Source organism: Rhinoraja longicauda, chromosome 10, assembly GCF_053455715.1.
Source record: "Rhinoraja longicauda isolate Sanriku21f chromosome 10, sRhiLon1.1, whole genome shotgun sequence".
Taxonomy (NCBI): Eukaryota; Metazoa; Chordata; class Chondrichthyes; order Rajiformes; family Arhynchobatidae; genus Rhinoraja; species Rhinoraja longicauda.
Window position 1 is genome coordinate 6969258 of NC_135962.1, and position 60948 is coordinate 7030205.

General features: G+C 46.5%; 2 protein-coding genes across 2 annotated transcripts in view; both read left to right on the plus strand.

The window, feature by feature from the left end:
• Positions 1-21760, plus strand: part of mapkbp1 (mitogen-activated protein kinase binding protein 1) — a 228230-nt gene extending 206470 nt beyond the window's left edge. Inside the window, exons 27-31 of the mRNA XM_078406156.1 lie at positions 3109-3298; positions 7570-7831; positions 9490-10455; positions 14785-14873; positions 16614-21760. Coding sequence (XP_078262282.1) covers positions 3109-3298; positions 7570-7831; positions 9490-10455; positions 14785-14873; positions 16614-16916 — 1810 coding nt within the window. The 3' untranslated portion in view covers positions 16917-21760. The remainder of the gene's footprint in view (positions 1-3108; positions 3299-7569; positions 7832-9489; positions 10456-14784; positions 14874-16613) is intronic.
• A 6209-nt stretch (positions 21761-27969) lies between these two features.
• Positions 27970-60494, plus strand: jmjd7 (jumonji domain containing 7). The gene is made up of 9 exons (XM_078407070.1): positions 27970-28459; positions 33611-33764; positions 36407-36660; positions 38383-38439; positions 41915-42010; positions 44552-44628; positions 54444-54603; positions 57826-57945; positions 59405-60494. The coding sequence occupies exons 1-8, from the start codon at positions 28411-28413 to the stop codon at positions 57912-57914; spliced, it is 936 nt and encodes a 311-aa protein (XP_078263196.1). The 5' UTR covers positions 27970-28410; the 3' UTR covers positions 57915-57945; positions 59405-60494.
• Positions 60495-60948: the final 454 nt, after the last annotated feature.

Consider the following 60948-nt stretch of genomic DNA (forward strand, 5'->3'; position numbering starts at 1 on the left):
TAAATGGACACTCCCCCCCTACATCAAAAATCTTCTAACCCCCCTCTCTAATTCCAGGTCCCTCAGATCGGCCGACTTGGGGCTATTCACTATCCCGCGGTCTAGGCTTAAACTCAGGGGTGACCGCGCTTTTGCGGTTGCAGCTCCTAGACTGTGGAACAGCATCCCTCTCCCCATCAGAACTGCCCCCTCCATCGACTCCTTTAAGTCCAGGCTCAAAACATATTTCTACTCCCTAGCGTTTGAGGCTCATTGAGGAGGCGCTGTGAACTGTTTGCGTGCTACTGTATGTTTTCATTTTTTTTTTTTCTATTGGAACCTAATCAAATGTACAGCACTTTGGTCAACGTGGGTTGTTTTTAAATGTGCTATACAAATAAAATTGACTTGACTTGACTTGACTTACAGCGGGATATCGACCAGCTCTGGAAAAAGGCAGAGAAATGGCAGGTTGAGTTTAATCTGAGCAAGTGTGAGGTGTTGCACTTTGGATGGTTGAATGTAAGGAGACAGTATACAGTTAATGGCCAGACCCTGGACAGCATTGATGTGCAAAGGAATCGTGGAGTCTACATTCATAGCTTATTGAAGGTGGCAGCACAAGTAGATAGGGTAATAAAGAAGGTGTGTGGTATACTTGCCTTCATTGCTAGGAACATTGAGTGTTAGTCAGGAGGTCATGACCCAACTTTATAAGACTACTAGACCAAGTGGACCCGTTGGGCCCAAACCTCTCTTGCATTGGAGCAGCACCCTCTCCTCCCTCCCTCCCCTCCTCCCCACCTCCCCCCCCCCCCCTCTCCACCTCCCCCCTCCCCTTCCCTCATCCCCTCCCTCCACCACCCCCCCCCCCTTATCCACCCTCCTGCCCCTCCCTCCAAACCCCTCCCTCCCTAAGAGATAGATTTAAACTTTAAAATGTGAATAACTTTAAAAATATAACACCGATTTCAATTAAACTTCTTCCATTAGCACCAAAGGGACGACGGTGAGTAAGGTGGGCCTAAAATTGCCGCGCTATCGTGTACTGTTTTGGCTGTAGTTCAGGAACAAACAAACGAGAGTTTTAGTATAAAGATAGCTATGCTGCAATTGGAGTACTGCGTGCTGTTCTGGTCGCATTACAGGAAGGATGTCGAGGCATTGGAGAGGAGGTTTACCAAAACGCTACCTGGATTAGAGGAGAGGTTGGATAAATGTGGATTGGTTTCTCAGGAATGTCGGAGGTTGATAGATGTATATAAATGATGATATATAAAATGCTGAGAGGCATAGATAGGGTAGACAGTCAGCACCTTTTCCCCAGGCTGGATACGCCCAACACTAGAGGGTACAGCCAAAAGGCGACAGGGGGAATGTTTGGTACGTAGAGGGCGATGGAGGCATGGAATACATTGCCAGGGGTGGTGGTGGAGGGAAGTACGAAAGTGGTGTTTAAGATGCTTTTCGATAAGGCTCATGGAAGTGCAAGGAAAAGGGGGATATGGATAATGTACAGGCAGACGAGATCAGTTAAACTTGGCATCATAGTATAAGAAAATAACTGCAGATGCTGGTACAAATCGATTTATTCACAAAATGCTGGAGTAACTCAGCAGGTCAGGCAGCATCTCGGGAGAGAAGGAATGGGTGACGTTTCGGGTCGAGACCCTTCTTCAGACTGATGATTCAGTCTGAAGAAGGGTCTCGACCCGAAACGTCACCCATTCCTTCTCTCCTGAGATGCTGCCTGACCTGCTGAGTTACTCCAGCATTTTGTGAATAAATAAACTTGGTATCATGGTCAGCACAAACATTGGGCCGAAGGGCCCGCTCCTGTGATGTACAGTTCTATGTTCTAACTCTACTACAAGGCCACATAATGAAAGTCCAACATTCTGGACATCCAGTGCCATGTAATTCTACCATCAGGCCATGTAACTAAGTTTCCAAGACTTTACTGTGGAGTTCCAGATCCATATAATGGGAGGGCAGCACCAATCCAGGGCTCCAGCACTCCTTGAGCCTGAGTCCAACATTGGACTGTTGTACTACAGTCTCTGAATGCCTGCCTGCTTACATGCTGATCATATTACAGTCCTCAATGAACGTACTGTCGACCTCAATGAAAAGAAGTCAACGCTTTTCCCTTAAACTAGCAAAGCCTCAGAATATAACTCTCAAGCCCTCTGTTTGACACCCCATTACCATTCTAGAGAACCTAACATGGACAAAAAGTAGCTGTTTTTAAAAGTAACATGACTGAATGATATTGCAGAGATTTCACCTCTAAACCTTGACATGCTCCACCCAACAATCTAACCCTATGAGGGGGTTTCCCCAAACTTTTACTTTGGGAAATACTCCAGCAAAAACACTAAGGCATGTTAATTGTATCGTCTGAATTGGAGGTAACTACCAACAGCTGAGAAACGAATTAATATGTGTTGGAAGGAACTGCAGATGCTGGTTTACACCGAAGATAAGCACAAAAAATGCTGGAGTAACACAGCGGGGCAGACAGTATTTTCTGGAAAGAAGGTATATGTGACGTTTCGGGTCGAGACCCTTCTTCAGACTGATAGTCATAAACTAGATATGGAAGGGTAAGATGTGAAAATGACAGATCAAAGCAGACGATGATCAAGGAAATGTAGAATGGTTCATTGTTGGCCGAGGGGAAGGTGATAATGAGGCAGACAAACAGTAAGATTAATCAGGAGGACAGTGAAACTAGTCGGGACCTAGGGTGGGGGAGGGATGGGGCGAGAGAGAGGGAAAGCAAGGGCTACTTGAAGTTAGAGAAATCAAGATTCATACCGCTGGGCTGTAAAGCTGCACAAGCAAAATATGAGATGCTGTTCCTCCAAGTTGCCTAACTCTAACAGTGAAGGAGGCCTAGGACAGAAAGGGCAGTGTGGGAATGGGCGAGGGAGTTAAAGTGTTTAGCAACAGGGAGATCCTGTCGGCCTCGGTGGACTGAGTGAAGGTGTTCAGCGAAACGATCGCCGAGTCTGCGCTTGGTCTCCTGCGATACGTAGGAGTCCACAATAAGGATCATCATTCCTCTATTGATTGTGAATTTTCCCAAATGCTATTTTCACACTGTTGATTTTGTCGTGATTTTAGGAATTCACCAACTCACACCTCCAGGTTCCCCCAGAATGGTGAGGTGGGAGCGGGTTACTTGGCGTTTCCTACGTTGGCTTTGGACGAGACGGATATCTACACCGTGCAGGGTGAGAGCGGCAAGCTTGAGCTCCAAAGACAAGGGGCAGCAGTAAAATACCAAAACGATGATCAGAAACGGCCAGATGAAGTAAGCACTGGATTACAATGACCTTTTCCCAACCTCTTTATTCACCACGGTGGCACAGCTGGTAGAGCTGCTGCTTCACAGCTCCTGCTGAGACCCCGGTTCAATCCTAACCTCAGATGCTCGCTGTCTGGAGTTTGTAGTCCTCCTTGTGATTGCATGGGTTTCTTCCGATTTCCTTTCGCCTCTTGAAAACCAGTGGCAGTGTACTGTCCCACTAAGATGTAGATGACTGGTAGAATCTAGGGGGATGGGAATCCAGGCAGAGTTGAATGGGTTAGTATAAGATTTGTGTGAAATTGAGTGTTTGATGCTCGGTGTGCCGATAGCTCTTTATTGTCATGTTACTCCAGGCATTGCTAGCATTTGTTTCAAGACAGCATGTATACAAAAACAAGGATGTAATGCTGAGGTAGACACAAAGTGCTGGAGTAACTCAGCGGGTCAGGCAGCATCTCTGAAGAGAAGGGAATGGGTGACGTTTCGGGTCGAGACCCTTCTTCAGACTGATGTAATGCTGGTCAGGCCGCATTTGGAGTATTGTGAGCAATTTTGGGCACCACATCTGAAGATGGATGTGCTGGCTCTGGAGAGGGTCCAGAGGAGGTTTGCAAGAATTATCCCAGGAATGAGTGTGTTAACATATGATGAGCGTTTGTCGGCACTGGGCCTGTACTCGCTAGAGTTTAGAAGAATGAGGGGGGACCTCATTAAAACTCACCGAATAGTGAAAGGCTTGGATAGCGTGGATGTGGAGAGGATGTTTCCACTAGTGGGGGAATCTAGGATTAGAGGCCATAGCCTCAGAATTAAGAACGTTCCTTTAGGAAGGAGATGAGGAGGAATTATAATTAGTCAGAGGGTGGTGAATCTGTGGAATTCTTTCCCACAGAAGGCAGTGGAGGCCAAGTCAGTGGATATTTTTAAGTCAGGGGAGATAGAAAGATTCATGATTAGTATGGGTGTCAGGGGTTATGGGGAGAAGGCAGGAGAATGAGGTCAGGAGGGAGAGATAGATCAGCTATGATTGAATGGTGGAGTAGACCTGATGGTCCGAATGGCCTCATTCTGCTCCTATCACTTATGACTATTGGAAGGAGGTCGTTTCTCCTCGGACACCGATCAACATTGAGCACCTAAACCTGACGTTGGGGCAGCACAATGGCGCAGCTTGTAGAGTCGCCATCTTACAATGCCAGGGACCCGGTTCGATCCTAACCTCGGCTGCTGCCTGTGTGGAGTTTGCAGGTACTCCCTGTAACCGTGGGGACTTCGTCAGGGTTCTCCAGTTTCCTCCAACATGGCAAAGACATGCAGGTTGGGAGGATGACAATTAAAACACTAAGTACTTGTGCTATAGCACCAGGATAATCGCTCAATCAAGAAAACCAAGCCCAAAGCCAAGGTACTGTCTAAACTGATTGCAGACACTTATGCGATGGCCAATAACTAACTCCATATGCAATAATGGAGCAGGAACACTCATTAAACATGTTGAAAAGCTCATTAAAAAACTGATAGTGTAGGCCCACAAGACCTCGGGAAGGCTCAACAGTTGGTTCTGGCATCCCAGAACCACCCCCTCAATACCTGCTCTCACTACCTATGCTACCAGTATCTATTCCATGAAAGAAACTACGGACGATTAATTCACTCGAACAAACGCTAAACACTCGCATCCTGTCTTCCACTTACCCTAACCCATCATTAAACTCGTAACACCACAAATATCAACCTTGCATACATCCTGGATACATTTACGCAGAATACACTTACAAATAAATAATTGGCTACTGTAAATTTGGTGTGAGGATGGCTGGTGGAATCTGGGGGAGTTAATGGGAATGTGGGGAGAATAAAAACAGAATTAAAGTAGGATCAACATAGAAACATAGAAAATAGGCCCTTCAAGCCAGCATCGCCATTCAATATGATCATGGCTGATCATCCTAAATCAGTACCCCGTTCCTGCTATCTCCCCATATCCCTTGATTCTGTTAGCCCTAAGAGCTATATCTAACTCTCTCTTGAAAACATCCAGTGAATTGGCCTCCACTGCCTTCAGTGCCAGAGAATTCCACAGATTCACAACTCTCTGGGTGAAAATGTTTTAACTGATCTAAATGGCCCACCCTTGGTTCTGGACTCCCACAACATCTAAAGATGCAGCACGCAAACAGGCCCTTGGGCCCACCGAGTCCGCACCGACCCGTGAACTAACACTAGTCCTAGGGACAATTTGCACTTATACCAAGCCAATTAACCTGCAAACCTGTACGTCTTTGGAGTGTGGGAGGAAACCGAAGATCTCGGAGAAAACCCATGCAGTCACAGGGAGAACGTACAAACTCCGTACAGACAGCACGTAGTCGGGATCGAACCTGGGTCCCGGCGCTGCAAGCGCGGTAAGGCAGCAGCTCTACCGTTGCGCCACCGTGTCGATTCTGGAGGGCATAAAGTACAGCTTTACTCAAATATCACCAGGGTTAAGAGACTTTGTTTACATGGGGAGACCTGGAAGCTGAAGACTTGGAACGATTTAGTACAGGTGCTGAAAATGATGCTGGGGTTTTGTGCTGAGTAATTAAAGTGAAACTTGCCCCATACTGGTAAATGTAATATTTAAGGTAGATGCCAACTCAACCGGAGGGAGAGGTTATTCAATTTGGTGAGCTGAAGTAGGCCATCTGAAAGATTTAGTAGAGACTTCTGGAGGGTAATTCGATAAATAATTAAAGGTAGAAAGTTACAGGGCCATGGGGAAAGAGCAGACTAATTGAATAGCTCCTAGAAAGAGCCTGCACAGGCCCAATGGGCCAAATAACCTCCAAGTTTATTATCCTATTCATTAAAACGTGTCCTCTGTTTGAACTAGCGGATGTACTGGTAATGTGAAAGGTTGTTCACAGAAGCAATATGCAGACTAGTTTAGTTTATTTTAGTTGTAGTTTCATCGCAGCGCGGCAAGCCGTAGAGAACGCCAACGGCAGGCCACAGATTACCACATCCCCTGTTAGGCCATGAACCCGCTAAAGTCGCTAAAGTCCAGGAAAAGCTGCCGCAGCGAAGTTGAACCAAACGCTGACACTGAAGGCACTAGAGTTGCATTATGGGAAGAGAGACTCGCCAATCTCCCGTCAAGGACATCCATGTCCATCAGTGCCAAAGAAGAACTTCCTCCTGGTGCCGAATCAAGCTGGGCTGAATGGAAATGCCTCAACAGACTGAGAGCTGGTACTGGTCGTTGTAAAGAGACTCTCAAGCAGTGGGGTTATATAGACACTGAAGAAGTCATCTGCATACGTGGCACTGAACGGCAGACTATGGAGCATCTATTGAGACGTCCTCTGTTGGAGCACCAATGTAAAGCTGAGGGCCTCGCAGAGAACAATGACATTGCTAAGAGTTGCGTTCAGTTTTGGGCTGAAACACAATCTCTAGCATGTGTGGATACGAGAAGAAGGGAGTTGTAGTTTAGAGATACAGCACGGAAACAGGCCCTTCGGCCCACCGAGTCCGCACCGTCCAGCAATCCCCGCAAATTAACACTATCCTACATTAGGGACAATTTACATCCATACCAAGCCAAATAACCTACAAACCGAAGGGCCAATTTCTATGCTCTTTGCTGCTTCCTCCTGCTCCAATCCTTCTTTGCTTTACCCTAGTTGTCTTGCAAGTGAGGCTTCCAATTTAAGACACCAATTATTTTCTCCCCTACTCTTTTGCTCATTGTTCCTCGTTCACGTAGCATGGTTTAGTTTAGAGATGCAGCGCAGAAACAGGCCCTTTGGCCCACCAAGTCCGCACCGACCAGCGATCCCCGCAATTCCTACACTCACTGGGGACAATTCACATTTATACCAAGCCAATTAATCTACAAACCTGTATGTCTTTGGAGTGTGGGAGGAAACCGAAGATCTCGGAGAAAACGCACGTGGGTCACGGAGAGAACGTACAGACAGCACCCGTAGTCGGGATCGAACCCGGGTCTCCGGTGCTGTAAGCCCTGTAAGGCAGCAGCTCTACCGCTGCGCCACCGTGCCGCACAAACTAGTGTTTGCACGCGGTGTATTTATAGACCATTGTTTGCAGGTAGAGATAAATTCTGGCACATTCGTTCCCCTTCTATCTTGCATTGAGTGCCAACAGTGCATGTCACACAAGGTGGGACGATTTGGTGAGCCGGTCGTTGGAAGTGTTGCTGAAGCTCATCACCTGTGAGCATCTCTGCCAAGGTATCACCTTGTTTTCCTTCTCCTCCTTCTCTGCAGCTCACGGCCAAACCGTCTTCCGTGTTGAACTCAGCCCCAGGTAGCACTGCAGCGAAGGCCTCGCCCAGGACGGAGGGCAGCGCTGTTCCTGCAAATGCCAGAACGACGCACGCCCAGAGGAAACGGAGCCTGGCTCTGGAGACGCGGAAAGTGCCGGCGGCACCGGTGGCAGGAGAGTCGTCCTCAGCACTCCCCAGTCCAGTCGCCTCCCCTAGTCTGTCAATCCGCAAATCCCAATCCGTCCACGACTTGATTCATGAAGGTAAGCAAGAGGACGATGCTGGAAATGTTTGCACCATCGAAAATCAGGAGCTTGGCCCGTCTGGGTGTCCAATTGCCACAACAAAGTCCTTCATTTGACTCCTTCCAAAGTAAGAATTACCGAGGGAAAAGCTTTCCTGTTTAGATGTGCCTCGGATGGTAGCAGTCCTGAGAATAGTGTTGCAAATCGTTTTTGAAAAGGATAAAAGGCATTCGCTCATATGCTCTAGAATTGGCCATTGTCAAGGCTCCCAGAGCAAAGCTCGGCCCACTGCTGTGTAGCAATGGGATGAGCATTCATTCTTATTTAAAATGTTTATTCTTTTTAACAAATACTTTATTCCAAAACAAAACCAAACGTACAAGGTGGTAACGCAATCGAATCAAAAGCCGCCTGTATCGGCAGTTTACAAACAAAACAATTACCAAATTAACATTCCGCCAACTTTGTCAATGATGCATTCGACCTCCCGCGGCGACCAGCGTTTGCGGAAGCCCTACCGCGTCCCTGTGGACACCGCGTGTTCCCTCTCCAGGGAATGAGCGTTCTTATGGGAGCCTTGGCGGTGGCTAATTCTCGAGACCGGCTGAGGCTCGGGTTTTAGCCATCTCGCCAGTTGAGCTGATGAGCTGAGGGGTGTTGATAAAGAGGAGACAATAGACAATAGGTTTCAAAATACAAAGAGAAGTTACCAAGGATCATCCATCAGAGAGACTCCTGAGCAAGTGGGTCACCCTGACGCAGATCTCTCAGCACTGAAGGTGCTGTATTGAGGAGGATCTGTCATGGTGACCAGATCTAAGTCTCCTGCGATCAGGAGCACAGTCCTTGCGGAAGGATCACCATTGTCCTAATGAGAATCGTATTGGTACAGCAGCCTCACTGGCCTTGGGCTGAGTAAAGCTTCTGTCATGGGAGAGAGGTTGGCTAATGCTGGAACAGTGCAAGCTACGACAAGGCCTGTGCGCTAGTGGAAGGAACAGCAATCAGACTGGTTCAGTGAAACAGCCCTTGGTCAGTTCTGTTTTTTAATTAATTGAAAGGCTTGGATAGAGAGGATGTGCAGAGGATGTTACCACCAGTGGGAGAGTCTAGGACTAGAGGACATAGCCTCAGAATTGAAAGACGTTTCTTAAGGAAGGAGATGAGGTGGAGGGTGGTGAAACTGTGAAATTCTTTGCCACAGAAGGCTGTGGAGGCCAAGTCAATGGATATTTTTAAGACAGAGATGGATAGATTCTTGTGCAGTACAGGTGTCATGGGTTATGGGGACAAGGCAGGAGAAAGGGGATAGGATGGAGAGATAGATCAGCCATGAATGAATGGTGGAGTGGACATGATGGGCCAAATGTCCAAATTCTGCTCCTGTCACTTATGGCCTTATGATTACTATTGTGTGTTTGTCCTTTTATTTCACAAAATGCTGGAGTAGCTCAGCAGGTCAGGCAGCATCTCAGGAGAGAAGGAATGGGTGACGTTTCGGGTCGAGACCCTTCTTCAGACTGAAGAAGGGTCTCGACCCGAAACATCACCCATTCCTTCTCTCCTGAGATGCTGCCTGACCCGCTGAGTTACTCCAGCATTTTGTGAAATAAATACCTTCGATTTGTACCAGCACCTGCAGTTATTTTCTTACACATTGCGTTTGTCCTGTTTAGTTTACATGATGAGTGGGACCTCTGTGGTCACATCTGCGAAGGTGCACCCTCAGTCATCGACCCTTCCTGACAAGGACCCCAGGGCCACCCAGCGACGGACCCTGCCCACCCCCGCTGCCAACAAGGTGGATGCCCCATCGCCATTGCTGGCAAAGGAGAGTGGGCAAGGAAAGGGCACGAAACAGAAGTCCTACATGAACCCGACCACCAGCTCCATGGCCAAGATGTCCCGCAGTGTTTCAATGGGAGACAGCTTGAACTTCGCTGGGAATGGGGACGATCCGCCCATTGTGGAGAACGGGGCTGGTGCACAACCTCTGGAGCTGTCACCCAGGACTTTGCCTTCGGTAAACGTGGAGGTCATGAGCGAGATCCCTCACAGACAGGAGGCGACGAGGCTGAACTGGAGGGAGTCCAAGCCACTGCCCCAGCAACCCACAAGCTCAGCAATGTCCCCGACTCATAACTCTCAACCTAAATTAATTCTCGGCACACGGCCTAACTTGTACCTCGATCTCCCCAAGTCACTGCCTGACAGACCTTCCTGGACTTCCTTCTTGTCACCGATCAAGTCGAAGACTCCCTGCATCACTGAGTCCTTCAGATTGCCGGATTTATCAGGAGGAACAAAATGGAGGTCCCCGCTGGGCGATGGGTCCGACGCGCATAGAGACATAATGGAGGGAAAGGGGGACAGTGCGTGCACACCCGGGCAGGAGGCAGCCACCCCGTCAACACCACAGCCCTCAGCCCAAGGTCCACTTGAGCCGCAAGTGGGGACGCCCGTTAAATCTCCTCGTCAGCCGGCCTCTTCCCATTGTCCGTCTGCACCCAGGTGTGGCAGGCTGCAGAAAGAAGCCTTGGATGCCTCAATCAAATATCCAGCAACAGGTAGCCAGGCTGCAACTGCAGCCACAACCGCAACCATTCCTTCATTGACTGAGAAGACCTTTGCAAAGGAGCCAGGTATGAATGGAGCCCCAGCCTCACCCCTTTCCATTTTCCAGTCTTGTGCTGTTTGACTTTGTTGCTGTTGTTTGCCTCCATGACTCAGTTGATGGATGCACGTGTCCATTGCAGAGCAGGCCCTTCAGAATCCTTCCGTTCCAGTTTCCTCCTGCTTCCTGGAGCTGGGAGGTGAATTAGACATTGTGAATTGGCTCTGATGTGCAGGAACTTAGAAAGTCAGGGAAGTTGATGGGAAAGTGGGGAGAATAAAATGGGATTAGTGTAGAATTACTGTAACCGTCTCCCACCACTGTAGTTGTACTGTGTTGATGCTTGGCATGGCCTTGGTATGCCGAAGGGCCAGTTTCTCTGCTGTATGAAGTTCTTTGCTGCTTCCTCCTGCTCCAGTCCAGTTTGCTTTACCCTAGTTTTCTTGCAATCAAGGCTTCCAGTTTAAGGCACCAATTATTTTCTCCCCTACTCTTTTGCTTGTTATTCCTTGTCCACCTAGCGTGGTTTAGTTTAGTTTAGTTTCGATTAGAGATACAGTGCAGAAGCAGGCCCTTCGGCCCACCAAGTGCGTGCCGACCAACGATCCCTGCACATTAACAATATCCCACACTCACCAGGGACAATTTACTCTTGTACCAAACCATTTAAGCATCATCATAATCATACTTTATTAGCCAAGTATGTTTTGCAACATACGAGGAATTAACCTACAAACCTTTAAGACTTTGGAGTGTGGGAGGAAACCGATCTTGAAGAAAGATCCCGAACCAGGGGCCACAGTTTAAGAATAAGGGGTAGGCCATTTAGAACGGAGATGAGGGAAAACTTTTTCACTCAGAGTTGTGAAGCTGTGGAATTCTCTGCCTCAGAAGGCAGTGGAGGCCAATTCTCTGGATGCTTTCAAGAGAGAGCTAGATAGAGCTCTTAAAGATAGCGGAGTCAAGGGATATGGGGAGAAGGCAGGAACGGGGTACTGATTGTGGATGATCAGCCATGATCACGGTGAATGGCGGTGCTGGCTCGAAGACCTGAATGGCCTACTCCTGCACCTATTGTCTATTGAAAACAAGGCAGTCCGTACAGACAGCACCCATAGTTGAGATCGAACCCGGGTTTCTGGCGCTGTAAGGCAGCAACTCTTTTGAGCTGCTGAATTCGGCTAATGGCTGCAGGGCAATCTTTCTTCTCACATTCTTTCCACTGCAGCAGCTCCTGCTGGAAGCACTAGTAGGATTGAGTTCAGCAATGGCCGTGAAGCCAAACCCATCCCGCGGCACAGTGCCACACTCTGCATGATAGCATATAGTAGCATGTAACCTGCACCAGAAATTAACATGTGGTGCTTTCCTTATAATACTGTCGTGAGGCAAATGAGAATTCCAATTTACTTAAACTTTATTTAAGCTTTAAGCAACTCATTTCTGTAATACACATCTTCAAAGCGTCTAGAAATTATTGCTGATTCCGCAGGTCTCGCCCGCCCGAGAGTCCCGCACATGCGCACACTTCAAATACCAAATGAAGTTTTGCATACCTATCAGCGTGCAAATTAGTAGTAGGAGGAGACCACTTGGCCCCTGGAGCCTGCTCCACCATTTAATCTGAATGTAGCCGCCATTCTTGCCGAGTCATGGCACCCTTTTATCCCATTGCTTGTCTAGAGTCTGCCTTCACCACTCCTAGAAAAGTACATTCCAAAGACGTACAGGTTTCTAGGTTAATTGGCTTGGTAAAAATGTAAAATTGTCCCCCGTGTGTGTCGGACAGTGTAAGTGTGCGGGGATTGCTGGTCGGCATGGACTCGGTGGGCCGAAGGGTCTGTTTCTGTGCTGTATCTCTAAATATACTAGGTATTTATTCACAAAATGCTGGAGTAACTCAGCAGGACAATAGACAATAGGTGCAGGAGGAGGCCATTCTGCCCTTCGAGCCAGCACCGCCATTCAATGTGATCATGGCTGATCATTCTCAATCAGTACCCCGTTCCTGCCTTCTCCCCATACCCCCTGACTCCGCTATCCTTAAGAGCTCTATCTAGCTCTCTCTTGAATGCATTCAGAGAATTGGCCTCCACTGCCTTCGGAGACAGAGAATTCCACAGATTCACAACTCTCTGACTGAAAAAGTTTTTCCTCATCTCCGTTCTAAATGGCCTACCCCTTATTCTTAAACTCTGGCCCCTTGTTCTGGACTCCCCCAACATTGGGAACATGTTTCCTGCCTCTAACGTGTCCAACCCCTTAATAATCTTATACGTTTCGATAGGTCAGGCAGCATCTCGGGAGAGAAGGAATGGGTCTAAACTAGAGTTCCAAACACCCTCACCCATTTGAGAAAGGTAATCTTTCACTTTATCTTTGCCATAAACGGACATCCTCGATCATTAAGTAGCAATCCCCTTGTTCTAGATTCTCCCACACGATCAATTGCTATCTGCACATTCATCCTTTTGTTAGCAACTTAAAAAGCTCACTCTGGACTCCAGTCATACTGCTCTGTGAAGCACCTCACACTCTTGAGTCCATGCAGTGGGTTAGCAAAAATGACACCACACCACAGTTGTGGGCACCCCAACTCAGGAAGGAGAAGTCAGCCTTGGAAGGGGTGCAGGATAAATTCACCAATGTGGTCATAAAGGGCTAAAGTGAACCAAATTTGTGGATGGATCGCACAGACTTGGTCCGTGATCCATTGGATGCACAATAGTAAAGAATGACGTAATCTTGGTTAAAAATCTTAAACACGTTTGATAGCACCTGGAGAAAGGAAATATCTTAGAAAGGTCAGTCTGAAGAAGGGTCTCGACCCGAAAAGTCACCCATTCCTTCTCTCCCGAGATGCTGCCTGACCTGCTGAGTTATTCCAGCATTTTGTGAATAAATACCTTCGATTTGTACCAGCATCTGCAGTTATTTTCTTATATGAAAGGAAATATTTTGCTGAGTCGACAATAAAAGGAGGATACTTAAATGAAAGAGCGGCTGTTCTGGAGTAAAATCATTCCTAAGTAACCAAACCGAACAAAATTTGAAACCCCGCATCCCAAAAGGCTGTGTTGCCTGGGCCTGGTGAGCTTTTCAGCAGCAGGGAGTTCGATATCTCTTATCATCGGCGAGACCAAACGCAGACTGGGCGGTCGATTCACGGAACACCTTCGCTCAGCCCACGTGAACCAGCCTGATCTCCCGGTTGCTGGACACTTTCATTCTCCTTCCCATTCCTACACAGACCTTTCCATCCTTGGTCTTCTCCATTGTCAGAGTGAGGCTAAATGCAAATTGGAGAAACAGCACCCCATATTTTTTTTTTTAGATTTAGAGATACAGCGCAGAAACAGGCCCTTCGGCCCATTGGGTCCGTGCCGCCCAGCGATCCCCGCACACTAACACTATCCTACACCCACTAGGGACAATTTTTACATTTGCCCAGCCAATTAACCTACATACCTGTACGTCTTTGGAGTGTGGGAGGAAACCGAAGATCTCGGAGAAAACCCACGCAGGTCACGGGGAGAACGTACAAACTCCGTACAGACGGCGCCCGTAGTCAGGATCGAACCTGAGTCTCCGGCGCTGCATTCGCTGTAAGGCAGCAACTCTACCGCTGCGCCACCGTGCCGCTCAGTGGCATGAATATTGTTTTCTCTCACTTCAGGTAGCCCCTGCATTCCCTCTCTCTCCATCCCTCCCCCACCAAAGTCACACTAGCTTCTCGTTTTCACCCTACAAACAGCTTACAGTGGTCTGTTTCCTTTACCATCGTTACTTTTTTGCGTATCTTTCATTCATTGTTCTTTATCTCTCCACATCACCGTCTATATCTCTCGTTTCCCTTATCCCTAATCAGTCTGAAGAAGGGTCTCGACCCTATAAGTCACCCGTTCTCCTCTCCAGAGATGCTGCCTGTCCCGCTGAGTTACTCCAGCATTTTGTGTCTATCTTTGATATTTGTTTGTTGGCTACAGGTTTAGTGAGAAATTGAGCAAATGGGTGCAACCACAATCTGATTAAATGGTGGAGCAAGATCGAGCTTCTGATGGTCTTGCCTTCCTGGGGCCTGCATCTTCAGTGAGACACTCAGTAAACCAACACAGGAAGATTAATGCTCAGAGAATATGTTACACAAGGGGTGGGATGCTACACATTCGGACGAGGTCTGTCAGCACAAACTCGATGGAAGTGCAAGGCTGAACTGCATTTTGGTGGATTCAGAGCTCAATATGTGGGGATTGTGTGCTGCAGAGTGCAACACGAAGGACTTCTATCCCTTTATTCACCGCTCCAGTGTAAAGCTTTCTTTCAGTACCTAATATGAATTCCCCTTTCATTTTCTCAGCAGGTCCAGCAGTTAGCATTCAGAGCTGTAGATTCGTCGTGAGTGAGCTGCAGAGTTGTCTACAGAGAGCCCTGAACCTATACCGTATGGTAAGTGCTATCCATTGCCAAGTGTGTCCAGAGTGGGTCTCAGGATGGGTGGCAGGCTGTTTTTCCATTACAGGATGGTTAGATGCAGTTCAGTTCTTAGGACAGTGCTAATTCCTTTGGTGGGGATGGCAGCTCCCTCTCTTCAGGGAACAATACAATTAGTCATAGAGTGACATAGTGTGGATACAGGCCCTTCAGCCCAACTTGCCCACACCGACCAACATGTCCCAGCTACACTAGTCCCACCAGTCAGCATTTGGTCCATATCCTTCCAAACCTGTCCTATCCAACTATCTGTCTTAACTGTTTCTTAAACTTTGGGATAGTTCCTGCCTCAACTACCCTCTCTGGCAGCTTGTTCCATACACCCACCACCCTTTGGGCTAAAAAGTTACCCCTCAGATTCCTATTAAATCTTTTCCCCTTCACCTTAAACGTATGTCCTCTGGTCCTCGATTCACCTACTCTGAGCAAGAGACTCTGTGCATCCACCCGATCTATTCCTCTCATGATCTGAGACACCTCTATAAGATCACGCCTCATACTCCTGCGCTCCAAGCCTACTCAACCTCTGCCCATAGCTCAGACAATAGACAATAGGTGCAGGAGGAGGCCATTCGGCCCTTCGAGCCAGCACCGCCATTCAATGTGATCACGGCTGATCATTCTCAATCAGTACCCCGTTCCTGCCCTCTCCCCATACCCCCTGACTCCGCTATCCTTAAGAGCTGTATCTAGCTCTCTCTTGAATGACCTTGAATGACCTTCTAGTCCTGGCAACATCCTCGTAAATCTTCTCTGTGCCCTTTCCAGCTTGACAACAGCTTGTCCCTTGTGTCTACGCCTTGCTTCAACTGCAGAGGGTGTTGGTACGACTAAGCCCAAGGCACTGAGTCTGCAGAATGATCCTGACCCGAACATCACCTCTCCATGTTCTCCAGAGATGCTGCCTGACCCGCTCGGTTATCCCGGCACTTTGTGTCCTTTTGTGTAAACCAGTGTCTGCAGTTCCTTGTTTCTGTGCAGAGTACAGCTGCACTCTCCTTATTAAAAGGGCCACGCTCACTCACAGTTCAGAGAAGATTCATTGGGCTGGTCCCTGGGATGAAGGGATTGTCGTCTTAAGTGAGAATTGATGAGCCAGTTAGATCTAGACTTGTTGGGAGGGTCTACATCTGAAGTTTCTTGTGTCTCCAGACTCTTTGAAACATAGAAACATAGAAAATAGGTGCAGGAGTAGGCCATTCGGCCCTTCGAGCCTGCACCGCCATTCAATATGATCATGCCTGATCATCCAGCTCAGTAGCCTGTACCTGCCTTCTCTCCATACCCCCTGATCCCTTTAGCAAAAACTCCCTCTTAAATATAGCCAATGAACTGGCCTCAACTACCTTCTGTGGCAGAGAATTCCACAGACTCGCCACTCTCTTTGGGGTTTAGAAGAATCCATTAGTCTTATTGAAAAATAAGCGGGTTTAAGGGAGGACTTGACCGAGTAGAGAATTCTCATGGGAGAATCTCACGTCAGGGGGCAGGGTTTCCAGAATGAGGATCACTCATTTAAGATGGAGAAAGAGGAAGATTTTTTTCTCTCAGAGGGTTGTGACTCATGGAATCCTCTGTCCATTTTGGGCAAGAAGGCAGTCAATTGTTCTGGGAGCTGAGGCTGAGATCAGATGGTGGTGGAGATGGTGGAGATCAGGATGGTCTGCTCCTCATGTTCATTTTTATCCATTGCAGGTGACCAGTGACAAAGACCCCTCGCCTGAGAGCTCCCAGATCAGTGCCGTTCTCTCCGAAACGTTTTCCTCTGTGAGGAAGGAACTGGAGCGTCTCCAGCAGCCAGCAACAGGCCCTGAGCCATCTGCCCAAGGGCCAGGCCGGTGGTCGAGGCAGGCCGGCGGTCCCCCAGCGAGGGTGGAGGGCTTTGAAGACGAGAGGACGCTGGCTCTGCTGGAGCAGTACTCGGAGCGCCTCCTGCAGGCCGTGGAGCGAAGGATGGACCTGAAGCAGCCGACAGGAAGGGGGGAGTCAGGACTGTGACGCACACAGTGCAGCAGTTGACCTGTTCCCCCACCCTTCCCACCCCCATCAAAAACACCCAACCCAAAAACAATCCTTCGACTGCACTGGCCTCCCTGCTACGGCTGATCCACAAAGCACCTGCCTCGCTGGCCATCGGACATCTTTATGGCCATCCTTCCTGCTGTGGTCCCCTGATTTGTTCTGTGCGTTTCCAGCCCTTGCCATGCAGGAAGTTGGGGCAGAGTTAGCGGTGCCTCCGTTGCCACACTGTCTCGGCACTGAACGCTGCTTTTCCAATGGCAGACAGTTGGAGAGTGATGGGAGGAGGTCTCGGCCTTGGGTGGGAGTGCTGGTGATCATTGGGCACCAAGGCGATCGGTCGTTTTGATTTCAGCCCAGTGAAAGTGAACAGCAATGGCGTGCTCCACTGCTGTGGGAAGACTGACACGGACCTGTCCTGATGTGGATCGTAGATGGTTTGCTTGAGCCCCGAGTTCAGATCCGAGGATTCTGTGCTGTTTGTTTTCTTCGCTTTCCCCTTTGGATCCTGTCTGCTCTCCTGTCTATCTCTCCCCTACCTTCACTTCCAATCCTCTCGCATCCCCAGAGTTTTCTTTACGTTGTCTTCCTCTCTCCATTCCTCAATCTCCTCAGCTGGAGCATCAGTCTGGAACAGTCACTGCAGTTGGTCAAACTAAAAACCTACAGAATGGACCCTGAAATGGATGGATCCAAGGCCTCAACACTCAAACTGACTGAAGCCACCGGCACTTTGCTGACAATCCCTTTAAGGAGGGGGGAACGAAGCCTACGTGGCATCCTGTGCTTGATATTTTCCTTACGACCCGTGACGAAAATGCACATTCCTGCTGAGCAAACAGTCTTCATCAACCTGCACTTCCCAAGTCCCGCGGTGGCTGTGGGGACAATGGGTTGGGCTTGTGACAGTGATGTCTTGTTTAACAAAGCACTGTTTTCATTTTTAGAAACACTTTGCTGACATGAGAATGAATTGTGTGTGGTTGTGCGGGATACCCAGCCAAGCAGGGGCAGGTCATGCTGGGGCAATCCCATCCACTGTTTGCTCTGGGAAGCAGGCTGATCAGTCATTCCACTTCTCCTACCAATCTGCCCAGAATTGAACCCACCCCCCCCCCCCCCCCTCCCATCCCTCCCCTCGCCATGAACTTCCACCCTCTCTGACACTCTCACCTGGATTTATTGCTCCATCGCATTCCTCACCGCTCCTCAATTCACTGCCAAATCTTTCCCTGAATTCACCCTCCTCCACATTTTCCCCAAATTCACCTTCTTACACACTCTCCTTGAATTCAGCCGGCTCCACGTTCACCCTGAATTTACCCTCCTCTACATTCACCCTAAATTCACCTTCCACATTCGCCCTAAATTCACCCACCTCCACAATCCCCTGAACTTGCCCTCCTCCACAATCTCCTGAATTCACCTCCACAATCGCCTGAATTCACCCTCCCCACAATCCCCTGAATTCACCTCCACAATCGCCTGAATTCACCCTCCTCCCGTCCCCTGAATTCACCTCCACAATTGCCTGAATTCACCCTCCTCCACAGTCCCCTGAATTCACCTCCACAATTGCCTGAATTCACCCTCCACAATCCCCTGAATTCACCCTCTTCCACAATCCCCTGAATTCACCCTCCTCCACAATCCTCTAATCTACATCTGGCTGAATCCGATTCTGTGGGGGAGCTGAACAAAGTGAATTCAGTACAAGGTGAGCAATACCAATGCCACTCTGATATCCCACTGGATACCACAGAATGGTTAACTGTGGGGGTGTGATAGACGTTGGCTTGCTCAATGGAGTAATAAGACACAGCAGACTAATGCTATTGCCTGTAATTGGCTCTGCACCTCCTTTAGAATTTGCTTTGTATAAATGTCGAGCGTAGACCCAGGGGGAGAACTTTCAAACCCTGGATGGGAACCCCAGATTATGGACCAGAGTGTAGAAATTTAGGACGGGAATTTAAAACTGGATAGGAACTTTACGTTATGGATGGGAACTCTCAAATCCTGGACATGTACATTGAGTGTGTACGGAAAGTCTCCAGGACTGAACCGTAGACTATGGACAGGAACTGCAAGAATAGATGGGAATTTTCTAATTCCGGACAGGAATCCTGGATTATGGACAGGAATCCTTCTGCCCAAAACTTGGTAAAGAAGAAACTTTTTCTAAAGACAATGTTTCATGGTACTCAGTACATTCCTGTAGGTAGCTCTGTGAAGATGGCAGGAGACTTACTTCTTAGCTTTCCCTGACCTTTTTGGTACCTCCTTGTACCCCGTGCTCTCTCAGGAAGATGGTGATGGCAAAACATTGCCTCCACTAAGAGAGAGCTCCATTTTGCTACATGAATTTATTCTTAAATGTTCTCTTGGTTTGGCCAGGACGGTGACGTGAGGTGTCTGCTCAGAGACAGGTTGCCGAGACTTCTCTCTGAATGAGCACTGTATCTGGCTGACAGAATCTCTCTGCTCAGAAGAATCGCTCTTGTTTCCCCCAAATACAAGGAACATCGATTAAAATGACCAGAGTTGGAGAGAAAAAGTGAAATAAGACAGTACTTCTCTTTTTGTAGAAACGTTTTTTAAACAGCTTTTTTTTAAAACTCTGCAGTACGTAGAGATTTTGTACAAATGATCAAAGAAACTGCATGCTTTGTAGAAGTGTTTCAAGTGTTACAAACTGCCATATCGACTCCATTTGGTGCGTGTGTGAAGAAGTCGCCTCAAGTGATGCAGAGTCATGGGTGCCTAGAAGGTGTCAGGATTGACTCTCGGATCCCGGCTGGACAGAGGTACAAGAGGCAGAGAGTGCGATTGGTCTGTGTTTTGCCAGGCTGGGAAGGAGATGGATATGAGGGATTCTCCCTCAGGTACCAGGAGAGTTGCTGTATTCTCCCTCGGGTACCAGTGGAGTTGGTACCTTCTCTCCCGATTACCAGTAGAGTTGGTACCTTCTCCCTCAGATACCAGCAGAGCTGGTACCTCTCTTTCAATTACCAGTAGAGATGGTACCTTCTCTCCCGATTACCAGTAGTTGGTACCTTCCCTCCCGATTACCAGTAGAGTTGGTACCTTCTCCCTCAGATACCAGCAGAGCTGGTACCTCTCTTTCAATTATCAGTAGAGTTGGTACCTTCTCTCGCAGTTACCAGTAGAGAAGGTACCTTCTCTCTCAATTACCAGTAGAGATGGTACTTTCTCTCCCGATTACCAGTAGAGTTGGTACCTTCTCTCCCAATAACCAGTAGAGATGGTAACTTCTCTCTCAATTACCAGTAGAGATTGTACCTTCTCTCCCGATTACCAGTAGAGTTGGTACCTTCTCTCTCAATTACCAGTAGAGATGGTACCTTCTCTCCCGATTACCAGTAGAGTTGGTACCTTCTCTCCCGATTACCAGTAGAGTTGGTACCTTCTCTCCCAATAACCAGTAGAGATGGTAACTTCTCTCTCAATTACCAGTAGTGTTGGTACCTTCTCCCTCATATACCAGCAGAGCTGGTACCTTCCCTCTCAATTTCCAGTAGAGTTCGTACCCCTCTCTCAGTTATCAGTATTACCAGTATTCTCCCTCAAATACCAGCAGGGTTGGCACCTTCTCTCCCAATTACCAGTCGAGATAATACCTTCTCAATCACCAGTAGAGCAGGTAACTTCTCTCTCAATTACCAGTAGAGCAGGTAACTTCTCTCTCAATTACCAGCAGAGTTGGTACCTTCTCTCTTAATTACCAGCAGAGTTGGTACCTTCTCTCTTAATTACCAGCAGAGTTGGTACCTTCTCCCTCAATTACCAGCAGAGTTGGTACCTTCTCCCTCAGGTCCCAGTAGAGTTGGTGCCTTCACTCTTGAGTACCAGTGAAGTTGGTGCCTTCTCCATCAAGAACCAGTAGAGTTGGCGCACTCTGTCGCAATTACCAGTGCAGTTGGTGCCTTCTCTTCGATTCCCAGTAGTGCTGGTGTCTTCTCCCTCAGGTTCCAGCAGAGTTGGAGCCTTCTTCCTCGTGTACCAGTAGATATGGTACCTTTTTTCTCTCAGGTACCAGTAGAGTTGGTGCCTTTTTTTCTTCAATTACCAATAGGCTTTGTATTTTCCCTTCTGTGGTGACAACTGTTTTTTCCTGAATGTGCCAATGATTGGGGTGCCTTCTCCCAGTGTTATCTGCTGCCTGGGACTTGCTCCCGATAAATCAGTAATAGGTTTGTCACTTACGGGGACTTATTTATAATTTTTCTAACTGTGGTCACTCAATCAGAGAAGCTTCAGACGTACAGTGTTACGATGGAGTGGTGTGGATTATCCCGAATTTCTACTAGTTTAAATGTGAAGAATGAAGAGACTTCTATTCTGAATAAGATGGAAGGTCACTGCACAGAGCAGACCAGGGACATTTGTGTGCATGTTGGATTTTTGCATGGTGTATTGTAATAATGCACATCGATGGTGCATGTTGAGAGCCTATTTGGAATCTTTTTTAAACTCTTTAATATCTTTGAATCATTGTTCTATAAGATTAATTTGTACCAATGTGTTTTATATTGAATATAATGTTTCATTTCTATAATGGGTCACCAAACTAATTTTTAAGCTGGTTGTTGTGAATGTTTTATCTCTGTGTTTCTTGCAATGTGAGTGTGTTTTTAACTGGGTTTTTTTTTCCACCGTGTTTGTACAACTTGTTGGCCATGAGTGAAATATTTGCAATAAAATCCCAACATTTGGGAGATAAGACTTGGAAGGGCTTGTCAAGTGAACCCGCAGCAATTGCTGAATCTTCAATGAATTTCTGTTTGACTATTAAATCAACGTTTATCCCACAGCCGAGTCTGTCCATTATCGTCTTAGTCTGTGCGCTTTCTTCATGACGACAGTGGTGTAGCTCAAAATGCCAGACATCTTGGAGCCCGTTCCAAAACGTTGGGCAGCATGGTGGTGCAGCGGTAGAGCTACTGCCTTAGAGCGCCAGAGACCCGGGATCAATCCTGACTATTGTTGATTGTCTGTACGGAGTTTGTACGTTCTCCCCGTGACCTGCATGAGTTTTCTCCGAGATCTTCGGTTTCCTCCCACACTCCAAAGACGTACAGGATTGTAGTTTCATTGGCTTGGTATAATTGTAAATTGTCCCTAGTGTGTGTAGGGTAGTGTTAGTGTATGGGGATCACTGGTCAGCACGGACTCGGTGGGCCGAAGGGCCTTTTTCCGTGCTATATCTCTAAACTAAACTCAAAGTCTTGGCATACAATGACCAGATTTTCTTTAATAGCACTTTTCCCTCACTCAGTTAAAGTGTACTCACTCAGAGAAGGTTCTCTGTCCAGTGAAATGGAGGTAGTTTGGCACTGCAGAATTGGTATACCTTGCTGTCTCTATGCAAGTCTCTGAACATGAAATGTTGTGCATTTTATCCTCGCACCAATTTGCGCCGATCCTTGTAATCCCACATCACATTTACTAATGGGACATAATTCTGAGAGCCGTGAAAAGACACAACACCTAGTATATGCCCATTGCCAAGCACCCTATTTTTACATTAATCATACCTTTTAACTCACTTTAAATTTCACATCAACTGCTCACAGATTTTACCACTCCTCCACAAACTGAATCCAAGGTGAACTGGACAATTCAATGTAAAATTGACCTGGAGGAAGGAGTCAACAGTAGTTGTGCCCTCTGGTCCAACTGGAATCATCCGCACCACATTTACTCTATTCTGGGCCTTTCATCACTCCGTTGTTTTTCTGGTTGGAGGCCTGTGAGCATTGGAGTGCCATAAGACCATAAGGCATAGGAACAAAATTAGACCATTGGCCCATCGAGTCCACTCCGGCATTCGATCATGGCTGATCTATTTTTCCCTCTCAACCCCATTCTCCTGCAATCTCCCAATACCTTTGATACTCTTACTAATCATGAGCCTATCAATCTCCGCTTTAAAAATATCCAATGACTTGGCTTCCACTGCTGTCTGTGGCAATGAATTCCACAGATTCATTACCCTCTGGCTAAAGAAATTTGTACTCGTCTCCATTTAAAGGTGCACCCTTTTAGTCCTAGGCTGTGTCCTCTAGTCCTACTACTCTCCCACTACTGGAGACATCCTCTCCACATCTGCTCTATCTAGGCTTTTCATCATTCAGTAGGTTTAAATGAGTTCCCCCCTCATCATTCTAAACTCCCATGAGTACAGACCCAGAGCCATCAAACGCTCCTCATACGTAAACCAAATCATCCCTGGGATGTTCTTGAAAACCTCCCCTGGATCCTCTCCAACGCCAGCACATCTTTCCTCAGTTAGGGGGCCCAAAACTGCTCACAATATTTCAAATATGTGTTAACCAGCTCCTTGTGAAGCCTCGGAAATACATGCTTGCTCTTATATTCTAGACCTCTCCAAATGAATGCTAACATTGCATTTATCTTCCTTACTACCGACTCAACCTGCAAATGAACCTTTTTGGAATTCTGCACCTCCAATTTCCGAATTCTCACCCCATTTAGAAAATAGTCTACACCTTTATTCCTTCTACAAAAGTGCATGACCGTACACTTTACTACACCACATGGCTCAGTGCAGGGTCTGCTGTAGTGTGTTATCTGCATTAACAAATTGGATGGCAATGTGTTACCATTGTTAGTCAATTTGCAGATGACATCACAAATTAGTGGTATCGTAGACAATGAAGAAAGTTTACAGGAAGATCGAGATCAGTGGGGAAGGTGGGCCAAGGAATAGCAAATGGAATTTAACTCTGACAAATGTGAAGTGTTGCATTTTGATGTGCCAAACCAGGGCAGCACTTCACAGTAAATGGCAGAGGCCTGGAGAGTGTTTCAGAGAAAGAGAAATTGGAGTATAGGAGCACAGTTCCTTAAAAGTAGTGAGACTGGTGGATACTGATGCAGATAGAGGTTCGGCATACTTGCTTTCGTTGGGAAGGGTGTGGAGTACAAAAGTTGGAACATCATGATGCATCTACACATGTTGTTGGTGACACCACACTTGGGGTACAGTGTGCACTTCTGATCACCCAGCTCTAGGAAGGATGTCATCAAGTTGAAAAAGCTGCAAAAGAGATTCATCAGAATGTTACCTGGGCTGATGGGCTTGAATTATTGAGAGAGGTTGGATGGGCTTGATCTTTTTGGAACGAAAGAGGTTGAGGGGTGACCTTATTGAGGTGTACAAGATCATGAGGGGATGGATAAGGTGAGACGGGAGAGATTTAAGAGTGATCTCAGAGGCATCTTTTTCATTCAGAGGGTAGTCCATATCTGGAATTAGCTGCCAGGGAAAGATATAGAAGCGGATGCAATTATGACTTTTGGAAGACATTTAGACAAGTCTATGATAGGAAGGGTCTGGGCCAAATGCAGGCAAATGGGACTAGCCCAATATGCAAGTTGCTCACCACGTACAAGGTAAGTCAAAGGGCCTGTTTCCAAAGTGTACGGCTGTATAACTATTACTATAACGAGGGGCAATTTTGAGCGGCTAATTAATCTGCTAGCCCTTTCATCTCTGGGTGGAAACCGGAGCACCCAGAGGAAACCCACACGGTCACAGGGAGAACATGCAAACTTCGCACAGACAGCAGGCAAGTGAAGATTGAACCCCGGACAGTGACTGGAACTATAGGGCTGGTTTCACCACTGCGCTGCCCGCATATTGAAGCCATTCACAAGTAAAATAATGACACGATGAGGAGAGTGAAGGCACTATTTTGTATTGTAAAACACTTAAGTTCTCAACAATCTGTGAAAACAGCCATAAAAGTGCCATTTCAAATCAAAAGAGAATTTATGACAGATAATAAACGGGTGCATGAGCAAAAGAATAAATTAAAGCAGTTTTATTTCCAGGATAAAAAGAGATGCTGGAAATACTCATCAGGCTTGGGCAGCATCTGTGGAGACAGAAACAGTTGACTTTTCAGGTTCAAGACCCTTCAGCAGAATTAGAAAAAAAAATAGAGAACAGGCATGTTTAAAGTTGAAGAGGGATAGAACAGAGAAGAGTACAGTACATGAATGGGCCCTTCAGCACAAGGTTTGTGTCAAACATGATGCCAAGTTAAATTGGTCTCATTTGCCTGCACATGATCCATATCCCTCTATTCCTTACATTTCCATGTGCCTATCTAAAAGCTTCTTAAACACCACTACCGTACCTCCCTCCACCATCAACCCTGGCAATGCGTTCCAGGTCACCACCACTCTGTAAAAAAACCTGCCTCGCACATCTCCTTGCCTCGTCTTATAGCTCTGCCCTCTAGTGTTGGACTCTTCAACAGATGTGCCGTAGAAAGCATTTTATCAGGATGCATCACAGCTTGGTTTGGGAACAGCTCCGTCCAAGACCGCAGGAAATTACAGAGAATTGTGGACACAGCCCAGACCATCACACAAACCAACCTCCCTGCAATTTACTCCATTTACGCCTCGCGCTGCCTCGGCAAGGCCACCAGCACAATCAAGGACGAGTCGCACCCTGGCCACTCCCATCAGGCAAAAGGTATAGAAGTGTGAAAATGCACACCTCCAGATTCAGGGACAGCTGTTATCAGGCAACTGAATCATCCTACCACAACCAGAGAGCAATGCTGAACTACTATCTACCTCTTTGATGACCCTCGGACAATCCTTGATCAGACTTGCTGGCTTTACCTTGCACTAAACATTATTCCCTTATCATGGATCTGCACGCTGTTAATGGATCAATTGTAATGTTGCATTGTCTTTCTGCTGACTGGTTAGTACGCAACAAAAAGCTTTTCACTGTACCTCGGTACACGTGACAATAAACTAAACTGAACAGATGTGCAAAAACGCACACCTCCAGATTCCAGGACAGTTTCTTCCCTGCTGTTATCAGGCAACTGAATCATCCTACCACAACCAGAGAGCAGGGCTGAACTACTATCAACCTCATTGGAGACCCTCGGACTATCTTTGATCAGACTTTACTGGCTTTATCTTGCACTAAACGTTACTCACGTTATTCCCTTTATCATGCATCTACACAATGTAAATGACTCGATTGGAATCATGTGTTGTCTTTCCACTGACGATAGCACACAACAAAAGCTTTTCACTGTACCTCGGTACATGTGACAATAAGCTAAACTCAACTCAACTTAACCCTGCGAAAAACATTCTGACTGTCTACCGCTCATAATTTTATATACATTTATGAGGTCTCACAACCTCCAATCTACGTTTATCCAACCTCCCCGTATAGCTGAAACCCTCTAATCCAGGCAGCAATCTGGTAGACGTCCTCTGCAACCTCTCCAAGTCATCCACATCTTTCCGATAATGGGGCAACCAGAATTGCATACAACAGTCCAAATGTGGCCTAACCAAAGTGCTTTAAAGCTGCATCATGACTTCCTGACTCTTATACTCAATGTCTCCAGCAATGAAGGCAAGCATACCATACGCTGCCTTTACCACCCTATCTACTTGTGCTGCCACCTTCAGTGAGTTATGAAATAGACAATAGGTGCAGGAGTAGGCCATTCGGCCCTTCGAGCCAGCACCGCCATTCAATGTGATCATGGCTGATCATTCTCAATCAGTACCCCGTTCCTGCCTTCTCCCCATACCCCCTGACTCCGCTATCATTAAGAGCTCTATCTAGCTCTCTCTTGAATGCATTCAGAGAATTGGCCTCCACTGCCCTCTGAGGCAGAGAATTCTGAGGTGGATGAACTTGGACTCCAAGATCCCTCTGCACATCAACATTGTTTAAGGTCTAGCCATTACATTCAACCTCCCAAAATGCTCCACTTTGCATTTGCTGGGATTAAACTCCATCTGCCATTTCTCTGCCCATTTCTGCAGCTGACACATATCCCGCTGCGTCTTCTGATAGCCTTCCTCAGTCTGTAATACTCCTCCAATTTTGGTGTCGTCAGCAAACTGTACTCACCGACCCATCTACATTTACGGCCAAAGACAGACACAGAGTGCTGGAGTAACTCAGTGGGTCAGACAGCATCTCTGGAGCAAAAAGAATAGGTGATGTTTTGGGTCGAGACCTTTCTTCAGACTATTTCTCCAGAGATGCTGCCTGACCTGCAGAGTTATTCCGGCACTTTGTGTCTATCTTTGGTATAAACCGGCATCTTTGTTTCTATCTTTACAGCCAAGGCATTTATGTATATATATATATCACATCACAGTATATATATATTATCACACACACATATATATATATATCACACATATATATATATCACACACACATATATAGAAACATAGAAACATAGAAAATAGGTGCAGGAGTAGGCCATTCGGCCCTTCGAGCCTGCACCGTTATGATCATGGCTGATCATCCAACTCAGTATATATATATATATCACACACATATATATATATGTGTGTGTGTGATATATATGTGTGATATATATATGTGTGGTATATATGTGATATATATGTGTGTGTGTGTGATATATATCACATATATATATCACACACATGTATATATATGTATATCACACATATATATATATATATATATATATCACACTCACATATATATCACACACACACATATATATATAACATATATAAATACATCACAACATAGCTGTAGCAGGATGGAGGCCATGAAAGCCAAAGCACATTTAGCTCAACATCCATCATTCATTTTGCAGCAAGGAATTGCAGGCAGGGCAGGCATTCATTGCCCATTCCAAATTGCCACAGGAGGGTCAGGATTCAGATGCATGCAGCCATATATTTTCTCTGCAGGTGCTGGTAGCTCGTTGAGGAGCAGCGAGTGGGGGCCGCCGAGCAACCACACAGTCACACTCTGCAGGTGATGTAAATAGTCGCAGTCGCCAGGTCGCGCTGCGATGATCGGCCGCTGGGGGCGCTGCGGAGCGAGGCGGAGTGGGTCCTCCCGGTCGCTGGGGGCGCTGCGGAGCGAGGCGGGTCGAATCCTCCCGGCCGCTGGGGGCGCTGCGGAGCGGGGAGATGCCCGGCGCTGACCACAACATCTCTCCCACCCTCTATCCCATCCCAGCGGGTCACGGCCGGCCACTCGGCCCCTCAAACCTCGCTCTGCCAGCGCTTAACGTAGTTCAGCTCAGCTCAGTCTCTACAGATGTTGCCTGTCCCTCTGAGTTACTCCAGCTTTTTGTGTCTAACCTTAGTTTAGCTCAGCTCAGCAGCGGTATCTCTCGCTGCGGGACGGAGCGCTGTGGGGCGGAGCGGGGCCTCCCGGCCGCTGGGGGCGCTGCAGAGCGGAGCGCTGTGGGGCGGAGCGGGGCCTCCCGGTCGCTGGGGGCGCTGCGGGACGGAGCGCTGTGGAGCGGAGCGGGGCCTCCCGGCCGCTGGGGGCGCTGCGGGACGGAGCGCTGTGGAGCGGAGCGGGGCCTCCCGGCCGCTGGGGGCGCTGCGGGACGGAGCGCTGCGGGACCTACCGGCGGCGGCGGCGGCAGCGACGATGCAGATGCTGCGGGCGAGTGTGCAGCGCCTGGCGGAGGAAGCGCGGGGTGAGTGCGGAGGCCTTTACTCGCTTCACCCCGGGGACCTGGGAGCAGCCACCGGCACCAGTGGATTGATCAAAGTACTCGCACACACACACACAGAGCCGCCGCCGGTGCTGGAGTGGAGCCGCGGGGAGATGCCCGGCCCGGGGCTGACCACTCCCTCCCTCCATCCCATCACGGCCGGCCACTCGGCCCCTCAAACCTCTGCCAGCGCTTAGCTCAGCTCAGTCTCCACAGATGCTGCCTGTCCCGCTGAGTTACTCCAGCTTTTTGTGTCTGTCTAACCTTAGTTTAGCTCACCTCAGCTCAGCAGCGGCATCTCTCGCCTCTTTGCAGGTATATAATAATAATAATATAATAATAATACATTGTATTTGTCATATGTAGGTTGGCACAGGGTCAACGGTACAACGAAATGTATTTGACAAGACAACGGGTCACCTCAGCAGTAATATTCCAAGGATAAATAAGATTTTAAAATGACATTAGTAAGGTAAAAAGACAATATTAAAAATAGTTAAAAAGACAATATTAAAAATAATCAACATATATGATGTGAAATGTGTTTATGAGTTCAGAAGCCTGATGGCCTGATGGTAGAAACTGTGGTACGCGCAGCCATACTCCTGTATCGTCTGCCTGACGGTAACAAGAACAGCCTGCGTGCTGGGTGGCTGTGGTCCTTGATGATGCTGCGTGCCTTCCACAGGCACCGCCGGTAGAAAACGTCCTGAATGGCCGGGAGACAGTTGCCAGTGATGTGCTGTGCCGTCTTCACCACTCTCTGTAGTGATTTGTGGCTGTGGGCAGAACAGTTCCCGTACCAGACTGTAATGCAGCCCGTCAGCAGGCTCTCGATGGTGCATCTGTAGAAGTTTGTGAGGATGCTGGCGTTCATGCCAAACTTCCTCAGTCTTCTCAGGAAAAAGAGCCGCTGGTGGGCCTTCTTTGTTATTGTGTCCGTGTGCAGGTCAATCGTGAACACCGCTCCTGCCTCCTGCAAGCACAATATCATTGCTCCCGCTCCTGCTCCTCCACTGGGGTGACTTTCCACACCGATGCCCCCTCCCCCATGGGCACCATATCTGAGGAGGGATGCGCTGGCTCTGGAAAGGCTCCAGAGGAGGTTTACATCAATGATCCCAGGAATGAGTGGGTTAACCTATGATGAGCGTTTGACATCACTGGGCCTGCACTCGCTGGTGTTTAGAAGAATGAATGGGGAACTCATTGAAACATACACAATATAGTGAAGGGCTTGGATATAAAGTGGATGTGGAGAGGATGTTTCCACTAGTTGGAGAGTATAGGACTAGAGGTCATAGCCTCAGAATTAAAGAACGTTCTTTCAAGAAAGAGATGAGGAGACTTTCTTTCGTCAGAAGGTGGTGAATCTGTGGGATTCGTTGCCATGGGAGGCTGAGGAGGCCAAGTCAGTGGATATATTTAAAGCAGAGATAGATAGATTCTTGATTAGCGTGGTGTCAAGGGTTAAGTGGAGAAGGCAGGAGAATGGGGTTAGGAGGGAGAGATAGATCAGCCATGATTGAAGTAGACCATGGGCTAATTCTGCTCCTATCACTTATTAATGTCTTCCCTCTGGTTAGACCATGGCTTCTCCTCATGTATTCTTGACAGAGCATCTCAGCTTCTCCTTGCTGTTACTCGTGCTCCTCTTAGAAAGAGCACGGATCCTCACTTGCTACCCCAACAGTCTTCATGTTCAACTGATTATTTCTCAATGAGATTGCACCACGAGACAGCTCTTCCCCTGGCCTCTTCTTTTAGGATTTAATGGGGATCCTTCTGTTTGCAACTCTACTCTGCATTCCGACCTTGACCAACCATTGCAATTCTCATGGCACTTTCTCGTGTAACGAGATGCATTTTTTTTTCTCATGTGGCAACGTGCCCACTCCAGGTGTCTGTCTGGTTGACCTTTTCGGAACTCCTTCCTTACTCAAGATACTGATGCCAGATGTATTCCACAGAATACATCCTTACTCAAGTAGTATTCCTTAATCAAGAGACTGATGCAGAAATAATAGAAGTATTTCTGAATTTGTTTCCTCTGGCAGTAAATGACAGCATTCTGTTAGCTCTCCTGATTAGTTAATGTACCACAATGCTAATCTTTCGCATGACCTCATTTGGATCCCTCTGCATCTCAAAGGCCTGCAGTCTTCGCCATTTGAATAACGCGAGCACAGTTTTCGATGCAATATGTTTGAATTCAAGGTTTCAAGGTCAGTTTATTGTCACATGTTCCAATTAAGGTACAATGAAGTTTGAATTACCGTCCAGCCATACTAATAAAAAAGCAACAAGCCACGCACCTACGTAAAAGTTAACATAAACATCCACAACAGCGGACATCCCCACATTCCGCACTGTGATGGAAGGCAATAAAGTCTAATCTTCCTCTTTATTGTGGACCAGAGATCCTATTGCTATGCTATACTGGTCTAATATCCAGACTGATCCATCCCAAATGCATCAGCACCCTATCCCGCCGTGGTTGTTCCAACTCTTTTAAGACGTGTACAAGTATTGCCATATCTTCTCCAGGCAGATGCTGCCATTACGCCGTGCCAATTAAAGGAGACTGGGTCCAGGGCTATGCTGGTAGGCGTTCTTCATCAGAGGAGCTGAATTGTCATTCACTGTCCACTTTCTCCGAGTCCGGAATCTGGATTTGCCCCTCGAAAAGAACTGGCCCACTGATGACACAGGAAGAGGACAATGCTTAAAGATATTGAAATTATAGATTAAACCCCAAACCTCCAAAGGCATTCTTTCCAATGATTGAGAAGTGCTTAGGTTCTAACAAACAGGCATATATTCCAAATATTTTCTGCATGAAAAATATCAGGGATGGCCCTTGGTTAACACAAGCGGACTGGTAGTCCTGGACTTCACTGAAATAAGGCTTGCATTCACAGCCCTAGGGAGTTGCACTGTCTATTAAAGGGAACTAGACCAAGTGGGCCCAAACCTCTCCTGCATTGGTGCAGCACCCTCTCCTCCCCCCCTCCCTCCCCTCTCCTCCCCCCCCCACTTCCCCATCCCCCTCTCCATCCCCCTCAATCCACCTTCCTCCCTCCTCCCTCCCTAGGAGATAGATTTAAACTTTACAATGTGAATAACTTTAAAAATATAACACCGATTTCAATAAAACTACTTGCTTTACCATTAAAGTGATGACAGTGAGTAAGGTGGGCCTAAAATTGTCAAGCTATCGTGTACCGTTTTGGCTGTAGTTCGATCATAAATAAACAAACAAACAAGAGTTTTAGTATATAGATGAAGAACAATCATTGACGTCCACGAACTCTTGTTGTGATTAAACATTTCAATAAATAGTTAAGGTATAAATGAATTATAGATAAAAGTATGTGTTATCAGTGTAAAATATGCAGTATAAATCCAGATGTATAGTTTGTTGAGACAGACAAAGGTGAGAACCTGCAGCGTGGGAGTTTTGTGTAGGAAGGAACTGCAGATGCTGGTTCAAACCAAAGATAGACACAAAAAGCTGGAGGAACTCAGCGAGTCAGACAGCATCTCTGGAGAAAAGGAATAGGTGACGGTTCGAGTTGAGACCCTTCTTCAGAGACAGAGTGGGAGTTTCCCCAGGCTGGTGCTTGTAGAAATAGTAGTGGGCTTTTGAAGGAGAGGTGAATCCTTGCACTTCCCTATTCCAAAGTGCTGTGGAGGCTGAGTTATTTCATTTATATCAAAGCATCTATAAATTGGAGACTAGAACAACTGAGGAATATGGGGATAGGATGAGAAAAAGGGCGGTAGAAGATCAGCCGTGACCTCGTCAGATGACAGAGCAGAGCAGGCGCGAGAAGTCGCACCTCCCTACTCTCGCAGTGGGAGAGTGCCTGCTCCCTCTATGTTTTGAGCTGACAAGGATGCGGCCATTTTGGTTTTCCATTGGTGTTGCAGATAGCTGCGGTAGATGCCATGGGATGTCCTTTATTGAGCGCTTCAACGTCAGCTGCTCTGCATATTAGAATAGAATATTATGTCTGATCTTGACTTGATAATCACTGTGAACATTAGTTTTCAAAAAGGGAATCTTAACATGGAAGGATGAATGCATGGTCAAGTCATATTTTTCTTATTGTGCATCAAAAATACTGTTTTGCAGTCTACAACAGAAACTCATTTAACAAAGAATGCAGTGTGAATATGTAGCATTGCAGTATTTGGGGAATAGTGGAGCTGCAACTAGGGGCAGGCTTGAATTGTACGAATATAAGAGATACAGAGGCTATTGAGAATTGGGTGTAATGAGCAATTTCTGTGCCATAAATCTAGCAGAGGTGGGTTTCTGGCAGTGTTTTCCTCAGGGAAGCTGACAGTGCTTTTTGGAGCCTGAGGCAGAGGGTTTCTAGGTTGTCACAGAGTTTCTCATTATGTGGAAAAGTATGAATAGCTTTTGAAGCTTCCCACTCAGACTAAACAATTCAAGCTCATCAGTTTGACTCTTCTGTAATATCACGTTCAAAGTAGGCTCCAGTAATAGATTTTCTCCCTTCTTCCTGTACGCTATGCTCATCAGGCTCACTTGTCTGTCAGTTTAAGAAAATAACTGCAGATGCTGGTACAAATCGAAGGTATTTATTCACAAAATGCTGGAGTAACTCAGCAGGTCAGGCAGCATCTCAGGAGAGAAGGAATGGGTGACGTTTCGGGTCGAGACCCTTCTTCAGACAGTGTGAAGAAGGGTCTCGACCCGAAACGTCACCCATTCCTTCTCTCCTGAGATGCTGCCTGACCTGCTGAGTTACTCCAGCATTTTGTGAATAAATACCTTCTGTCTGTCAGTTTAGGTTAGTTTAGCGGAAACATGCCCTCCAGCCCACCGAGTCCGCACCGACCAGCGATCCCCGTACATTAACACTATCCTACACACACAAGGGACAATTTAACATTTTTATACCAAGCTAATTAACCTACAAATCTGTACATCCTTGGAGTGAGTGTAGGAGGAAACCCACGCGGTCACGGAAAAAATACAAACTCCATACGGAATGCACCCGTGGTCACTGGCTCTGTAAGCACAAAAACTCTACCGCTGCGCCACCATGCCGACCCTTGATTAGCAGTTATTGATTAGCAATGTTTCTACTTTGTTTCCAGATCTGTATTTGAACGATGCGGTGCCGTACTTGGACCAGCCTCCCACGCCACTTGAATTCCTGAGAAGCTGGTTGTGTCCCAACAAACCCTTCATAGTGCGAAATGCCATCAGTCACTGGCCAGCCATCTCCAAGTGGACATTCCCCTACCTCAGGTATGGTGCTAACTTTGTTTAGAGCTATAGAGTTGTGCATTTTGGAAATAGTCACATGAACCCTCCCTGAAGTCAGTCTGAAGAAGGGTCTCGACCCGAAACATCACCCATTCCTTCTCTCCTGAGATGCTGCCTTACCCGCTGAGTTACTCCAGCATTTTGTGATACCTTCGATTTGAACCAGCATCTGTAGTTATTTTCCCACACCATTATCCCTCCCTATCACAGATGGCTATCCAATGGCTAGAAACAAGGAGTTCTGGAGTAACTCTGGGTCAGGCAGCGTCACTGGAAAACATGGATGGGTGATGTTTTGGGTCGGGACCTTCAGACTGATTGTAAAGTGGAGGGAAGGAAAGCTGGAAGGGAGGAGAGGGGCGTGATAAAGCAGGGCAGGTAATAGGTGAAAATAGGCAGGGAATGGGGTTCGACAGGCAGATGGTTCGACAAAGGCCAGAGATGCAAAAAAAAAACAGGTGTGAGACAAAAAGATTGAAGATTTACGAATTGTGAAGCCAGAAGAAGGAATGTCGCAGAAAGGGAGAAATGGATGTGAGCCCGGTTGGGGCACAGGAGAGGGGCAGGGACAGAAAGGGGGCGTGGGGAAGAAAGGGGAGGAGGAGGAGGAGGGGATTGTTAGAAGTTACTTAAAATTGGAGAATTCAATCTTAATACTGTTACGTTGTAAGCTAGCCAAGCGGAGTATAAGGTGCTGTTCCTAAAGTTTGCGTGCGGCTTCACTCAGGCATTGGAGGAGGCCCAGGACAGAAAAGTCAGTATGGGATTGGGAGTTAAAATGGTCAACAATTGGGAGATTTGGTAGGCCTTGGCGGACTGTTCAGCAAAACAGCGCCACGTCTATGTTGGCCTCCCCGATGTACAGGAGCCCAGATCGGGAACACAGCCTATAATAGATGAAGTTAGAGATGGTGCACATGAACCTCTGTTTCACCTGGAAGGACTGCTTGAGTCCCTAGATGGAGGTGAAGGAGGAGTTATAGGGACTGGTGTTACATCTCCTGTGGTTGCAGAGAAATGTACCTGGGGAACGGATGGTGTGGGTGGGAAGGAATGAGTGAACCAAGGAGTTGCAGAGGGAGCAGAAAGGGGCAGAGATGGGAAGATGTGACTGGTGATGGGATCCCATTGGGAGGTGATAGAAATGTTGGAGAATGATGTTTTGGATGCGGACACTGGTGGGGTGATAGGTGACGATTACAATTTGGAATATTGTGAGCAATTTTGAGCCCCATATCTGAGGAAGGATGCGCTGGCGCTGGAAGGGGGTCCAGAGGAGGTTAACGAGAATGATCCCAAGAATGAATGGATTAACATATGAGCGTTTGACGGCACTGGGTCTCTATTTGCCGGAGTATAGAAGGATGAAGGTGGACCTCATTGAAACTTACCAAATAGTGAAAGGCCTGAATAGAGTGGATGTGGAGAGGATGTTTCCACTTGTGGGAGAGTGTAGAACCAGAGGCCATAGCCTCAGAATTAAAGGACGTTCCTTTAGGAAGGAGATGAGGAAGTATTTCTTTAGTCAGAGGGTGGTGAATCTGTGGAATTCATTGCCACAGAAGGCTGTGGAGGCCAAGTCAATTTATATATTTAAGGCAGAGATAGATTCGTGATTAGTACGGGTGTCAGGGTGGCAAAGAATTCCACAGATTCACCACCCTCTGACTAAAGAAATTCCTCCTAATCTCCTTCCTAAAGGAACGTCCTTTAATTCTGAGGCTATGACCTCTAGTCCTAGACTCTCCCACTAGTGGAAACATCCTCTCCACATCCACTCTATCCAGGCCTTTCACTACTCGGTAAGTTTAAATGAGGTGTCCCCCCCTTCATCCTTCTGAACTCCAGCGAGTACAGGCCCAGTGCCATCAAACACTCATCATATGTTAACCCACTCATTCCTGGGATCATTCTTGTAAACCTCCTTCTCCAGAGCCAACACACCCTTCCTCAGATATGGTGCCCAAAATCGCTCACAATACTCCAAATGCGGCCTGACCAGCGCCTTCTAGAGCCTCAGCAATACATCTCTGTTTTTTGTATTCTAGCCCTCTGTTTTGAAACTCTTTATGACTGATTTTCTTTGTTGAACGATAGGCGGGTGTGGTTTAGCACTGGCCTCTGCAATTTCCTTGGTTGACCTCTTGACCATTCTATCAATGTTCTTGCGGCGGCATGGTGGCGCAGCGGTAGAGTTGCTGCCTTACAGCGAATGCAGCGCCAGAGACTCAGGTTTGATCCTGACTACGGGTGCTGTCTGTACGGAGTTTGTACGTTCTCCCGTGACCTGCGTGGGTTTTCTCCAAGATCTTCGGTTTGCTCCCACACTCCAAAGATGTACAGGTTTGTAGGTTAATTGGCTGGGCAAATGTAAAAATTGTCCCTAGTGGGTGTAGAATAGTGTTAATGTGCGTGGATCGCTGGGCGGCGCGGACCCGGTGGGCCGAAGGGCCTGTTTCTGCGCTGTATCTCTAAATCTAAATCTTTCAAACCCCCTGCCTTGACCTAGCTCAGTATTAGAAGTTGGCACTTTATCCTTCTGTGAAACTCTTTGGTGGGTTTTACCTCTTTTTGTAAGAGTACCAGTTGCTCCAGTGCCAACGTTGAAGTGTTTTAACTTGCAGAGAAGAGGTTGGGGAGCAGAGTGTGAGTGTGGCAGTGACGCCCAATGGTTATGCCGATGCCGTGCACCAGGGACGGTTCGTTATGCCTGAGGAACGGAAGATGCGGTTCGGGGAGTTCCTGGACATCGTCGAGAGGAAGCGGGCAGCGAGCGGCGTGTTCTACGTGCAGAAGCAATGCTCCAATCTAACGGAGGAGTTCCCTCAGCTCCTGAAGGACGTAGACTCCCACATCCCATGGGTGACAGAGGCACTAGGTATGACACAGCTTACATTGCACTCAAATCTCAGTCACTGAAACATTAACACTCACATCATTAATCATATAAAACAATTTCTCCTCGCACCCTGCATCTGATCATCACTCTCATGGCAGTGAGGATCTGTCATGAAGATGGTGACCATTGCAAGAGGGTTGAGTGCTGATATAAGGTGCAAGTAGTTCTGCTGTAACGCATGCTTCCTTAACATGGAAGGCACAATGTAGAGCTGCTGCCTCACAGCACCAGAGATCTGGGTTGGATCCTGGCCTTGGATGCTGTCTGCATGGAGTTTGCAGTTCTTGCTGTGACCATGTGGGTTTCCTCTGGGTGTTCCGGTTTCCTCCCACATCCAAAAGACGTGTGAGTACGTAGGTTAATTGGCTTGTGTAAAATTGCCCCGAGTGTGTAGACAGTGGACGCAAAAGTGGGATAACATAGAACTAGTGTGAACATGGATCAATAGTCAGCATGAACTCTGTGGGCCAAAGGGCCTGTTTCCATACTACATCTCGAAACTAAATATGAATTGTATATAATGCCAGTGGTGAATTAAGGAACACTCTGCGTTGCTCGGGCTGAATTGGTTGGAATGCAGTTTCGATCAGGAACTGCAGAACATCTTTAAAGGCACTTTGGAAAATGACAGGTAGAAAAAAGGCTGTCCTGGAAAAAAGCTGTTTCCCTGTAACTTCCCTGCAATTATTAAACTGTTGTCTCCACAGCTGCTACTTTAACCATGGATGCTTAATGAAATTGAAAAGCAATTGCTTCTATTGTCATTTGTGCAACAATACACTCTTAAACAATGTAACAAACAGCCTTTAGTATTTTTAGGTTGCAGTAATCAAATTAAAATTTGCTACTGAAATGTTCATTTCTGCTCTTTACTTTTGAAAATCCTGCAGGAAAACTAACTTTGTTACTGCGAGTCTGAAAGTCTCTACCCCCTAACCCCTTTCTCCCCCAATGACACAAATGTTTTAATGACACGATTTTCTATGACACGTTTCTCAGAGATGCAACTGTTGCATTGTAGCAGAACAACCTCAACCGTTTTCTGGGACCAGGCAGGTGAAGATTTTCCTGGTTAATACTCAGACTGATGGTGTAAAAGCTGTTGATACTCTGAATGTGGGATTTGTCACTTGCATTTTTCTCTTTCTCTCTCTTTCTTTCTCTTTCTCTCTCTTTCTTTCTCTTTCTCTCTCTTTCTTTCTCTTTCTCTCTTTTTCTTTCTCTTTCTCTCTCTTCCTCTCTCTCTTCCTCTCACACATGCGCGCACGCACACACAGCCTGCTGGTGAGAAACCCAAAGGCAGCTTGCTATTTACTGTGCCTTAGCAGCCTCTATGACTGGATTATAAGGGTAGTTGAGTCCAGGAGCTTGCACTAATTCCTCCAGACCCATCAAAGTTAACGGTTTTTCCACACACATAAACACATGGGTCTTTTTGGTAGTTCAAGACCAATTTTACAGTTGTAGATCAACTCTCTTCTATTAGGTCAGCTGTCTAGGCCACCCATTCAAAGGATCCGATCAAAATAGAGATGGGATTGGGAGCGCTATGTTCTACCATGCACTTTCTCCACTGGGCTGAAATCTCACTGTCCAGCACACACACAGTGGATTATTGCACTGGCCTGTAGGGCCAGTGATCTCTGGGTTCTGCTCCTTTTATTGTAGGATTCATGTGTGTGTTTTTATTATTTCTTTTAGGGAAGGATCCTGATGCAGTAAATTTCTGGCTGGGAGAGTCAGCTGCAGTCACCTCGTGTAAGTAACCAGAGGCAGAGGAGGAGTCGGTGGAGGCGAGACACACCTTTCTCAAAGTAAAATATGCTGAAAATATGAGATAAAGCATAATATTCTGTAAATACTTCATGTCAGGCAGCATTTGTGGAGAGAAACTGGAATTAATGTGTCGGATGAATGGTCTTTCACCAGTACCTTTACCATAGAGAGCGTGGGGTGGGTGGGGGGGAGAAAAGCCAGAATGAAAGGGGACGTTCTGTGGTAAGGTTGAGAATGTTCAACACTGAGTGGCAAAAAGGGTGATAGAGGTGAGTTCCCAATGTTGGGGGAGTCCAGAACAAGGGGCCACAGTTTAAGAATAAGGGGTAGGCCATTTAGAACTGAGATGAGGACAAATGTTTTCAGTCAGAGAGTTGTGAATCTGTGGAATTCTCTGCCTCAGAAGGCAGTGGAGGCCAATTCTCTGAATGCATTCAAGAGAGAGCTAGATAGAGCTCTTAAGGATAGCGGAGTCAGGGGGTATGGGGAGAAGGTAGGAACGGGATACTGATTGAGAATGATCAGCCATGATCACATTGAATGGCGGTGCTGGCTCGAAGGGCCGAATGGCCTCCTCCTGCACCTATTGTCTATTGAGTCAAGTCAGTGTAAGTATAGAGGGCAAGGGAGTGAACATTGGAAACGGGGAACTAGAAATGCCCAATCTGTTGATTTTCTAAAATTGTGAAATGGTAGAAAGCTGCGATGGATCTAGTTAGATAAATTATGTACCAGAACCAGAGGCTGAGGACAGAAGGGTCAGTGGGGAGTGAGAAGGACACACTAACCATGTTAGCTGTTGAAAGGCAGTGGACCATTGTTCTTGGGAAGTAATGTCTGGAGAGGTTTGACTGGGCAACAAAAGTGCCTTGTTGATAAACTATTCATATTTACTGGCCTTCACTTCCAGGGGCAATGGCAATTGCGGCTGGGCTGCTTGCTATTTTAAATCTGAAATGTTGTTAAACGAAAGTATTCAGAGATTCATGCCTAAACCAAGTTGAGTTTATTGTCATATATATCAAAGCACAGTGAAGTTCAGCTACAATAAAAATCTCGCTTGCAGCATCCCAGCACATAAACTCAGACAACACACAGGAACATAAACTCTACATCGATTCCACAAGGCTGTGAGGAAAAAGACTGCAAAAACACGATGCGAGTCCAAATATACTAATTTTGATCATAGGTAAACTGAATGGCATAACCAGGTTGAGTAGCTGAAGAGCCCAACCCTGATTCCTCTCTCCTTCCGCCTGACCCCTCCGTGGGCCCTGGGAGCAGTGGCCCTTGGATCAGGGCAAACATGGCCCAGTGCCTCCATGTCTGCATCTCTCTTCTCTGCCGTGACCCCCTAACCAGGCTTATGGAGGTCTGCCTTTGCCTGCGGATTGGAGTTGTGCCGCCTGTTGTGCCGGTGGTCGCGTCGGTTTGGGAATTTTCCTTCAATAGAGATAGTAGAGATAGATTTTGGGGGAAAAAAATCAGAACTCAGTTTATGGGTTTTACTAAGTTACTGTCTTGAAACCTGACCTGTTCTAACCTGAGTGGAGAATCGCAGGTGTTAGTTCCCTGACCTGTGTTAGTGGCAGACAGACTCACACAGCAGCGGTGTCATTTTGATTCATAAAGGTGCGGCATGCTCTTTGTGCATCTAACCAGCGGAGAGACATTCCTCACAGTGTCACAATAGGTGGAGCTGGTGTCATGTGGTTGTGTTTTCGGGGAGGCGGGTGCCGATTGAGAGCATGAGAGAACCAAATTAATGTTAGACTCACAGTCCGGAGCATGGTGCTGGAAGCATGACAGTGTGAGGGAGATGAATTAAAGAAGTAATCAGTAACTTGTGCAAGGGGAGGGATTACGAACTGACCAAGAGAGTTGGATTATCTTCATTTGGCATACATTCAATAACACTGTTCTGGGCACCAGGTTACAGCGAGAGGGAGACCACAACAGCTCCCCTCCACCCATTCTATACTCTGCGTAAAATAAAAGTGATATCTTAAGTGTTTTCAGATATTAATATTGGTAACATCTAATAGTACAGAAAATCTGCAGGTCTAGCACCACCAAAGTCCCGAGGGTGACGGATGATCATAATGTTACTCCACTCTACCCTCGTTATTATGGACCTCTGTAATAGATTTCAGGTATAGCGGGCGGATGGAACAGTCCCACAGCAATCAGACACCGCCGTCTCTTTAACAACACAGGGTGTCAGTTACACTGCCGACATCTTCGAAATTGACAAGCAATCGCTGGAGCTACTCAGTAGGTTCGGCGATATCCCTGGAGGGCATGGACAGGTGACGTTTAGAGTCGAGACCCACCACTGGATCGCGCTCACACCCGACCACCACAAGGCCGAGATCCACAGTGGCACAGGAGATGCTGCGCCATCTTTTACCACCTCCCTGAGGCGGGGACCACCCGATGCTGCCGCCAACCCTCCCCACCATCCCGGCTGCTTCCAGACCGAACACACCCACCTTCACCGCCAAGCTGGGCTGCCGACACCTCTCCTACCCACAGGCCAGACGTACTGACCTTCATCGCTAGGCCGGGCTGCCGACACCTCTCCTGCCCGCACCACTTCCCTGGCCACTTGCAGGCCGGACTCGCCGACTTTTACCACCAGTCCAGGCTGCCGATGCCGGCCCACACCGCCTCCCCAGTTGCCTCCTGCCAATCCGCACAGCTTCTTCTGCCGCTTCCAGGCCGCCACCAACACCAACCCTTACCTGCACTCCAACCGCTCGCCCACGGGCAGCAACCATTAACTCCACTGATCCTCGGCTCTCCTCCAGCCGCCAGCAGGCCGGGGCCGTCAACTCACCTGGATTCCAAGCCCAGTTCCAGACCAGAAGTCTGACGAAGGGTCTCGACTCGAAACAGCACCTATCCATGTTCTCTGGAAATGTTACCTGACCTGCTGAGCTACGTTTTGTCCTTTTGAGTATTAACCAGCATCTGTAGTTCTTTGTTTCTACAACTTACACAATGATACGCCCTCACTCAGTGTTGTCATCCCTTACCCAGTTATGGTCGACAATCGGCAATCACAGACACCACCACCCCCCCCAACCATGGTTCGTTATAACGGGGGTTTACTGTCTATATGTATATATATATGGAAGACCCATTGTGTATTATACAGTTTTTCATTACAATAGAGTTAGGAGAGATTCTCAGTTAGTAATATTTACATGGAGAGTTGCATGAAAGAATATACATGTAGGTTGAACATATCGTAAGAAGAATGTTAATCCAGGGAGACATTGAGTATTAGGAAGTGAGCGGTTCTGGAAAACCGGCGTTTGTCTGTTTGCTGCGGGGAATCTGGGGAGTGATGGGAGAATGAGCTCGAGGTGGAAATCCGTGGATTTGCCTGCTCTGGATCTCCTTTCATGTTGTGGTATTGTTGTACTAACCACTACTCATCATTTTATTTCAGTGCATAAAGATCACTACGAGAACCTGTACTGTGTGATTTCTGGAGAGAAGCACTTTATCCTCCTTCCGCCCACTGACAGACCCTTTATCCCATATGGTATGTCAGGCATTCCTAGTACCATCGGGACAGGCAGCGTCTCTGGAGAGAAGGAATGGGTGACATTTCGGGTCGACACCCTTCTTCAGACTGAAGAAAGGTCTCGACCCGAAACGTCTCCCATTCCTTCTCTCCCGAGATGCTGCCTGTCCCGCTGAGTTACTCCAGCATTTTGTGTCTATCTTCAGTTTAAACCAGCATCTGCAGTTCCTTCCTACAGATTCCTCGTACCATCCATCCACTGACTATTGGTAGTCTCAAGCCACCTATTTATGGGCTACTGGATAGAAAATGTCAGTATTTCTGAATTGATTTGGACTCCCATTACCAGCGTCCATGGTGATGATTGGTGGGGAACGTAAAAATCGCTGTGGAATAACCTTGGTTTGTTGCAGGAGATCAACCCTGGTATAAACGTCACATTTACTGCAGAATTCTAGTAAACTGCTGAACACCTACTTCTTGTGTCCCCCCTCCTCCCCCCACGGTAAATAGTTTTCCCTGCATGACCATTGTCCCTCAAACTCCCTTTCAATCCTCATGCCATCAGTCCCTCTCCTCAAACTAAAAACACCTATGGCCCATCATTGTTGCAAAATAATGACCCAATTTTCAACTTTCATTTCCCTTCCAACGTTGTAGAGATTGTTGCTTCCCTCTTCTCTGCCCGTCCTTTCAGTGACTCCGCAATCAAGCCTTTCGGTCGGCTTTCTGCCACTGGACTAAAATGTCCCAAATCTAGGTCACAAAAATATTATTTTCAAGCTTTCTGCAGATTTTATAATCAACTACATTGCGCTTCTCAGATACTTGCCCTTTGATATTTACCTGAATGGGAAACAGCCTTAATATTTTAGCGTTTGGCTGGTTCCACTCTTACCCATCCAATCTTACATTGCCTACAACAGCCCGTGTTCCTGCCTTCCGGGTGCAGCATGTAGGTGCAGGAGAGGTAGTGAAGGACAGATCCCTGGACTGCCAGGGATCTATCTATACTTGACTTTACCTCACCTGCACCTATATGCTGCACCTGGCTGACAACTCTTAAAGTTCAGCACCTGGCTTTCCACCCCACTACTGGCTCCGTGTGGTCAGACTGCATCTCCCATTTTCAACTGTGAATGAGCTGCAGTAGTTTACGATTAGATATTGCAAGGAATGAATGACAAGAACAACTTTGGTTTCCTCTACAAACCTCAACCGGTGATATTAACGACATAACGATACCGTACCACCTAAAGTTGATCTAAATTGGAATATTGGTTAAAATATTTTAAAATCAAGCCAAGATTCCAATTCTGTTTCTTCCACCTCACAAAGACAGGAGGAGATATTCCTCACGCCTCCTTCCATTTGTGTTATATTGTCCATTTCCACCCCTCCTTCAGCCCACCATACTCTGCAGCTCCACCATTCTCATGGCTTTCCATTTGATCTTTGTAGCTTTCTCTTGCCCTGTAATTATCTGAGAGCTCAGTCTTCCTCATGCCCACCCTCTTTAGTCACCTTTTCTTCATCAACTGGCATAGGTTTTCAGGCATCCTTTATTCTGACCTCCACTTCAAATCCCTCTGCCTCGATGCCTGAGTGTTTGCAGTCCACATTAAAAGCGTTTAAATCAAGAATTGTTTTTCTTTTAGCAATCCAGAAATAGGCTCATGTGGTCTGTCGAATCCTTAAGCGCCCATTTCTTTTCAGAGACACAGCGCGGAAACAGGCCCTTCGGCCCACTGAGTCGGCACCGACCAATGGTCACCCCGTACACCAACACTATCCAACACACTAGGGACGACTTACTATTTTTACCTAAGCCAATTAATCTACAAACCTGTAAGTCTTTGGAGTGTGGGAAGAAACCGGAGAAACCCCGCGCGGTCACGGGGAGAACGTACAAACTCCGTCTATTCAGCATCCGTAGTTAGGATTGACCCGGGTCTCTGGCGCTGTAAGGCAGCGTTTCTACCGCTGCGCCACTGTGCCGCCCTGATATTAATCCCATTTTAATTTCCCCACTTTCCAGTTAACTACCCCAAATTAACCCACTTTCCAATTAACTACCCCAATTTGCTACTATAAATTGCCCCCCCCCCCCCCCTAGCGTAGCTACGCTGGGGGGCGGGGGCAATTTATAGTAGAAATTGACCCACTAACTTGCACATTTTTGGAAGTAAGCTAGAGGGAATAGGGGGAACGTGTAAACTCCACACAGTGAGCGTCAGAAGCCATCATTGGATCCGGCTCACAGGAGTGTGGCAGAGCTTGCTCCCATTCACTAGGAAGTTATTTTGCTGACTGTCAGTATAACATGCACGGGTATTGACTCCTATTGCTTTTCCCATGTTATTGGCACTGTACCCATCTCCCAGCATTCTCTTATCATAATAGAGCTGAAATCCAAATAAATAAGAGATATGAATGAAGCCCACCTTTCCCCAGCACCATGCTGTAACCTGGTGCGTGGGGACCACAGAAACATCTAACAAAATGTCACCCCAGAATCGGGCTGGTCACACCAGCTAAACTCTATTGTTTCTTCTGCAGAACACTTTCAACCTGCAACGTACAAAGTTAATGAAGACGGTTCCTATGATGTGATAGATATACAGAATGCAGAGAAGGTAAAACCATTATCACAGTGGCTTGAAAGATAATTCAGTGGATCTGTGTATTTACAATGAACCTATTGTTCAGTTTGTTGTCTCTGTGTGGAAACATTACCCCTATTTTTTGTATATTAGAACGTGCCTGACCAGTGGGGCTGACAGCGTGGTGCCTACTCCAACAGTACTCTTAATTCACTTCTTCATTGGCATCCGACCATTATTGAGAGAGACTGCAGTCTCTGTTTGGGAGCCTGTCTGTTCCTTATAATTCTAACTGATAACCTCATTTGGATTTAAAACTGCATCTTCCTATTATATAACACAGCGAAAAAGTAAGCGGTCTGCCTGGTGTGACCGGCATAACACTGACATTGTAAGTGATTCTCTGTCAATAGGGTCACAAAGCCGCTGAAAGATTGTTCTGTCATGAAGTACAGAAGCTTCCCCCGGTTACGAATGCCCAACGTATGTGCAACTCATGCATACGAGAGGGTGATTTGGAGACCAGCGGGATGGATTTGCCAGCTGTTGCTGCATGCATTTTCTGCCGGGAAGCAGGATTTGCAAACTGTTTGGGTTGAGAGCAGTTCTCTGGAACAGAACCATAATTGCAACCAGGCAGTACCTGTAAAAGGATGAGGGCCAGGCAATTGAGGGACTATATTACATTACAGTACAAAAAATGTTTATTAGTTGTAACCAGTAAATGTGATGTTACTATGAATCATTTGACACTTTGACTTTAATTAAAAGTTTATTTTGAATACCAAAAAATATAACTTGCAGATTAGCAGATGGATTTTTTTTTCTAAAAGCATTTTGCGTGATTCAATTAGTTCATAAAAATATTTCGAACTTTTAAGGATTTTTAAATATACAGGGATTTTTGATGCTAAATGTTAATATAAATAATGCAACTGAAAAAAATGAACATGAACAAAGGTTTATGAACAGAATGATCATATTATATGTTTGTCTTTAGAAATACTTTTAATATCTGGACAAGATAGTGTTTATTTATTCTTGTATATTTGCATTTATAAGATATTACTGGTTTATTTTTGTTTTATTAAAAGCAGGAAACTACAATCTTAAATTATGTGGTTAGATCACAGAGAGGTAGGCAGAAGTTTGCAAAATTATATTTACTTTATCCACAACCAAATTTCACTGATAAATTGCCCAACTGTTGATATTGATTATGGAATAAGTAACTTGGCTAGTGCTTGTTTAAAAAATGTTTAGTTGTAAGTTTTTCTGCATACCTCCCTATCTCAGTTAAAAGGGAAATTTCAAGTCATCGGGTCTTAAGGAATAGTGGTAGAATTAGGCCATTCGGCCCATCAAGTCTACTCCGCCATTCAATCATGGCTGATCTATCTCTCCCTCCTAACCCCATTTTCCTGCCTTCTCCCCATAACCTGTGAAACCTGTACCAATCAAGAATCTTATCTATCTCTGCCTTAAAAATGTCCACTGACTTGGCCCCCATAGCCTTCTGTGGCAAAGAATTCCATAGATTCACCACCCTATAAGATTATACTCAAGGTCAAGTGTGCCCATTCTCCTCTGACCAGTTTTGTGTGTTGTATCAAACACGTTTGTCAAATCCACTGGGGAAGACACATACATAGGGGGGATGATAATGCCAGGCAGTGCGGACACTCAGTTCAGAGCCCTACTATGCATCGATAATGGTGAGATCTGCTTAAATCCACAATCAGTCTGCATTGATCAGCATCTTTGGTCTGTTAGATCAAGGATACTGATCAATGGTAGATCTGTTTTCAATTAGTTTGAACTGACACAGGGGCCAAGGTCAATCACAAGAAAAGTAAGGCCATGTTCTTCCACCAAACCTTCATTCCCTTCACTAAATACCCACAGGTGCTGTAAATCTGGTACCAAGGAGCCGGGGTGTGCAACAATTAATGTCTGGATCGAATAGCCAAGGTGAAGGAGAAGTAGGGAATGGGGTGGGCAAGCAAATGGTCACCAGGTGTTCAGCACACTCAGTGTGTCACAGGTGAGGCCCACAGCCACCCCTGCACCACGGACTATATTGGGAAATGAGCTTAGCAAGGTGATTGGAGTTTCAAAGGGGGAGCAGTTTGGGGAATATTAATCATTATTCTGTAATTTTTAAGGTAAGGAGGGATGTGCAAAATTGGGGGTGGGCAGGTACAACAGTATTAGACAGGAACTGTAGAGCAAAATATGGAAACATAGAAGATAGGTGCAGGAGTAGGCCATTAGGCTCTTTGAGCCAGCACCGCCATTCAATATGATCATGGCTGATCATCCAAAATCAGAACCCTGTTCTGGCTTTTTCCCCCATATCCCTTGATCCCTTAGTCCTAACCCTCTCTTGAATCTAACCCTCTCTTGAAAACATCCAGTGAATTGGCCTCCACTGCCTTCTGTGGCAGAGAATTCCACAGATTCACAACTCTCTGGGTGAAAAGGTTTTTCCTCGTCTCAGTCCTAAATGCTAAATGGTCTAACCCCTTATTCTTAAACTGTGACCCCTGGTTCTGGAAACGCTCGTTATTGGGTAAATCCACACCTGACCTTGGGTTCGAATTCAGGACCAGAATGTTTCTGTAAAGATAAATGATAGGGATAGCAAGGTTTAGAAATCTTCGATGAATATAAAGGAAGCAGGAAAGAACCGAAAAGTGGAATCCGGAGTACTAAAAGGGGCTATGAAATGTTCTTGGCAAGTGGGATTAAGGAACATCGCAAGGCATTTTATGCCTATGTTAGAAACAAGTGGGTGGTTCCACTCAAGGCCAAACGAGGGAAGTTTTGCATGGAGCCTGAGGAAGTGTGTGAGGCCGTTAATAAGTATTTTGCACCAGCATGCACCAATGGAAGGATTTAGATTATGGTGAGACCGGGGAGGGATATGTTGATATACTTAATCATGTTGATATTAAGGAGAAGGTGATGAAGCGCTTGAAGAATATTACAGTAAATAAGACCCTCAACCTGATGGTATCCCAAGATAGTGAAGGAGGTGGGGCAGGAGACCATTGTAACCTCTTTAGCTGCTAGTGAGATTCCAGAAGAACGGACATTAGTCAATGTTGTTCCTACGTTTAAGAAGGGCCATGACAATCATCGAGAAAATTATAGGCTGGTGAGCTTTGCACCTGTGATAAGAAAATTATTGCAGGAGATTGGAAGGGACAGGATTTACTTATATTTGGGAAGAAGTTGACTTATAGGGGATAGTCAGCATGGCTTTGTGCAGAAGAAGTTATGTCTCAAATTTGATGGATTTTTCTGAGTAACAAAGAAACATAGAAAGGTAGAAAATTGATGCAGGAGATTCGGCACTTTGAACCAGCACATCCATTCAATATGATCATAGCTGATCACCCTAATCTAATTCATCGCACTGATCAATGAGTACTGGACACAGCTCAGTGAGGACATCCAGACGGCCGCCATAACAGGGAACATCAGGGGAATGTACAATGGCATTAAGAAGGCACTGGGACCAGTCCAGAGCAAGACAGCCCCCCTCAAATCCTCCACTGGGGGAAGTAATCACAGACAAATGCCAGCAGATGGAGAGATGGGTGGAACACTACTCCGACCTCTACTCGAGAGAGAACACTGTGTCCTCCTCTGCCCTTGACGCCATCGAGTGCCTGCCAACCATGGATGAGTTAGATGGAGAGCCGACGGTAGAAGAGCTCAGCAAGGCCATTGACAGCCTGGCCTCAGGCAAGACCCCAGGCAGCGATGGGATTCCCCCTGACCTGATCAAGCACTGTAAGACGACCTTACTGCTTCCTTTGCATGAAGTCCTCTGTCAGTGCTGGCAAGAAGGAGCTGTACCGCAGGACATGAGGGATGCCACGATCATTACCCTCTACAAGAACAAGGGCAAGAGAAGCGACTGCAACAACTACAGAGGCGTCTCCCTCCCCAACATCGTCGGCAAGGTCTTTGCTCGGGTCATCTTGATCCACCTGCAGAAGCTGGCAGAACGTGTCTACCCAGAGTCACAGTGCGGTTTCCGAGCTGGAAGGTCAACAGTAGACATGGTCTTCTCCCTTCGCCAGCTCCAGGAGAAGTGCAGAGAACAGCGGATGCCCCTGTATATTGCTTTCATTTACCTCACCAAGGTGTTCGACTTCGTCAGCAGAGATGGCCTATTCAAGGCTCTCCCAAAGATCGGCTGCCCACCAAAACTGCAGAGCATGATAGAATCCTTCCACATCAACACGAAGGAGACAGTGCAGTTCAATGGCAGTTTCTCGGAGCCCTTCGACATCCGCAGTGGCGTCAAACAAGGCTGCGTCCTCGCTCCCACTCTTTGGGATTTTCTTCGCTCTGCTCTTGAAACATGCCTTCAGCACCGCCACATAGGGGATCTACCTGCGTACTAGATCAGACGGCAAGCTCTTCAACCTCACCCGCCTCCGAGCCAAGACAAAAGTACGTGAAGTTCTCATCAGAGACATGTTGTTCACCGATGACGCAGCAGTTGTGTCCCACACCCAGCTGGGACTACAGTCACTGAAGGACCGCTTCTATCGGGCTTGCAAGGACTTCGGGCTGACCATCAGCCTGAAGAAGACGAACGTCCTGGGGCAGGATACAGAGGCACTGCCTGTCATCACCATCGACGACTACGAACTCGATGCCGTCCATCAGTTCACGTACCTCGGCTCCACCATCACCGACAACCTCTCCTTGGACACAGAGATTGACAAGAGGATTGGGAAGGCAGCTACAACTCTCGCTCGTCTCACAACTCGAGTGTGGACCAATCCAAAGCTGACAGTGAAGACAAAGATATCAGTCTACAACGCCTGTGCCAACAGCACACTGCTGTACGGCAGTGAGACATGGACTACATATGCCAGACTGAAGAGAAGACTCAACACCTTCCACCTTAGAAGCATCCGCCATATCATATCATATATATACAGCGCGGAAACAGGCCTTTCGGCCCACCAAGTCCGCGCCGCCCAGCGATCCCCGCACACTAACACTATTAACACTATCCTACACACACTAGGGACAATTTTTACATTTACCCAGCCAATTAACCTCCATACCTGTACGTCTTTGGAGTGTGGGAGGATACCGAAGATCTCGGAGAAAACCCACGCAGGTCACGGGGAGAACGTACAAACTCCTTACAGTACAGCACCCGTAGTCAGGATCGAACCTGAGTCTCCGGCGCTGCATTCGCTGTAAAGCAGCAACTCTACCGCTGCGCTACCGTGCCGCATATCCTGGGTATCCTGGGTATCCATATCCTGGGTATATCCTGGCAAGACAGAGTGTCCAACGCCGAGATTCTGTCTCGCGCTGGCCTTCCCAGTATGTACACTCTACTCAGGCAGCGCAGGCCGCGGAGGCTGGGCCATGTCCACCACATGGAGGATGGCCGTATTCCAAAAGACATCCTCTATGGAGAGCTAACATCTGGGAGGAGAACCATCGGCCGCCCTCAGCTACGTTACAAGGATGCTCGACATCGATGTTGAGTCCTGGGAGAGCCTTGCAGCTGACCGCACGAGGTGGAGAGGTATCCCGAACGAACATCTCAAAACGGGGGAAGAGAAACTGATGAACGCAGCAGCAGACAAGCGGGCACGCAGAAAGGAGCGCAGCAACTTCAACAGACCAGAGACCACACATAAATGTGACCTTTGCGACAGAGACCGTCACTCCCGCATTGGTCTCTTCAGCCACAAGCGACGCTGCTCTAGCCGAGGTGTGGAGCAAGCAGCCAACTAGGATGCATCACCCATGGTCAGCCATGACCGAGGGGGCCTAAGGATCATCCTAAATCAGTACCCTGTTCCTGCTTTCTTCCCATATCCCTTGATTCCTTTAGCCCAAAGAGCTACATCTAACACTCTCTTGAAAACATCCAGTGAATTGGCCTCCACTGCCTTCACAACTGTCTGAGTGAAAAAGTTTGTTTTCTTCTCAGTCCTAAATGGCCTACCCCTTATTCTTAAACTGTGAACCCTGGTTCTAGATTCCCCCAACATCAGGAACATTTTTCCTGCATCTAGCCTGTCCAATCCCTTAAGAGTTTTATATGTTTTTATAAGATCCCCTGTCATCCTTCTAAATTCCAGTGAATATAAGCCCAGTCGATCCATTCCTTCATCATATGACAGTCCCGCCATCCCGGGAATTAACCTGGTGAACCTACACTGCACTCCCTCAATAGCAAGAATGTCCTTCCTCCAATTAAGAAACCAAAACTGCACACAATACTCCAGGTGTGGTCTCACCAAGGCCCTGTACAACTGCAAGAGGATTTCCTTACTTCTATACTCAAATCCTCTCGCTATGAAGTCCAACACGCTATTTGCTTTCTTCATTGCCTGCCGTACCTGCATGCTTACTTTCAGTGACTGCTGTACAAGGATGCCCAGGTCTCGTTCCTCCTCCCCTTTTCCTAATCGGACACCATCCAGATAATAATCTGCTTTCTTGTTCTTGCTACCAAAATGTATAACCTCATATTTATCCACATTTTACTGCATCTGCCATGCAACTGTCCACTCACCCAACCTATCCAAGACATTCTGCAGCCTCATAGCTTCTTCTTCACAGCTCACACTGCCACCCAGTAGCTGAACAAAATGATGTATGAGGGAGGACACTGGATGTTGCATACATGGACTTTAGTGAAACATTTTGCAAGGTTCCCTATAGCAGGCAGACCCAGAAGATTAAGGCACATGGGATCCATAGTAACCAGATTGGATTCAAAATTGGTTTGGTCCAAGAAGACTGGGTAGTGGTGGAGGGACGTAACTCTGATTAGAGGTCTGTGATCTGTGGTGTTCTCCAACGAACAGTACTAAGACTTCTGTTGCTATTAAAAATGTATAAATGATTTGGATCAAATATTAGATGGTCTGATTAATAAGTATGCACACGGCACAAAAATTGGTATAATTGCAGATAGTAAAGATGGTTGTCAAAGGATATACCATATAGATCAGTTGGAAATTTAGGTGGAGAAATGGCACAGATGTTTAATCTGAATATGTTTGAGGAGGTGCATTTTAGGAAGTTGAATACAAGAGGAAAGTACAATAAAATGGCAGGACCCTCAGGAGTACAACGTGATCTTGGAGTGCAAGTCCATAGCTCCCTGACAATGGCAATACATTTGGATAAGGTAGTAAAGAAACCATTTGTCATGCATGCCTTCATCGTTCTCTCGACTCTGGATCAGTTCCTGTGGACTGATGAGTAGCCAATGTAACTCCACTTTTTAAAAAAGGAGGGAGAGTGAAAACGGGGAATTATAGACCAGTTAGCCTTACATCGGTAGTGGGGAAGATGATGGAGTCGATTATTAAAGATGTTATAGCAGCGCATTTGGAAAGCAGTGATGGGATCATTCAAAGTAGGGATGGATTTATGAAAGGGAAATCATGCTTGACTGATCTTTTGGGATTTTTTTATTGAGGATGTAACAAGTAGAATGGATAAGGGAGAGCCAGTGGATGTGGTGTATGTGGACTTTCAAAAAGCCTTTGACAATATCCCACACAAGAGATTAGTGTGCAAAATTAGAGCACATGGTATTGGGGTACTGATATGGATAGAGAACTGGTTGGCAGACAGGAAGCAAAGAGTAGGAATTAACGGGTCCTTTTCAGATTTAGGACTGTGATGAAAAACCTTTCCACCCAGAGAGTTGTGAATCTGTGGAATTCTCTGCCACAGAAGGCAGTGGAGGCCAATTCACTGGATGTTTTCAAGAGAGAGTTAGATTTAGCTTTTAGGGCTAACGGAATCAAGGGATATGGGGAAAAAGCAGGAATGGGGTACTGATTGTGGATGATCAGCCATGATTATATTGAATGGCGGTGCTGGCTCGAATGACCGAATGGCCTACTCCTGTACCTATTTTCTATGCTCAGGCACTGAGTATAAAGGTTGGGAAATTATATTGCAGCTGTGTAACTTTTATTAGGCTGCATTTGGAGTATTGTGTGTGATTTGGATAGGTTGGGAGCTTTTCGATAGACACACGAAGAAGCAGTGCATAGAGGGATATGGAACTTGTGCAGACAGGTGAAATCAGCTTAATAAATTAATTGAACAACTCATTGAACACAATCACAGCTGGCCGGGGGGGGGGGGGGGGGGGGGGTGGACCACTTAACACAATTCCAGCTGGGAATAGGTGTTCTTTGTTTACTTCTTATTTAGCATTTCAGTGGAATAAATGCTTTTCGTTCAGCTAATTTTATTTGAAATTAAGTCTGTGCGGCGCTCTGAATTTGCAGTGAGTTGATAGTTGATGCAATCAGCTGGGATAAACTGAGGCTACCTGCCACCAGAGGGCCCCACAGTTACATTTTGTTTCAGATCATTTTCTCTTCCCCTTTCTGTTCTTTTCACTCATTGTGTCCCATAGGCTCTGACCATTTCCAAAAGTACCAATCCATGCCAAGGATTTATAGGATCAGCTTCATGCAATGGCCATCCTTCTGTCACAAGGTTGGACGTGGGGATGATTGCACAATGTTTAATTACATTGGCAATTCCTTAGCAAATGAAGCAGTCCATTACTTCATGCTTGCCTACAGCAAGACCTAGACAACCTTTGGGCATAGGCTGAGAATTGGCAAATCACATTTACGCTTTAAACGTGCCAGGCAAAGACCATCTTTAGCAAGAGAGAGGCTAGCACGAAGCTCTGACTTTCAATGACATTATCATTGCCATGTCCCAATAGACAATAGGTGCAGGAGTAGGCCATTCGGCCCTTCGAGCTAGTACCGCCATTCAATGTGATCATGGCTGACCATTCTCAACCAGTACCCCGTTCCTGCCTTCTCCCCATACCCCCTGACTCCGCTATCCTTAAGAGCTCTATCTATGTCCCAAATAGACACAAAATGCTGGAGTAACACAGCGGGACAGGCAGCATCTCTGGATAGAAAGAATGGGTAATGTTTCGGGTCGAGACCCTTCTTCAAAGTGAGAGTCAGGGGAGAGGGCGACAGAGATAAGGAAGGGTAAGGTGTGAAAACGAGACATCAAAGGAGATGTGGTTCAAGGAAAATGTAGAATAGATCATTGTTAGCTAGGAGAAGGTGTCAACTAAGCATACAGAAATAAAATAATCGAAAATATCCTCGAGGTCACTGACCAGAAACAAGTCTGGACTTGCCATGTAAATGGTTTAATACAAGACCAGGCCAGAGGCACACGAGTGTTTGGAGGTCGATGGGGTGGTTGGGTTGGATTTGCCAGCTGCTGGCAGGCTGCAGGCATCTTCTGCCAGGTGGGAATGGGGCATTTCCTCATCGTACATATCCCCACCCCCCGGGCCGCAACAATTGTGGGTTGGGACTCACTGAGGCGGAGCTGGGAGCTCTGAGCAGACTTGCTCACTGAGTCAGTGAGGCGGGCTGGCAGCTATCTCCCATTACAACTGTTTATGTTCATTTCTGACTTACAGTCTATGGAATGGACTCCTGGCCTAACACTGAGACCCCCTGGAGTAGATATTTTGCTTTATCCAAGAAGCTGCCATTGAATGAAATATTAAGCTCACCCATGTGAATATTGCAATTAAATTGGTTGAATAAGTCAAGTGTTCTTACAATGGGTACAGCCAGAAATAAATGAAATGATTACACATTTTAATATTTGGAGATTTGAGTTATAAATCTGGAGGATAGTGAATATAATCAGAATTATTATGCATGAAATGCAGAGAGAAATGTGAAATGGCAAGTTCTGATCTTCGAGCTGACACGCAAATACTCTGACGTCACATAATTAGTGGACTCTTTGCTTGCTCTCAAAACCAGGTACCTTGGATTCCTCTGGATCCTCTGAATCCTGACCTCAGTCGCTTCCCTGAGTACTCCCTTGCAAGACCTGCCCACTGCACAGTGCGAGCAGGCGAGATGCTGTATCTTCCCTCTTTGTGGTTCCACCATGTTCGTCAGTCACACGGCTGCATTGCAGGTACAGAATTAATGGAATTGTCCTGTCAGTAAGTCACAGCCGCCAGACTTTTCAGTTAACATACTGAACAAAGTGCAATACAGGTGCGTGATGAACAGTATTTTACAGGGAACTGCATTGAAGGGGGTTATACAGAGAACTGTGTACTGAAAGGAACGATGTGTTCAGTTTAGTTTATTGTCACGTGTACTGAGATATAGTGACAAAGGTGTTATACAGGGAACTATATACTGAAATGCCATTATACAGTAAGTTGTATGTAGAGCACATTGTGTTAAGCAGGGAGCTGATATACTGAACAGCTTTGTACACGGTACTGAGTACCGAACAGTGTGTTACACAGGGAGGTGCATATGCTGCACATTGTGTTACTTAAATATCTGTATATATTAAACAATGTTTCACAGATGTGGGTAGTGAGCCATGTGTTACTCAGGGAGCTGTAAGTAATGATAAAGAATAACACAGATGGGTACTGAATGATTTACTGAAGGCACTGCACGGGTGAAGCTCTGAGTTCAGTCTGTACAGCTCCGCTAGAGTTTGAATCTTTGTGAATGTCAAGCATTCATAAAATGTGAACGCTTTGACAGGCAGCACGGAAAAATATGCAGAGAATGTTTCCACACCTCACCGTAGATTTCAAGCATCTGCACTGTTCTGCTTCAGGATTTCCGTTCCTTTAAAACAATCTCAAGATCACAGTGGGGAAGATTGAAGGGTCCAAGCAGCGGTTGATTGAGATGGTTGGAGGGGATGGGTAGGGTTATTGGCAATTTTGGCCAAAGAGTTTGAAGCACATTTATGCTTTATGTTGCTCAGTCCCATGTGTGTGTGTGTGTGGAGATACAAGATTAATCCCACTCATCTTCCTTCGCAGTGTCCCCCTTTTCCCTTTTACCCCCCTCTTTCCCCTTCGTCCACATATCCTTCCCTCCGGCTCTACATTCCACTCCTCTTCTTATCTGACACACTTTTGTCTCCATTTTACTTCCAACTTTTGTTACTATCTACCCCTCCTGACCTGTATCCGCCTATCATTTATCAGGCTTTGTTGCCCCCTCCCTCCCCTTTTCCACCTCTCTTTTCTAGCTTTCTCCACCCCTACTTCAAGATTCCAGCACTTGCAGTTTCCTGTGTTTCCAAGATTAAATGATGTTGCGGTCTCTTCATATAAGAAGAGCCGGTGGTGCAGGAGCAATAATTTATTTTTACCAGACAATAACAGTAAATTTGTGCTGTGCTTCATTGCCATTCAGTATGGCATGGTGCTCAAAATTCCTCCCCGTGAATCGCACCGTATGACTTTTACTAATGTCTTCGATTCACCATAACATCCCATGTTTTATATTATGATCCTAATACCAAATATTTCATTATTTATTTTTAGTCAAATACTTTCAAACATGCCTCGTGAATCTGAATCTCATGATCCCTTTGATTGATCTCACTCAAAACACACTTATTTTAAACAAAATGCACCACTTTGCACTTACTGAGATTGAGTCCTATTTTCTTCACCCCTTCCAGTCCAGAATCAAACAAAGGAAAAACAGCCTTTGGTCCACTATGTCCCTGCTGACCCCATAATACCCACATTTACCAGGCCTTTGTCCATAGCCTTCTATGCCTTGTAGATTTAGGTACTTGTCCAGATACTTCTTAAATGTTGAGAAAGTCACTGTCTTCCCCCATCCCCCTCAGGCAATGTGTTGCGGATTTCAACCATCATCTGGAGGAAACATTTTTGTCTCAGATTTCCTCTAACTACCACTTACGTGCAACATGTGATCCTCTAATTTTAGATACCTCTGCTATAGAGCCAGGCAGCACGGACACAGGCTCCTCGGCTCAACCCATCCTCGGGGAAGATTTGCTACCTATTTACACATCTCATCACTTTGTAAAACTTCTGTGAGCACCCCATCAGCCTCCTCTGCACCAAGAAATAGAAACCACCTTATTCAGTCTCTCCTCATCCCAGATAACATCCTGGTGAATCTCCTCTGCATCCTCTCCAGTGAAATCATGTACATCCTATGGTGACCAGACTGTTCATAGTCCTCTGTCTATGGCCTAACTAATGTTTTAAAGTTGTACCATAACCTCCCTTCTCTTATATTGAATGACCCTGCAGATAAAGTCCTGCCTGCCTTTTTGCCGTATTATCTACCATTTCTGATCTTGAACTTACAAAAGACAATAGACAATAGGTGCAGGAGTAGGCCATTCGGCCCTTCGAGCCAGCACCGCCATTCAATGTGATCATGGCTGATCATTCACAATCAGTACACCGTACCTGCCCTCTCCACATACCCCCTGACTCCGCTATCCTTAAGAGCTCTATCTAACTCTTGAAAGCATCCAGAGAATTGGCCTCAACTGCCTTCTGAGGCAGAGAATTACACAGATTTACAACTCACTGAGTGAAAAGGTTTTTCCTCATCTCTGTTCTAAATGGCCTACCCTTTATTCTTAAACTGTGGCCCGTGGTTCTGGACTCCCCCAACATCGGGAACATGTTTCCTGCCTCTAGCGTGTCCAATCCCTTAATAATCTTGTATGTTTCAATAAAATCCCCTCTCATTCTTCTAAATTTCAGTGTATACAAGCCCAGTCGCTCCAGTCTTTCAACATACGACAGTCCCGCCATTCCGGGAATTAACCTAGTGAACCTATGCTGCACGCCCTCAATAGCGAGAATATCCTTCCCCAAATTTGGAGAGCAAAACTGCACACAGTACTCCAGGTGCGGTCTCACTAGGGCCCTGTACAACTGCAGAAGGACCTCTTAGCTTCTATCCTCAACCTGCTGTTGCTGTACCCATCTTATCATTCTGTATGTCTTTGGTGTTTTCTTTCTACCTCAGAATTGACTATGCCTCCTACTGTGGAAATTACTGCAAACATGAACAATCCTCCTAGTCCTGGGTGAGGTGGATCCAAGCAAACGAACTAGGAGTCCTAGATCAGCCACGTGACAGATACACAATATACCAGCCTCCAACAGCATCCTTCTTTATCCCAGCTGTCATCTAGTCTCTCTAGCTGAGATTTAGCAATTTGATGGCTCATTTAAATCCCTTGCATAGTACGAATAGAGTGAAACTTCACTGGTAGAAAAACTGTGAACCTTTCAAAGAATTGGTAAGCGTGGCAGTGTTTTGTTCTGGGTATCAGTATAGAAACAGCATGGAATTCAAATTGATCTTTCTATTTCAGTGAATTTCTGGTACGACATGGAGTATGACATCAAGTACAATTATTTCCAGTTCCTGGACTCGGTAACAAAAGTGATGAATGCAGTCTGATACACACAGGCGAAAGTGCACGATGAAGCAGGCACGTATAAACGCAGAACCAGATTTCCTGATCTCATCTGTATCATATTAGGGCCAGCATCGTCAGACTGGGAATGGGAGGGGGAGTTGAAGTGCTTAGCCACCGGCAGGCTCGGCGATCGCTTCGCTCAACACCTGCGCTCGGTCCGCGTTAACCAATCAAACGCAGGCTCGGCGATCGCTTCGCTCAACACCTGCGCTCGGTCCGCGTTAACCAATCTCAACTTATTTACATCGGCGAAACCAAACGCAGACTCGGCGATCGCTTCGCTCAACACCTACGCTCGGTCCACGTTAACCAATCTTCCAGGTGAGACAGAGGTTCACCTGCACCTCCTCTAACCTCATCTATTGCATCCGCTGCTCCAGATGTCAACTTCTTTACATCGGCGAAACCAGACGCAGGCTCGGCGATTGCTTCGCTCAACACCTGCGCTCGGTCCACGTTAACCAATCTGATCTCCCGGTGGCTGAGCTCTTCAACTCCTCCTCCCATTCCCAGTCTGACCTTTCTGTCATGGGCCTCCTCCAGTGCCATAGTGAGGCCCACCGGAAATTGGAGGAACAGCACCTCATATTTCGCCTGGGCAGCTTGCAGCCCAGTGGCATGAACATTGACTTCTCCAACTTTAGATAGTTCCTCTGTCCCTCTCTTCCCCTCCCCTTCCCAGATCTCCCACTGTCTTCCTGTCTCCAGCTATATCCTTCCTTTGTCCCGCCCCCTGACATCAGTCTGAAGAAGGGTCTCGACCCGAAAGGTCGTCCATTCCTTCTCTCCTGAGATGCTGCCTGACCTGCTGAGTTACTCCAGCATTTTGTCAGTGAACAAATATGATGCTTCCCAAATGGAGATCCTTTGCATGATTCTCAAATTGTGCCTATTGTTCTTCATTGTACAATTTTATATAACTAACTCATTGAGACAGACGAACCAATGTGTTGGATGAATCGTTCCATTCCTGTTCCATACTTCTGAGAGTATTCGGTGACATTTAAAATTCTAAGCGAGTAGAGAGGCACTAGTGTGCCTTTTTTGTGAATTACATCCAGGTGCTAGGCCCAATCCAACTGCTGCCTTTTGAAATCTCCCACTGCTGCTCCCACACTGAAGTAGACTCACTCAACCAATCTCCTTTAAACTTTTTCCCTTTCACCTTAAAGCTAAGCCCTCTGGTCTTTGACATTTCCACCTTGGAGAGATGGCTCTGTCTGTCTACTCTCATAATTTTACATATTTCTATCAGGTGTCCCCTCAGCCTTTGACACTCTACAGTAAACATTCCACATTTGTCCAACCTCTCCTTATAGTTAATACCCTCTAATTCAGGCAGCATTTCTAGTAAACCTAATCCAGTTGCAGAGGGAGGGAAGGGGCCTAGGTCTTGGAGCTTGGTGATTAGTTTGGAGGGGTTGAACTATGCTCAATGAACAGCAGACTAACCTGTGTTTCTGTTATCCAGATGGTCCGAGCAGAGTGGAGAGCCAGTGAGATGGCATGTGCTAATGTGTTGAGTGGCAAATTGAAGTGGATCCAGGTCATTTCTGAGGCAGAAACTGATTTGTGTCATAATCAATGTCCTGAAGAACTTAACGGTGGATTTCAGTGCTGCCGGACCAGAGTCATTCAGGCTGGTCACCATTCTCTTCTTGGGCACTAGTACAATAGACACCCCTCTGATGCAGGGGGGAACCTCAGACTGCAGAGGCAAGATGTTGAAAATGTCCTTGAATACTTCAGGCTGTTGGTCCACATAGGTTTTTAGCATTCGGCCAGGTATACCGTCTGGGACTGGCGTTTTGCCGAAACAATATCCAACTGTATCAAGCAACTTATTTATTTGATGTAACTCAAGGCTGTAGGGTTTTCTTTCTACCTCATCGATTTCAATAATGGAGCATTGGCAATGTGGAACAATGGTGAACCGGTTTCATTCTGCAAGAGGAGACACAGTCTTCTGCAATGACTTGGCCCTTTCCTGGTTTTCAACATGCTTCTAGTCTTGGTCACTGCTATAAAATCTGAATATTGTGTAAAGAGGCTGTCATTTATAAAGCATTGTCATTATCAGTTTGGTCATGGAGGTTCATGTGCACTTTGTTAGAAATTCAACGACATGACATTTTGAAGTGATACGCCATCTATTAGCAAGAGCGAATAACAATTTTTGCTTGTTTTGTATCATGTGCTGAGAATGTGCCCAGACCCAGGTTATGCAAATAGCAGGTGCTCAGATTTTACCATCGTTTTAGCTGGACCACGCACCTCATATGTTATTCAGGGACAGTTTCTTCCCAGCTGTTACCGGGCAACTGAATCATCCCACCACAACCAGAGAGCAGTGCTGAACTACCATCTACCTCATTGGTGACCCTCGGACTATCCTTGATCGAACTTTGCTGGCTTTACCTTGCACTAAACGTTATTCCCTTATCATGCATCTATACACTGTAAATGGCTCAATTGTAACCATGCATTGTCTTTCTGCTGACTGGTTACCACGTAACAAAAGCTTTTCACTGCACCTTGGTACACGTGACAATAAACTAAAACTGAACTCGTGGAACATTTTTGATAACAAATCAATTCTGCAGTTATCCAAGCAGAGATTATCGGAGTCCTGCAAGGAAAGGAAATGCGGTTGGATCATGTTGGGTTGTTCTCTGAACATGTCCGAGTCCTTTGACAGAATGGTTCATCAGCGGATTTTTTCAAACACCAACACTTTGCTTGGCTGGTGGTGAGGACATCCTTTCCTGTCAGGAACACCCTACTCTGCCCTTGTTGCACTGGAAATAAGAACAAAGCCAATTTCCTTATGGAGTGCACTTTATTGGGAATATTTTGTTCATTGGTTCATTGCAAACAGCTGCATAACGCATGTCTGTACTATTTAGATTTAGAGATACAGCGCGGAAACAGACCCTTCGGCCCACCGAGTCCGTGCCGCCCAGCGATCCCCGCACATTAACACTATCCTACACACTAGGGACAATTTTTACATTT

Coding starts and splice junctions, on each gene's coding strand:
- jmjd7 (XM_078407070.1), top strand. CDS start 28,411: ATGCAGATGCTGCGGGCGAGTGTGCAGCGCCTGGCGGAGGAAGCGCGG. Junction 28,460..33,610: donor CCTGGCGGAGGAAGCGCGGG/GTGAGTGCGGAG, acceptor CTTTGTTTCCAG/ATCTGTATTTGAACGATGCG. Junction 36,661..38,382: donor ATGGGTGACAGAGGCACTAG/GTATGACACAGC, acceptor TATTTCTTTTAG/GGAAGGATCCTGATGCAGTA.